The sequence below is a fragment of the Eucalyptus grandis genome, chromosome 11 (genome assembly GCF_016545825.1).
Source record: "Eucalyptus grandis isolate ANBG69807.140 chromosome 11, ASM1654582v1, whole genome shotgun sequence".
Classification (NCBI taxonomy): domain Eukaryota; kingdom Viridiplantae; phylum Streptophyta; class Magnoliopsida; order Myrtales; family Myrtaceae; genus Eucalyptus; species Eucalyptus grandis.
Genome location: NC_052622.1, coordinates 49,493,739 through 49,565,827, shown reverse-complemented (window position 1 = coordinate 49,565,827; position 72,089 = coordinate 49,493,739). Strand labels below are relative to the sequence as shown.

General features: G+C 39.3%; 2 protein-coding genes, 1 non-coding gene and 1 pseudogene across 3 annotated transcripts; 2 read left to right on the top strand and 2 right to left on the bottom strand.

Annotated features, from left to right (window-relative positions):
* The first annotated feature begins 19,836 nt into the window (after positions 1-19,836).
* Positions 19,837-20,307, top strand: LOC120289983. Its single transcript, XM_039305404.1, has one exon. It carries the CDS (start codon positions 19,837-19,839, stop codon positions 20,305-20,307), a length of 471 nt encoding a protein of 156 aa, XP_039161338.1.
* A 21,545-nt stretch (positions 20,308-41,852) lies between these two features.
* Positions 41,853-50,746, bottom strand: LOC104427985 (annotated as a pseudogene).
* A 2,200-nt stretch (positions 50,747-52,946) lies between these two features.
* Positions 52,947-53,020, top strand: TRNAV-AAC. The gene has a single exon. It is a non-coding gene; the product is annotated as a tRNA-Val (tRNA).
* Positions 53,021-53,640: 620 nt separating this feature from the next.
* Positions 53,641-55,761, bottom strand: LOC104426857 (probable indole-3-pyruvate monooxygenase YUCCA8). Its single transcript, XM_010040026.3, has 3 exons — positions 54,914-55,761; positions 54,412-54,786; positions 53,641-54,180 (listed from the first exon to the last, which is right to left on the bottom strand). Exons 1-3 carry the CDS (start codon positions 55,583-55,585, stop codon positions 53,956-53,958), a joined length of 1,272 nt encoding a protein of 423 aa, XP_010038328.1. The 5' UTR covers positions 55,586-55,761; the 3' UTR covers positions 53,641-53,955.
* Positions 55,762-72,089: the final 16,328 nt, after the last annotated feature.

Here is a 72,089-nt window from a genome sequence, read left to right as displayed (position 1 = left end):
GCTTTATTTGCTGAATTACATAATTACATGGCAAAAGTGGGAATATAGTATTGGTTTGGCGAATTTGAAGTAAGTACATCACTTGGCATTTGATATTATATAACTTTATGAAGGTAGGGTAAAGAAGCTTCAAAGGAATTTATTAGCCGTACCACCGCAACACATGGGCTCACTGAATGAATGTGATTCTCCGGACATCCCGGTGAAGTGGCGTGTCCTTGGTTTTTGATTTCGTATAGTGGAAGTAAGGACTGCCCCCAGCCAACCTTCTCCTTCCGAATTGTCTTCCATTTGATGGGTGTTGATAAATGGTCCTCAAAGGATCAAAGTCTCACTTCATATTCATCATCCTCTCATGGCCATGCTTTTATGTAATTGTTTGAACCAGATTATTGACCACGTCGCTGATATGAAATAGTGACGTAGAGGAAGAAACGCTTGGGTAGGGTTTCCGAAAGATAACTTCTTCTTTTTTGAATAATGAAGTGCGGAATCCAATATCTCCGGCAATAACTGAAATAAATAACATAATCAAGGAAAAGATATCGATAAAGAGAAAAGATTTCAAAATTTCATTAGAAAATCTGCAAAACACATCCGAAATCCTTGACGTTTGGGAAATCAAGGCAAATGCGTGAATTGGAGATCAAATATCATAACCCATTTGCTACTTTAGAGATCCTACAATCTTCTTTGATTTGTGGGTCCCCCGCTCTTTTGACAGTAGAAGATTTCCATATAAGCATTTGCCCATTGCTCTACATGAATTAGGCATGCGACTAGAGCACAAGCTGTCGGTAGACACCTATGCAATTGTTGGCGACTGTAAGAAATGTTATCCATATTGATGTACATCGATGACCATTAATTGACTGTTGATATGCGGTAGCGTATGGTTTGTGATTGTCGACAAGAACATATGGTTTGTGATTGTCGACAAGAACATCGATAAAGGGTGGTTTGTGATTGTCGACAAGAACATCGATAAAGGGTTGATGATTGCCAATTATAACTCCAAGAGAAGACTAGATACATAGAGGCGCATGCACAAATTTGAAAACACTAGTAAGTGAAAGGTCTAGTAAATTGTGGAGTAAGAATTGATGGGCAACATATGGACACGAAGGATCGAAATACGAAAATTAATGGACAACGGCCGGAAGACAGGATCGTGGCATCGCGAGGGCATGGACCCAGGATTCTCGGAGATGTGGAGGCATGGATAGAACTGCAAGAGAACTGCTCCTACACAGTTAGGTCATAAGCATTACAAATACTAGTGTCGGTGTTCACCTACCAAAGACCCTATGCACAAACAAACTAACATGTCATTTTTAAATTCTCTTAGCCATGGTTTTTAGATTCACATCATTGATTAAATTTTAGGGTGTTTCTTTGCTCTATATCTCAGGTGCATTGTCGCCAAAAAAATTCTTGGGTTATATCTTTATGCTTTCACGTTTTCTCGTCAATTAAATTCTGACATAGTTTTGTGTACCTTTGGTATTCTCTGACGTGCTTATGTCCTCAAGCTTTGTCGTCATTTAAATTCCACTATGGATTGTGTAGTTCAGTATTGGTTGAAGTAAAATTATCAATTCTTCTGTCGACATATAATATTATCTATCCGAAGTGGCTGCGAAACCCGTCGTCTCTAATAAAAAACTGAAGAATGACTTTCGGTAAAAGATCGCGGAGTCAAATTCCAAAGAAATAATCATATTCAGTTTCCTTTTCACATAGATTTTTTCAGTCTCGTTCGATGAAGTCCGAAAGATTGTGTGAACAGGGTATTTTTCGATTCACGGATGAGAGTTGACACCTGCTGCTAATTGCACTGAATTCTAACCTACTCAAATACAAAAACAAGATTGGACCATGTCAAGTCCTTAAACTGACACGTTTATCGGAGTCAACCCCAAACATAAAATGAGGTAATGATAAACCACGGGGGGATTGGAAACTAATAGGAATACAACCCCCGGCCTGATCCCGGTTCTACTACACAGGCCTCTCGACGACTGCCAGCCCAGTATCTTGGAAATGAAGGCAGCTTAAGTTTCCGAGACAAAATTATATTCCTAATCTCACACAAGGAACTCCATAATAGATCCGGGTACAAGAGAAAACCCCGCTTCCGAAGGATGGCAGCGGGTCAGCATGCGCGGCTTGTCTCCGGGTAAACGAAAATAACACATCAACGGAAGCCTAACAAGCCAAAAGAAGGGAAGAATCGACATTTCCCACCAATCAAGAAGCACCGGTACTTGAAGGTAAGAAACAAGCAAGGCGAGATAATTAACCAATTCAAAAGCAAAAACACTTATGTTATCGCTTCACATTACACTGCTTTGCAAGGAAACTTCCCAACTCGAATGCAAAAAACGTAGTGACTCTACAGATAACTAATGCAAAATCGACATTACTAAAGCAAACGCTGCAAAGAGCCTTAAGTCGAGAATCAAACCAATCGATACGCTTGAACGGGCGAACTCCATTCGCATGTAGGAATCGAACTCGTGGGGAGAGCGATGCCTTGACCAGATTAAGGGATTATTACGGGGGCCGAACAGGCGTCGGAGCTCCAAAATGAGCGAAAGCCAGCTTCGGCAGGAGCCTGCGCGCGATCGACTTGCGTTCGTTTTAGAGCGATGATCTTCATTGTCGACCTCGAGGACATAATGATCCGATTCGATCGGTTGATATTGATCGAAGAAGCATCCGATGATCGCCGAAATTGAAACCCAGAGCGAAGAATCAGGTTGCGATGATAGAGTGGGAAGGAGAGAGTGAGAGGCTGAACATTTTATGTGCCCAAATGGAGCTTTCGGTTTATAAAAGGGATTTTTATTTTGCTCCATTTGTTAAAAAAATGGAAAAATTCTAAATAAGAGCCCGAAGTAAACCTTATTTCAAATAAAAACCTAAAGTGGCATTATTAATCTTAAAGAAAGGCCTGAACTTATTGTTTAGTGTAGGGCAATTTCATCTTTTCAATTCGTTTAATTTTTTTCTTTCTTTCTTTCTTTTTCCAAACAATATAAAAGAATTAGAACTTAAAAAAGAGAAAGGTTCAACACGCATGGGGAGGAGGCTCCCTCTGCGTGTGACCAACGCCCGTCGTTTGTGGGGCGGTGGCAATGGCCCACGAGGTCATTGGCGTTGAGGCGATGGGCTAGGGGTCAGCGACCCTCGTCGACTAGAGGCAAGTGCCAGCCTCTGGTTGGCAAAGGTTATTGGCCCTCGCTCAAGCACCGGTGACACCGCCCGCCTTTGTTTTTGTTTTTTTGTTGGTTTTCGATGTTAGTTCTTTTAATTTTTTTTATCTAATTTAATTTGAATTTAAATTATATTTGGACGAAAATATCTCTGATCGGCTGGAATTCTTTGCTGGTCAGCGAGCCAGTAAGCTAGGCCGTTGTTTAAAACAACCAGAATTCTCACGAAAAATGTAAGAAATTCTCTCTAGTTAGATCACGGTAAATCTTGTGATGTTATTCAGAACAAGATGACCCCGAAGAGTACATAAGATAATTAAAGAAAGCCATAAGCATGGTTAAATCCTCCTCGCCACTCTCTAACAACGAACATTCTGGGTGATGAAGTGCCCGATTTTTGTCAGATTCTTTCAAAGCATAGGGAAGCAATAGGAGGAGGCAACGAAAGAAGCCAAGAAAGTCCTGTTCATCAGCGAAACAGCCAGCTGGAATGCGGACTTTTGAAGAAGTTGTCTAGGCAATATGTGAACCCGTTCATCATGAAGCAACCATAACACGACTTAGAATCAACTATCTTAAAGTACGGATTTTTTTTTCGTTGCATAAGAATTGGAGGCTTGCCAAGCTACGGACCACCATTTAAGGCTCAACATTGGTGGTTGCAAGGTCGAGGGACAGTTCCACGTCGGAGTTGCCACGGCCGACTATAGGCCCGCACAACCTTACCCTTGAACTCCGCTAGCCCATCTATTTTCAGCGCCACACATTCGAGGTTCTCCTTTTCCGCCACCAAGCGACCCCAGCAGATGTACCCAATCTGTGAGCGGCTCGAGCCCCTGGCCCGAACCAATCGGATGCGGCCCAAGCCTTTGGTCTCGTCATGGCACCACAATTGAAGTTGGGGCTATTCGTCCAAAAAAAAAAAAGTTGGGGCTAATATTGAATTAGCTTGGGTAGGACTGAAGGTACTCGATGAACTGCCCCTTGCGGGGTACTCAGGGAAGTCATCAGGGAATGGCATTTCGAGAAGCTGGCAAAAATTACTGGAGAAAGAGAAGTCCAAGCCGGTCATAGGATCTCTTTTGCCATAATGCATGCCCCCACAGCGTGCCTGGTTGGTTTGGACGGAAAGGATGGAGAAGCCGAGTGCATTTACTAATCATGGCAATAGAGGACCTATGACAGACTCGAACTTCACCTTCCCGAGCAATTTTGCTAGCTTCCTGAAATGCCATTCCCTGAGGACTTCCCTGAGTAGCCTACCGGGGGCAGTTCATTGAGTACCTTGAGTCCCACACAAGGCAATTCAATATCAGCCCTAACTTAAATGAGAGAGAGAGGATGGAGGGGAATGTGTGTTCGGGTTCGTGCTATTCGAGATCGACTTGGTGGGTCTAGAGGGAGAGGATGGGGGGTTTAAATAGGGAGAAGAAGGAGGCCTCAAGACATTGTTGCACGTGATGGGGCTTGTGGAGTTAATGCGTGGGCTTGCGTTGCACTCCATCGAATCATGAGCTCGTGACTATCATCCTATTGGTAGATTAGGTTTATACTAACGGGAATAATTGTCATTATATTGCTTTAGCATAATTCTCTAGGATATTTTCCTATTGGAGATAATTTGAATATTTGCTTTGATTTTTCATTATCTCTCAAAGCCGTGCAATATCTTTCTCGATTGAGCAAATCTCGATTGGTATTCGTTACCGGTAGATTAGGTTCATAATAACGGGCATAAATGTCATTGTATTGTTTTAGCCCTAAACTCTATGTATATATTGTAAATTATTTCATCAACGCAAGTCATGTTTGTGCAAACTCTACACATCCTCTAGTTTAATAGGTTTAACATATAGTACTAGAGCTTTATTTGCTGAATTACATAATTACATGGCAAAAGTGGGAATATAGTATTGGTTTGGCGAATTTGAAGTAAGTACATCACTTGGCATTTGATATTATATAACTTTATGAAGGTAGGGTAAAGAAGCTTCAAAGGAATTTATTAGCTGTACCACCGCAACACATGGGCTCGCTGAATGAATGCGATTCTCCGGACATCCCGGTGAAGTGGCGTGTCCTTGGTTTTTGATTTCGTATAGTGGAAGTAAGGACTGCCCCCAGCCAACCTTCTCCTTCCGAATTGTCTTCCATTTGATGGGTGTTGATAAATGGTCCTCAAAGGATCAAAGTCTCACTTCATATTTATCATCCTCTCATGGCCATGCTTTTATGTAATTGTTTGAACCAGATTATTGACCACGTCGCTGATATGAAATAGTGACGTAGAGGAAGAAACGCTTGGGTAGGGTTTCCGAAAGATAACTTCTTCTTTTTTGAATAATGAAGTGCGGATTCCAATATCTCCGGCAATAACTGAAATAAATAACATAATCAAGGAAAAGATATCGATAAAGAGAAAAGATTTCAAAATTTCATTAGAAAATCTGCAAAACACGTCCAAAATCCTTGACGTTTGGGAAATCAAGGCAAATGCGTGAATTGGAGATCAAATATCGTAACCCATTTGCTACTTTAGAGATCCTACAATCTTCTTTGATTTGTGGGGTCCCCCGCTCTTTTGACAGTAGAAGATTTCCATATAAGCATTTGCCCATTGCTCTGCATGAATTAGGCATGCGACTGGAGTACAAGCTGTCGGTAGACACCTATGCAATTGTTGGCGACTGTAAGAAATGTTATCCATATTGATGTACATCGATGACCATTAATCCATCATCGATATATGGCGGCGTATGATTTGTGTTGGCAACTCTAAGAATTGTTATCCATATTGATGTACATCGATGACCATTAATCCATCATCGATATATGGCGGCGTATGATTTGTGATTTTCGACAAAAACATTAGTAAAAAGGGTTGATAGATTATCAATTATAACGCCAAGAGAAGACTAGATACATTGGGGCGAATACCTTTATAGAATTTCAATTTTGAAATCACTCATAAGTGAAAGGCCTAGTAAATTCTGGCTAAGAATGGATGTGGCAACATATGGACACGAAGGATTGAAACGCGAAAATTAATGGACAATGACCGGAAGACAAGATCGTGGCATCGCGAGAGCGTGGACCCAAGATTCTCGGAGATGTGGAGACATGGATATAACTACAAGAGAACTGCTCCTACACAATCAGGTCATGAACATTATAAATACTAGTGTCAAAGTTCACCTACCGAAGACTCTATGCACAAACAAAAATGTCATTTTTCTATTCTCTTAGCCATGGTTTGCAGATTCACATCATTGATTAAATTTTAGGGTGTTTCTTTGTTCTATATCTCGAGTGCCTCATCTCCAATAAAATTCTTGAGTTGCATCTTTATGTTTTCAAGCTTTGTCATCAATTAAATTCCGACATAGTTTGGTGTACCTTTTGGTATCCTTTGAAGTGCTTATGTCCTCAAACTTTGTCGTCATTTAAATTCTGCTATAGATTGTGTAGTTTAGTATCTGTAGAAGTAAAGTTATCGATTCTTTTGTCTATGTATAATATTATCTATCCAAAATCATTGTGTAATATTTTCAGTCTTGTTCGAGGAGGTCCGAAATATTGTGTGAACATAGCATTTTTCGATTCATGGATGAGAGTCGACACCTGCTGCTAATTGCACTGAATTCTAACCTATTCAAATACAATAACAGAACAAGATTCTACTCCTAATCTCACACAAGGAACTCCGTAACAAATCCAGGTACCAGAGAAAACCCCATTTTTAAAGGATCGCAGCGGCTCAGCATGCCCGGCTTGTTTCCACGTAAACAAACATAACACATCAATGGAAGCCTAACAGGCCAAAACAAGGGAAGAATCAACATGTCCCACCAATCAAAAAGCACCAATAATTGAAGGTAAGAAACAAGCATGGCAAGATAATTAACCAATTCAGAAACAAAAACACTTTTGCTATCGCTTCACATTACACTGCTTTGCAAGGAAACTTCCCAACTTGAATGCAAAAAACGTAGTGACTCTACAGATAACTAATGCAAAATCGACATTACTAAAGCAAATGCTGCAAAGAGCCTTAAGTCGAGAATCAAACCAATCGATAGGCTTGAACGGGCGAACTCCATTCGCATGTAGGAATCGAACTTGTGGGGAGAGCGATACCTTGACCCGATTAAGGGATTATTACGAGGGGCTGAATAGGCGTCGGAGCTCCAAAATGAGTGAAAGCCAACTTCCGCAGGAGCCCGCGTGCGATCGACTTCTGGCGTTCGTTTTAGAGCGATGATCTTCATTATCGACCTCAACAACATAGTGATCAAATTCGATCGGTTGATATTGATCGAAGAAGCATCAAATGATCGCCAAAATCAAAACCCGGAGTGAAGTGCGAAGTGCTAGGTTGCAATGATAGAGTGGGAAGGAGAGAGTGAGAGGCTGTACATTTTACGTGCCAAGATGGAGGTGTCGATTTATAAAAGTGATTTTTGTATTGCTCCATTTGTTAAAAAAGAAAAAAATGAGTAAATTCCAAACATGGTCTTGAAGTGATTTTTTTTTTAAAATAAAAACCTAAAGTGGCCTTATCAATCTTAATGTAGGGTCGGAACTCATTGTTTAGTGTAGGGCGATTTTGTCTTTCAAATTTGTTTAATTTTTCTTTCTCTTTCCCTTTTTCCTTCCAAAAAAATTAAAACTTAAAAAAAAAAAAAAAAAAAAAGATGAGCACGTACAGGAGGGAGGCTCCCTCTACATGTGACCATCACCTATCGTCCGTGGAGTGGTGGTGATAGATGGTGGGTTTGCTAGCGCCAAGATGAGGGGCTAGGGGAGGCTAACCTCGCCGACCAAAGGCAAGGGCCAACCTCTGGTCGGCGAGGGTTTTTGGCCCTCGCCTAGGCACCAGCAACCCCACTCGCCCTTGTTTTTTTTTTTTTTTCAATGTTAATTATTTTAATTTTAATCTAATTTAATTTGAGTTTATACTATATTTAGACGAAAATATCTCTGGTCGGCCGAAATTTTTTGATGGTTGACGAGCTTTGAGATTTCAATTTGGGATACTCAAAATTGGCTTCTAGTTTTGGGTAGCATTCATAGTGTGATTTCTTGTTTGAGAGAGAAGCTTTTTCTCTTTGGGAGAACAATGCCAATCTTTCTCTTTTCCACTATAGAAATCTATCAGTAGGTCAAAAGTCTTGAGTAGACAAAGTTCAATCTACAATTAAGTGAAGTCAAACTTGCCATCTTAGTTAATTATTTTGAATATACCATAATCCCACACGGTTAATTGAAAAATGGGGAATTAGGTACTGACCTTATTCTTAAGCAATAGAATAAAGACGTGGTCATTTTTTCTTGCATTTCACTTATGATTTTCTTATAAATGTATTTTTTTTTCTTTTTATATTTTGGGTGGCCATGGTGAAATTAATATCAGATAATTAAATTCCATTGTCATGGGTGGTAAATTCAAAAAATGAACTGATTTTTGTGTACCAATTCTCTGCAAAAAGTCTCTATTGTCAAAGATTGAACAAGAATCAACATCTCCCACAAATAAAAAAAGCACCAATAATTGAAGGTAAGAAACAAGCATGGCAAGATAATTCACTAATTCACAAAACAAAAACACTTATGTAATCGCTTCACATTAAGCTGCTTTGCAAGGAAACTTCCCAACATGAATACAGAAAACATAGTGACTCTACAGATAACTACTGCAAAGTCGACATTACTAAAGCAAACGCTGCAAAGAGCCCTAAGTTAAGAATCAAACCAATCGATAAGCTTGAGCAAGCGAACTCCATTCGCATGTAGAAATCAAACTTGTGGGGAGAGCAATACCTCGACCCGATCGAGGGATTATTATGGGGGCCGAACGGACATCGGAGCTTCGAAATGAGCAAAAGCCAACTTCGGTAGGAGCCCGCACGTGCAGTCAACTTCTGGCATTCATTTTTAGAGCGACAATCTTCATTGTCGACCTCGACAACATAGTGACCCGATTCGATCGGTTGATATCGATAGAAGAAGGATCAGATGATCGATGACAGAGTGGGAAGGAGAGAGTTAGGGCGCGTTTAGTAACGATTCTATTCCCGGGAGTAGATTCTGATCAGAACTGATTCTTTTTATTCTGTTCCCGTAAACTGATTCTAAGCATTTTAAGCCGTTTGGTAACTGTCCAAAATTTCTGATTCTGGAATAGAATTGTGTTTGGTACCGTGCTCATTAATTATGTTCCAAATCAATTTCTTTTAATTTTTAAATAATTTTTTTACTTTTTTCCTTTTTTTTCTTTTCTTTTTTCATTTTTTTTTCTTTTCTTTTTCCTTTTTTTTTTTTTTTTTTTCTTTTTCTTTTTTTTTCCTTTTTCTCATCTTCTTCTTCTTTCTTGTGGCCGGTCGCCGGACCGAGGACCGGCCAAACGAGGGCTAGCGACCTCACTGGAGCATCACCGGCCCTCGGCGAGGCCGGCCCTCGTCGGCCAAGCCTCGCCCGACAACCGGGCGAGGCTCACCTAGCCCGCCGGTGGCCGGGCCGGCCTCACCGGGCCGGGCGAGGCCTGCGCTGCCACCGGCGGGGTTGGACGAGCCTCGCCCGGCCACCGTGGGGCTGGGCGTCGCGAGGCTTGCCCGGCCCCGCCCGGCCCCGGCGAAGCCGAGCCTCGCCGGACCGGCGGCCGACGGTGGCGAACGAGCGGCGGTGGACGGCGGTGGCGAACGGTGGACGGTGGCAGGCGGTGGTGGACGGCGATCGCGAGATGGCCAAAGAGAAGAAGAAGAGTTCTTGATTTTGATTCTCAAATTCGTTCCCGGAACAAGAATCAACTTTTTTTTTTGTTCTTGATTCTATTCCCAATCTGTTCTGGGAACAAATTTGTTCAGGAACAAAATTTTTACCAAACGCAATTCTAGGCCCAAATTGATTCTCGAAACAAAAAATCAGAATTTGGCCCTATTTGAATGGTTACCAAACAGGGCCTTAGAGGCTAAACATTTTGCGCACCAAGATGGGGCTTTCGGTTTATAAAATGTGATTTTTATTTTGCTTCATTTATTAAAAAAGAAAAAATTCCAAATAAGGGCCTAAAGTGAACCTTATTTCCAATAAAAACCTAAAGTGGCATTATTAATGTTAAGGAAGGGCTTGAGCTCATTGTTTAGTGTAGGGCAATTTTTTTTTTCAAATTTCTTTAATTTTTTTTCTTTTTTTCTTTTTCCTTACAAAAAAAAATTAAAAAGGATTAACAGGCATGGGAGGGAGGCTCCTTCTACGTGTGACCACTGCCCATCATCCATGGGATGGCGGTGATGGCCAGCGGGGTCGTTGTTGCCAAGGCAAGGGGCTAAGGGACGGCAACCCTCGCTGACAAAGACAAGGGTGAGCCTCTGGTCAGTGAGGGTTATTGGCCCTCAACTAGGGACCAGCGACCCCACCCACTTCTGTTTTTCTTTTTTTCAATGTTAATTCTTTTAATTTTTAACCTAATTTAATTTGAATTTAAATTATATTTAGACGAAAATATCTCTAATCGGTTGGAATATTTTGCTGGCCAGCGAGCCGGCAAAGCTAGCCTTTATTTGAAACAATCATAATCACTTCATGTCCTTATTTAAAATAAGGTCAACTTCAGGTTGTTATTTGAGAAAACGCGGGTACTTTGGGCCTTTATTTGAAATTTTCTCTAAAAAAATGAATTATTTCAATTTGGAGGGGAGAATTTGCAAAGAGTTTATTTACCTAGTTTGCTGCTATTTTTTTTCCTAAGAGCTATGAAAGAAGTTGATTCAATTTTATTTTATTTTTTCTATCGAGAATTTAAAGTGAACCTTCGGTTGTCAATAATTCTTGTTGCAACTATTTTGACTCGTAAAAAAAATGTAGAAGTAACAAGATCACAGCAAAAAAAGAAGAAGCAAGATTAGTTTAATTGTATGTTTAAAATACTAGTATTTTTTATGTGATGGCGGGGCCCTCATCAAATATGTAGGCAGAAGAACAACCCAAGTGCCAAAACTTGGCACGAATGGACACTTAAGTGCCATAACTTTGGAAATGTACACTTAAGTGTCAGTTTCAGAGTAAAGTGGAACACTTAATTGCCACTCCGGCCAAAATCCGGCCAAATTGCCGACATGGTAATTTTCCGACGAGTTAGGTGCAAAACGACGTCGTTTTGCTCGCTGACGTGGCGAAAAATTGCAAAAACGACGTCATTTTGTGTCGATGTGTAAATAATTAATATAAAAATTAATTAAATTAAATTTAAACTTAATTTTATTTAAAATATTCTAAAAACTTAAAAAACTTAATATTAAAAAACCTAAAAATTAAGAAACTTAAAATTTAAAAACCTAAAATTTAAAAGGGGGGCAAGGACGAAGGGGGAGGGTTGGTCGGGGTTGCCGGCCCTCGGCCGGGTGTGGCGAGGGCCGCGAGCCCTCGCCGTAGATCCGGGCGAGGGCTCGTGGGCCCTGCTACAGCCGAGAAGGGCCGGCGATGGTGAGGGGAGCATTGGCCGGCGATGGTGGGGAGCATTGGGCGGGGCCGGCGACCCCCCCCGACCCTCCCCCTCCATTGCCGGCCCTTCCCGGCGGTGGGGAGGTAGTGGTGGCGAGGGCTCGGCCCCTTCGACTCCCCCTTTTAAAAAAAATAGGTTTTTTTATTTTTTAGGCTTTTTAATTTTAGGTTTTTAATTTTTAGTTTTTTTAATTTTAATTTTTTAAAATTTTAGAATATTTTAAATAAAATAAGTTTAAATTTAATTTAATTAATTTTTATATTAATTATTTACACATCGACACAAAACAACGTCGTTTTTGCAATTTGTCGCCATGTCGTGAGCAAAACGACACCATTTTTGTACCCAACTCGTTGGAAAATTGCCACTTCGGCAATTTGGCTGGATTTTGGCAGGAGTAGCACTTAAGTGTTTTACTTTACTCTGAAACTAGCACTTAAGGGTACATTTCCGAAGTTATGGCACTTAAAGGTATCTTTCCGAAGTTATGGCACTTAAGTGTCTCTTTGTGCCAAGTTTTGGCACTCTAGGTGTCCCAAACTCCAAATATGTATCACCTAGCATTAATTTATATATGCATTTTTTTATTATAAGAGCAATTACCATATCATGGTAATGATCATCATCGAAGAAGGATGCCACTAAGCTTGGATATTTCAATTTGGGAGACTCAAAATTGGCTTCTAGTTTTGGGTAGCATTCGTAGTGCGATTTCTTGTTTGAGAGAGAGAGAAGCTTTTTTTCTCTTTGGGAGAACAATGCCAATCCTTTCCTCTTTTTCACTATAGAAATGTATCACTTGGTCAAAAGTCTCAAGAAGACAAAGTTCAATCTACGATTAAGTGAGTCAAACTTGCCATCTTAGTTAATTATTATGAATATACCATGTCGCGACCTAAATTTTTTTCGCGGGTTCACCACCTAAAACTAGGTTAATGGATTGTTAAGCCTAAACTTAACTTAGGCTCTCCCAAGCCCATACCAATTCGCGACTTAGGTTTGAATTCTTAACATGCAAATTGATTTTATTTAGGAGTCGCCACTAATCAGTTTATGATAGGTCAATTAGACACCTAAGTAAAATAATGGGAGAATTACTTTACTCCTACGAACCAGAGACTAAGGGTACGGGGACTTGATTACATTAGATTTCTCTAATGCCCTTTCGGTACCATTCTTTTTATTTTAAAAAATGTTTGGCAATTGAATTGATTTTAAACTAACTTCCTAACATGTGAAGTGATCATACATGTGCGCATACCACCAATTTAACACTCAAGAAAGCAATTAAATATTGCAAAACATACCTAGGAGCAACGAAAGCGTCTGCATTGTTAAATCAGAATTCACATCAGCAGCCCTAGATATGATTTCTAATTAACACGTGTTGACACCTAAATTTTGGCTATCTATTTAGTCATTTATTGCATAAAAATTAGGGGTTAATTTTTATCCCTGAAAAAAAATATTAATTGCATAGCTACATTTAGTTAGCATATTTTGCATTTTATTTATTGGACCGGTGGCGGATGGGTCGAATTGGTGGTTTTGAATTTTAAATTAATAGGCCGGGCTAGGCCCATTAAAGGATAAGATTAACCAAAGCCCGTTGTTATTTTTAATTGATTATCTTGCGAAAAATTAAGATTTGATGCGATATTATGGTTTTTTTGAAAAAAAAAAATCGCATTGTAATCTTATTTTTATCGTAGATGATGAAATCGGGGAGAATATTTTTGAGATAAGGATTTGGGTGATCGGGAGGTTATAGATTATCTTCGTGCATATTGAAAACACGAGATAAAATATTCTACGAAGATTACCTATTTTTACCTATAAAAGCAATCGTGTACGGAGAGAGAAAAGGGGAGCTTCTTTGGAAAAAAATTCAGAAAGGTGGGTCAAGGGAAGTTTTGCTTCTGCAGTGAAAAAAAACTGCAGAAAAAAAGAAAAGGAAAGGAAAAGTCAGAATGTGAGAGAGAGAGAGGAGAAAAGGTAAAGTAAAAAGGTTGATTTGACTCCTACTGTTCATCGTCTCCCCAATCTCGCTGCCCACGTTGCTGTTCCATCCGCGACTGCCCAGAGCTCCTCCGTCTCACCGTGCGATCAACGCTGGTAATCGATCAGCCCAACACCGCCTGCTGTGACTCGGAGCCGAGGCCCGCAACCCGTCTCCGTGTGCTCGTGCCCCGTGAAGCGGCGACCCATCTCGCCCTTGGTGCGCTCGCCGACCATCGCCGCATCCCCGCACCGACGTTGTTGCTCCTCCGTCCGAGCCCGATCCAGCTCGATTCCTCTCGCCCGTGGTCCACTCTCCGAGATCTCACGATCCCGACGGACCGCTGCCGAGCCCCTCATTCGCTCTCCGCTCCCGTTGCCCGACGACACTCCACCCTCCGCGAGTAGGCCCGAGCCGTGCTACGGCGCCCGAGCCGCCTTCCCGCACCGACGTAGCCGCCGGTCTCCGTCCACGAGCCCCGACGCTCGCGCCTCCGCCTCGCCCGGACTTGCAGCTCGGCCCGTTGGCCTCCGCGAGCTAGACCCGAGCCAGATCGCAGATCCTTTCCGCCCGGCGTTGCTGTTCAGCCCTCGGCCCACGACGCCTTCAGCCCAGCCCCGGCGCCTCCGCTCCGCCCGACGAAGCCGCCGCCGTGCCGATCCGAGTCTTCCCCCGAGTGACTCCCCTGTTCGCTGCCCGTGTGTCCACTTTGCCGGTGATCCGCCTCGGCCCGAGCCGCACCTCCGCCCCGGCGTCTCCTACGGCCCGCACCACCTCGCCGTCGAGATCCCAAGCCACCGGTGACCCGAGTCGCAGCCGAGTCGAGATCAGCACCCGGAGTCCCTCCGCTTGCAAATCCGAGGTCCCCGACGACGAAGTCCCGGACCCGGCTCGACGCTTCCCTTTCGCCGGTGCCGAGCCTCATCGCAGCCACCGAGGCCTCCCGCCGTCCCTCGCAGCGCCCCGCCGGGCCGAAGCTCGTGATCCGAGCGCCCGACGCAGAGCCCATACCGACCCACGACAATCTCCTCGCCGGAGCTCCTCACCGTGCACCTGCTTTGTGCCCTCGCCGGAGCTCGGCGCCGGCCATCCTCCACCACGAGATGCCAAGCCACCGTTCAAAAACAAAAGAAAAGAGAAAAAGAAAAATTAGATTAGGTAGTTTTTCTTTTATTATTTTTATTATTTCTTTAATATTCTGTTTTAGTAGAATTGTTCCTAAATATGTGATTGAGATCCCAATATGAAATAGTCCCTCAAGCTAGGGATTGACAATCCGATTTTCGCGCCCGAAATCCGACTCGCAATCCCTTATAAAAATCGACAATCCAATCTCAAGCCCGAGATTTGATTTGCGATTTAATTTAAAATTAGCCAACCCGATCTCATGCGCGAGATATGGTTCGTCAATTTTTGGATATCAATCTTATCTTTTGTTTGATTTGCTATCGTCAAGTTGGTTGAGTCAAATCTTATTTTCGTAAAATAAAAAATCAAAAAATCTTAATTAGGATTAGGTTTGTTGTCATCTTGCATATTTAGGATTGCAATCTTATTATGAATTTTTAAATAAAAAAATCCAAAAAAAGAAAGTGCAATCATTTAGGTTGTTAGTTTTTTATTTGAATTGCATGTTTAATTATGTGTTAGTTTTAATTTTGAATTTCTTAAAGAAAAACACAAAAAAATCATTGCGCTATTAGATTAGAATTTCATGTTTCATTTTAAATTTAGATCATCTTTTTAGATAAATTGCATTTTAGATTTAGATAATGTCTTAGTTTAAATTAGGATTTAATATGACTTAATCTAGTTTAAATTAGATAGAATCTTAATCTAGCTAGATCATTTCAAATTTCATAAAATTTGTTTTAGGATAAATTAGTTGCAATTTCTAGGATAGATTGCATTTTTAAAATAAAAAATGTCATTTGCATGTCATATAAAATTAGGTTCATAAAATGCATGTCATTTTAGTGATTACTGTTAGGTTCATTTCTAATTAGAAATTGTCCGTCATTAGATTAGGTCATTTAATAAATGTCGCGTGACATATAGCTCGCGTATTAAATTATATGCTGCATGTCATCTTAGTTTAAATAATTTTGTATGTCATCGCATCGCATTGCATGTCATTAGAATTAAGTCATTTAGATTGCATCTAATTATTGCATTTCTTCATGTCATATAGTTTAGGTCATGCTGCCATATCATATTAGATTATTAGAATGCATTGCATGATTTTCATTAAGAAAAGCGAAAACAAAAAATTGAGTAATTGCTTGTTAATTAGAAACCATATCTAGGGTTGTTGATGTGGATTTCAATTTAACACTGCAGATGCTTTCGTTGCTTTGAGGTAAGTCCTGCATTATTTAATTGTTTTCTTGGGTGTTAAATTGGTGGTTTGCGCACCTGCATGAACACCTCACCTGTTAGGAAAATAGATTTAAAATCAATAAATTGCTTGCCAAACGTTTATTTTCAAAATAAAAAGAAAGGTACCGAAAGGGCGTTAGAGAAATCTAACGTAACCAAGTCCCCGAACTCACAAATCTCTGGTTCGTAAGAGTAAAGTAAATCTCCCGTTACTTTACTTGGGTTTCTAATCGACCCACCAAAAATAGATTAGTGGCGACTCCTAATTAAAAAAATTGCATGTTAACAATTCAAACCTAAGTCGCGAATTGGTATGGGCTTGGGAGAGCCTGAGTTAAGTCTAGGCTTAACAATCCATTAGCCAAACCCTAGGTGGTTCAAACCCAAAAAAAATTGGTCGCGACAACACGCAATTTCAATTTTTGTTTTCACTTTATTTAATGAAAATCATGACTTATGCAATGCATGTTAATAATCTAATATGACATGGCAGCATGACCTAAACTATATGACATGAAAAAATGCAATAATTAAATGCAATCTAAATGACCTAATCTAATGACATGCAATGCGATGCAATGACATACAAAATTATTTAAACTAAGATGACATGCCGCATATAATTTAGCACACGGGTTATATGTCATGCGACATTTATTAAATGATTTAGTCTAATGACGAGTAAGTTCTAATTAAATGAACCTACATGACATGCATTTGATATTTCTATTTAAAAATGCAAAAATGATCTAGCTAGATTAAAATTCTATCTAATTTAAACTCAGGATTAAGTCACATTAAATCCTAATTTAAACTAAGATATTATCTTAATCTAACATGTAATTGATCTAATATGCAATGACATGCGGAGCAAGCCCTAATTCTACATGACATATGCATGAGAGTTTTTATCTTTTTATTTTTATTTAAAATTCAAAATTTAAAATTGCCACGTAATTAAACATGCAACTAAAATCCTAAATTAATGCATTTTTTATATTTTTCGAACTAAGATCCCTATCCTAGCTATGCAAGATAACAATCTAAAACAAACTGAATCCTAATTCAAATATATTTTTTTTAGATTTTTTTAGTGATTCTCTAAAACAAGTCATTATCAACTAAGCGGTAAATCTAACAATCAAGATATGCAATCAAATAAATGATCAAAATAATCGAAAAATAACATGTTGTCTCACGGGTTAAATTAACGATTATCCTAACCCTAATTATCATGACAAAGGGTTCAAAATAACTAAAAATCTGATCCGAATTCTTACGGATCAAATTAATAATTATATTGATTCAGTACTTAAAAACTATCAACAAACCCCAAAAATTAATGTAATTAAAAAAATAACCCGACATCTTACGGGTCAAATTAATAATTACAATAAGTTTAGGGATAACTCTTGTGGATAATGCCTACAAGATTCATAAAGTGAACATTAGGATCCAATTAAGTAAATAACTAAAGAATGTAAACAAAATAAAGTAAAATAAATGAAAAAATAAAAACAACCTAATTGATTTTGCTTTTTCTGTTGTTTTTCCTTTTCTTCCGAGCAAGGCAGCACGTGGTGGCCGGTCCGGTGAGGAGTCGCCGGCGTGAGGGGATGATCGTCGAGCTCCGGCGAGAGGAAAACAGCAGCAAGCGATCGGCGAAGAGGTGAATCGAAGGTAGCTTCGCGAACGGGGGCGCCGGGGGCGTCGGCTCGGCGTCCGGTGGGGCGAGGCGGTGGGGACGAGCACCGGCGTGCAAGCGTCGATCCGGTAGGGGCTGCGTCGCGGCTGAGGAGGAGGCGCGGCGGCGTCGGTGAGGGGCGTCGCGGGCAATGAGCAACGCGGGTTTGCTTGGCCGGGGCGGCGAGCAACGTGGGTCGGCGGGGACGTCGGGAAGTGAGCAGCGCGGGTCCCGCCCGGGTTTCGCAGCAGCGGCGGTGTGGTCGGATCGAGCGGCGCGGGGACGGAGGCGAGGAGGTCCGGCAACCGCTGCGGGTAGCGTCGAACCCGGTAGTGCTGCTGGACGTCGGTCTTGGCCCGGGGGGAGATACGGCACGAGCAGCAGAGAGGAGGCGCGGGCGGTGCGGGTGCGGCGGTCGGTGGTTGCAGCAGCGTTGTCGTGGTGTGGGCGCGGCGTCGGAACAGACGCGTCGCGGGTGGAGGCACTGCAGGGGAGATGGCGAGAGGCAAACGGCGGGAGTCATCGGGGCTCGTGCGAGAGGAAGATCCAGGCGTCGGACGGGGGCTTCAAGCCCCGGGCGGCGTCGCGGCGTCGCGGCGAGCTGGTTCGTCGGGGAGCGGAGCAAGGGCAAGGCTCGGCGCGGCACGGTGGGCTTGGGTGGAGGAGGACTCAAGCGTCGGGGCGAGCTTCGTGGGGAGACCGACGGCGGGCTGTGGCGGACGCACGGCTGTGGAAGCCCTGCGGATGGAAGTTGCGGAGGAGGGTAGCGAGACTTGAGGAAGATGATGAATAGTAGGGGTCAAATCACCTTTTGCCTTTTTACCTTTCTCCTCTCTCTTTCTCTCTCTCACGTTCTGACTTTTCCCTTTTTTTCCTTTTCTCGCAGAAGCCAAAACCTCTCTTGACCTTTCTCTTCACTTATTTCTGAATTTTTTTCAAAAAAAACTCCCCCGCGGACGAAGAGAAGGCCACCCCCATTTATAGAGTGAAAACTTAGTCTGCTCAACCTACGAAGATTTGCATAACAACTCAATCGCTGAAAATCATTTTTCGAGATTATCGTGTATGCTTGACTCACTCGGCCATTGAAATCATTTATTAAAATCTTCCAAGCTGACTCGCTCGACCATTGAAGATTTTATATGCTGACTCAGCGATTGAAGATAAATTTGAATTTTTTTGTGAAGATTTTCCAAATAATTCACTTTAGATAAAACTCCATTATCCAATTCTAAAATCTTTCGAGATATCCATCCGCAACAAAATATTTTAGAATATTCCTTATCCTCCTTAATATTCCCAACTTTAAGATTACAGTGCGATTTTTTAATTTCCAAAAATCATCATAATATCGCATCAAATCTTAAAATTTCACAACATAATTAATTAAACACGACGGGCTTGGGTTAATTTTCTTCATGGGCTTAGTCCAGCCTGTTAATTTAAAACCCAAAACCACTAATTCAACCCATCCACCACCGGTCCAATAAAATGCAAATAAATAAAAAATAAATGCACCTACAACTAAATGCTATGCAATTAATTAATTAATTAATTAATCCCTAATTTCTTAATGCAATAAATGACTAAACAGGTAGCCAAAATTTAGGTGTCAACATACCATAATCCTGCATGGTTCATTGAAACACGCAGAATTAGATACTAACCTTATTCTTAAGCAATAGAGTAGAGAGGTGGTCCTTTTTTCTTGCATTTCACTTATGACTTTTTATAAATGTTTTTTTTTCTGTTTATATTTTGAGTGACCATGGTGAAATTTTATGGGATAATAAAATTCCGTTGTCATTGGTGGTATAATTCAAAAAATGAACTGGTTTCCGCGTACCAATTCTCTACAAAAAGTCTACTGTCAAAGATTGAACAAGAAGGGTAAAGGATGATGAACGTGCGATCACCAAGGTCCCAGACTTGAAAAGAAAAAAGAAAACAAGTCTGACTTTGTCGCTAGAAAACCTCAAAGAGCTCAATAAAAAACCAACCCCTCACGGATTAGTACTCGAAAGAACAAGGGCATTGTTCTGATAAGAATGGGTTCATGGAGGGAATGAAGCCACTCGGAGCTTGGCCTAGTCCCTTTAGTTATAGAGTCAAATGGGTCCTCAAGCTCAAGGGAGTGGAGTACGAGTCGGTGGAGGAAGATCTCGGAAGCAAGAGTGACAAATTGTTGCGGTGCAACCCAGTTCACAAGAAGATCCCTTATTCGAAGCTAATTCCTTATCATGAATATCTTGAAGACTTGGTTAAGAAATTCAATGAAATCTCTTTTGATTACCTACCAAGGTCTCAAAATCAGTTTACTGATACTTTGGCGACCTTATCATTGATGTTACAAGTAGTTGACGGCTTGAGCATTGATCCACTACAAATTGACGTTATGAAGAAACCTGCTTACTACATGGTGATTGAAGAAGAAATTGATGGTCAACCATGGAGTTACGATATCATGAATTACCTCCTAAAAGTAAATTCCCTCGGGAAAGTCGCGCCAATGATCGGAAATACCTAACGAAATTGGCATCTAAATTCTTCCTCATGGAGGAACTCTTTACAAAGGTCTTTTGATTTAGTCTTATTGAAGTGCGTTGATGCATAAGAGGCCAACTTATTAATGAGAGAAATACATGAAAGAGAGTGCAATCCTCATATAAATGGCCATCTCCTAGCAAGAAAAATCATGAGGCTAGGTTACTATTGGCTTACCATGAAAGCCGATTGCATTCAATGAGTGCAATGTCGTCACCAATGTCAATTCTACGGAGATAAGATTAATGCTCCTCTCAATGAATTGCATCAAATGTCCGAGGCATGGCCTTTCTCAATGTGGGGCATCGATATCATTGGACCAATTAATCCCAAGGCATCAAATGGACACCGCTTTATCTTGGTGGCCATGACTATTTCACCAAATGGATTGAAGCTAATTCCTATGCCAACATTACTGCAAAAAGCATGGCAAAGTTCAATCGTCGTGATATTATTGCTCAATATGGAGTTCATGAAACAATCATCACTAACAATAGAAGTGGTAGACAAATTACTCAAGGAGTTTCATATCCACCACTTGAATTCCTCTCCTTACCTCCCACAAATGAATGGAGTTGTAGAAAAGGCCAACAAGAACATCAAGAAGATTCTAGCTAAAACCACTGAGAATTACCATGAATGGCATGATCGGTTACCATACGCCTTAATGGCCTACCGAACTTCAATTCGCATTTTGACTGGCGCAACATCATTCTCATTAATATATGGAATGGAAGCTATATTACCCGTGGAAGTGGAAATTCCTTCATTGAAGGTACTTTCTCAAGTCAAGTTTTATGAAGATAAACAAGTCCAACAAAGATTTGAACAGTTGAACATTAGTGATGAAAAAAAGGGTAAAAGCCCTATGCCATAGACAAAGTTACCAAAGACGAGTAGCCAAGTCATTCAACCACAAGGTCAGACCAAGACACTTCGAGATCAATGACCTCATCCAGAGGAAAGTCCTACCTATCATTCTAGGTCCTCATGGGAAGTTCACCCCAAATTACGAAGGTCCATAAGTTGTAAAAAAGGTGCTACCTAGTGGAGCACTGATTCTTGTAGAGATAGATGGCCCAGAGTAGTCAAAGCCTATAAACGTTAATGCTGTCAAGAAATATTATCCATGAATATGAAAGGCCTCTGAGCCACTTGTGGATTAATTCAAGCCACTTTAGGACATTTGCATCATGCATCTCATGTATACATGTTACATTTGTATGTTTGATCATCTTACAAATACCCAATGACTCCTAAGGAAGACTTCACCTATCCTCAGGAAATCAACCTTAAGAAAGTAACTCCTAAGGTTCAGTTAACTTCCTTAGAATTTAGGAAAGGCCTGGTCAATTAAAACACTCGAGCAGTGCACCTCTTTTGCAAACAAAACCAATTTTGTCCAAAAATTCTTCAATCCTATCTCCAAAATCTTCCTTAAAGGAGTCAAGGAAACATATCCTTTAAAAAGCATTCTTCCCATCTTAATCCCCTAGGGAGAGGAATTTTACCAATTGATGTCTAGAAAATCCATAAGGATACATTTGGTCGTCCGAATTTTTAATCGGGATAGGACTAGATAAGATGGAATATGAAATCCTGGGATTTTTTTATATCTTGTCCATTGTTTGGTGAATCGCAATATTAAAGTCGGATATATTCACATCATATCATGTATTTATATAAATGACATATCATTATAAATGAACCTAAATGTTCATAAATGGAGATGGTGAAAATCTCTCGTAACACTATTCCTTAATTTATTCTTATTTTATTTTTCCCCTTTTTATATTATTTTATTTATTATTTCTTTTTCCCCATTTCATCATTCTTTAATAAAATTTTATCAAATAGTAAACTATACTAACATACATAAAATACAAAAATACCTAAAATATATAATAATATAAATATTTAATTTATAGATTGAATGTTTATTATAAGATAGAATTAAAGTTGAATATATAAATTAAAATAATATTTATTAAAAATAAATTTTTATTTTATTTATTTTATTTTCTTAATTAGAATTCAAATATTATTTATATTGAAATATAATTTCAATTTCATTAACTTAATAAATTTATAATTCGAGAAAAATAACTTTCCTATTATGGATATTAAAAATCCTATCTACCTTTATTCCACATCCCCCATGGGATAATTTTATCCCGTCTATATCCCCCTTATATCCAACTTTATCTTGTCTTGAGCGAGCACCAAACATAGAATAGGATAAATCATATCATATCCCGAATTTTATCGCGACTGCCAAACACAGCTTAAAAGAATTGTTTAATATGCCAAATCATGATGCCTAAGATGATGAGAGGCAAGTCTTTAACCAAACACATCCTTATACACACTTTGAGATAATTGATGAAAAGAATCATGTGTTAGTTTATAAGATTCACTCATAGTGGATACACGAATAGAAATGATAAAGGCATTTCTTTCTCAATTCCAAACATTAATCCTTTGCAAGCCACTTTGAGCCAAATGGGGAGCACTTTCAAAATAACCCTATCAAGAATAACCCCACACTAGGGTGAAATAGGGGGTCTTGGTTGAAAATTATGGAGTAAAATATCAAGAAAGATTTTATTGCCTTCACTTGCATCAATTTTCTTGTGATAGCTCCATTTGTGACAAAGAGTATTTAGTTCACTATCCAAACACAATTACCTTTGCTTAGCTAATTTAAGCCTTATCCAAACACAATTACCTTCTCAAAACCCAAGTGAGGATTATCTTCCCATACTAGAGCAAAGTATGTGATTTACCAACAAAAAATTGAGAATGTTAGTCATATTTGGAAAACCACTCGAGAGTCCTAGATTCTCAAGAGTGAAAATTAGAGAGCGTGAAAAGCAGTGTGTCTGGTAAAAGTAAGGCCAATGCCCGTAAAAAATTCATTGAAAAACAAGATCAATGGTCATGCAAGAGACCATTCAAAAGAAAAAACAAAGAAATACTTTGCAAAGCATGTATTGCAAGCAATGTCATTAGAAAAGAGAGCGAAGCTCTTATGTTTCAAAATGAAATAGTCAAAGGTAGGTTAAATTTCAAGAGTCATGACCTTCTAAAATTTGTGTGATGATAATGATGCCAAGACAATTACTCACTTCTACACCCTTTATATTGGAAAAATTTTCAAGCATCTCAATCCCCACCTAAACCAACATTACAACGCTTATACAAAGACTCTTCCGATTGGGATGGTTCGAGTTGGAGAGAGAATTTCACATAGGAGCTATCACTAAAAAGAGTGGAAGCAATCATATCTTATCTTATCTTCGAAGACCCGATGAAGGTGGCAATTGAATATTATTTTCTTGGCCTCAAAGTGAGTACCCTTTATATAATCCCATGATCAAGCCTACATTACGATCATTTTCAAAAACCTTTTGATCAATGAACTATATTCACTGTGAATAGGTTATGTGAGACCTCTCCAATGAGAATTGAATAAGCTTTTCCACATCAAAGGATGGGAATAAAAGCTTTTTTTGAGAACTAGTGTGAAAGATCTTTTGATTAGGTTATTTTCAATTTGGCATATTTGATCTAACCCTTAGATGGTTAATCAGACATCATTAGTTAAATTCCATAGAAAAGAAAGGTATTTGACAATTGGTAACATTTACTAAGACATGTTTGAATGATTTCGCAAGATTAGCTCTAAAGCCATCTCGAAATCTTTTTTCAAAATCTATGTTCCCTAGTGAACTAGTTTTTGGTCATCATACATTATACTCTTTGTTCCCGGTTTTTGATCATCCTAAACTATCATCCTTATTTTAGGTTTTTGGTCATCCTAAACCATACCATTTTTTTTAGGTTTTTGGTCATCCTAAACCATAACCTATGTTTTTAGTTTTTGATCATTTTAAATCATAATCCTTATTTTTACTTTTTGGTTAGCCTAAACCATACCTCATTTCTCGTAGGTTCTTAGTAAATCTTAAATCTCATCATTTATGCTCCTGATAAACCTTAAATTTCGTCCTTTAGACTCCTGGTAAACCATAAATTTCATCCTTTAGGTTTTCAGTAAATCTTAAAACTCGTCTCTTAAGTTTCTGATAAACCTTAAACCTCGTCTTTAGGTTATAAGTTATCCTTAAAACCTTCTCTTTAGGTTATAGGTTATCGTCAAAACCTTATCCTCTAAATTCTAGGTTATTCTTAAACATTATCCTTAGGTTAGTGGTTATCCTTAAACCATCCCTTTTTTTGTAATAATTCCATTTCCTTCATTCCATTCCACGAGAGAGGTGAAGAGAAGAATCCCAAGCATGAGCCAAACATCTCAACAAGCGATTGTAATCCTCAACCAAATGTCAATTCCTTTTATTTTCTTTTTTCCCAAATGGAGTCAACTAAAAATTGCAAGTATCAATTTATCTTTAAGTGGAACCCCTTTGAACTCCTACTCAAATTTTTAGTTGACGCACCATAAAAATGTAAAATCAGGATTAGGGCTTCCGATCGTGACGGAGTCTATTTCTTGACCAAAAAGTATGTTTTCCATTTCTTTCTTTTTCCTTGTCACTTTTTAAATGATTTACAATTCATTTTCAATACAAACCTCCAAAAGTCAAACAGCTGACTTTTGGGCTGACTTTTGGTCAATCCTTTGACCAAAAGTTAACCCCGAGTTAAAATTTGGCTTATTACCCAAAAATATGTTAAATGGCTTTAATTTCACTTTAATCAAGTTAATTTTCAAAAATTTCAAAGATTTGACTCAAAATCAACATGTTAGGAAATGTCAACTAAAAAATTAACTTTTGGTCAAACATTTGACAAGAAAAAATAAAAAATAAAAAATTCTCAAAAAAATTTGTTTTAGTATCAATTTGACTTTAATTTTGAAAATTTTGCAAAGTTCAATGAAGAATCTTATTTTCCGAATTTTTCAGTTTTAGGTTTTAAATCAACAAAAGTAAAATTACTTTTGGTTTACGCTCGCAACTATGTACAAGGGAACTCATAAGGGTTTTTTTTTTTTTTTTTTGGTGACCCAGGAAACCCCCGCACGGCCAGCAGCCGGAGAGTGACACCCTGGGGGCAACGTGGGGAAACCACCACCCCACGCACCGTGGGAACTCATAAGGGTTCATCCTGAAAGGTGAGGTGATAACATCTTTTGGAACGCGAATTATAAGAGAACTCTCATGATTAAGTACCCCTAAACCTAATATTTCCCCTTCATGGTGCTTAAGGTCAATCGCAACAAGCTAGGCGAGGCTCGATCTGGCAAGGCCAACCTTGCAAAGTTCTAGTGAGGTTGAGCCTTGCCCAACCATGGCGAGGCTTGCTTAAGGCCTAGGAGATCCACCTTTAACAAGCCCAATCCTCATATCTAGCTAATTGCCGAGGCCCGACAACCGGCTAAAGGAGGAAGAAGGAAGGAAGGAAAAAAAAGAAAAAAAGAAAATGACCTTGTTTTAGAAATTGTCCCCTTTCGAAAGAAGTACACCCCAAGTGCTAAAACTTGGCATGGGTGGACAAATAAGTGCCAAAATTTACAAAAGATACACTTAAGTGTCAAAATCAAAGAAAAAAATGAATAGTTAAGTGCGAACAGCGAGAATTTTCAATCAAATAGCTAACGTGGCTTTTTCCAACGAAATTTTTAACTGATATGACAATTCTTTAAAAAAAAAAAAGCATCCACAGGGCATAGATTTGGAATCCTAAAACAATGTCGTTTCAATAAAAAAATTGATTTTTAATATATATTAATTTAATTTAATTTAATTTAATTATTAAAAAAAAAAAAAAAAAAGGAATCAGATCTTAGGCTGTGAAGACCCTCTTCGCCACCATTCCACCATGGCCAGAAAAGGCCGACTATGGTGGGGTGAGGGTAAGCCGGAGTCACGAGCCTTGACAAGTGGCTCCATAGCCTCAAATCTAATTCCATCTTTTTTAAATTTTAATTTTTTAATTTTAATTTAATTCATATTTATATTAAAAATAAAATTTGGGGACAAAACAACGTCATTTTGGGACAAGGATGCCGAATGGACATTCCAGCAAGCCATGTAAACTAGTTTTATTAATAAAATAATTCCACGTTGGATTTCTAACCAATCTTGTCGGAGTTAGCACTTAAGTGTCTAATTTTTTTTTTAAAAAGTGACACTTAAGTATACCTTTTGGAAATTTTGACACTTACATGTTTACTCATACTATGTTTTGGCACTTAGAGTCTCCACACCTCTCTTGAGAACAAAGAAGTAGATTTTTTTTAAACTTTTTGTTTTGTTTCAAATCTATTCCCTGGCCACTTTTCTATTCCGAAAAATTGAAAAATTCCAACATTATCGAACGAATTTTTACTCTTTTTATGCTCTAAGGAACAAAAGAACAAAAGAAATAGAAAATAGGACAGTTACTAAACATGCCTTAAAAAGACAAAAGGTGATGTGATCAAGAGATAGCAGGTAAGCAACCGATAATACATATACCCACAATCGACAGCACAAGCATTCAAAAACACAAGTAGTTAACGAGGATCAATGAGAGACTCAACTATTTGACCTTATTCTTGAGCAATAGAGTAGAGAGGTGGCCCTTTTTCTTGCTTTTCACTTATGATCTTCTCATAAAAGTCTCTTTTCTTTTTTCTCTATATTTTAGATGACCATGGTGAAATATCAGATAATTTAATTCCATTATCATTTGTGCAGAGTAAAACACAAGCAAAGGTGGTATAATCAACAAATGAAACTGAACTTTCCATGTACCAATTCTCTACAAAAGTCTTTGTAGTCAAAGATTAAACAACAAGGGTCAAGAATGATGAATGCACGATCACCAAGATCCTAGACTTCAAGAACAAGAAACTAGGTCTGACTCTGTCACTTGAAAACTTTCAAAGAGCTCAATAAGATTCCAACCCATCACAAAGGACTCAGGAGAACAACGATATTGTTCTGATAAGTAGGGGTTCATGGAGGGAGTGAAGCTGCTAGAAGCTTGGCCTAGTCCCTTTAGTTACAAAGTCATATGGGCCCTCAAGCCCAAGGGAGTGGAATACAAGTATGTGGAGGAAGATCTCGGCGATAAGAGCGATATATTATTGAGGTGCTACCCAATTATTGACACTTGATTTTTAGTTGACGCGTTAAAAAGATTAAAAAAATCAAAATTTGGGTTTCTAATCACAACAAAAGCCGTTTCTCGATCAAAAGCATCATTTTTTCATTTCTTTCTTTTGAGTTTTAAGTGATTTTCTATTCATTTCCGACAAAAACCCAAAAAGTCAAATGATAAAGTTTTGAGTTAACCTTTTAGTAAACCTTTTTTTATCAAAAGTCAACCCCAAGTTAAAAGTTGACTTTTGCCCAAAAAGATGTTACATAACTTTAATTTCACTTTAGTTAAGTCAATTTTCAAAAAATTTAAATTTTTATTCAAAAATCAACATTTTAGAAAAAGTAAACTAAAATGTTGATTTTTGGTCAAATTTTTACCAAAAATTTTTAAAAAAAAATCAAAAATCCTCTAAACACTTTATTTTAGTGTCAATTTGACTTTTCTATCAAAAATTTTAAAAAATCAATTAAAAACTTTGTTTTATGAATTTTTTCAATTTTAGATTCGAAATCGACCAAAAATAAAATTACTTTTATTTTAGTCACAATTAGCTTTAATTTCTTTTACGATATTTGATCTAAGGACTATTTCTAATCCACTTGTTCATTTAATTTCAAGAATTGTTGTCACGCCCCGAACCTCGAGCGCGCCAACATCCCACCATGGTCATGCAAATGCGACATTCCCAGGTAGTGTCACCGATCCCATTCATTTATTAATGCGCAAGCGGAACGTATTATAAAACCCCTGACAATAAAATACGGGATAGAAAAGCAGGAAGCAAAACCACAACATAACACTTTCATAATTCAACAGACTTACAAACAGAGGTCTACGGCCAAAAGTCTACAAAAGACCGGCTCTTAAAAAGGAATTGTCCTACGACCTACAAGTTGGACACGTTCTCCAATCTTATGACTTCACATTTGCAACTCTTCAATGCCAACCAAAGCTATCTGGTCGCTCCGTCCACCAAGGACCTGAAATTTTAATCCCACAACCGGGATAAGACGATGTCTCAACAAGTTCAACCCCCTAAACCCCTATTAGAAAGAAAATACACCCCGAGTGGCCTAGCCACATCACACAGAAGACTTACCTTGCCTTAGTTCCTTCCTGCAGGTTAGCACAAATCAAATCACTCACTCACAGATAGTAAGAGGAACTTAAACAACCGGAACATATTCACTTTCATATAACCAATAACCGCGGGGGTCCTGATTATAAGACTAAATCGTTAGGACACGTCCCATTCAATGCCACACAATTCCGTCCCATAATCCGACACATCAATAACACTGAACATGTATTCCAATTGTTATTCACTGCCACACAAGGGCATAGCCTACTCGCAGTTCGGCTATCTACTGGCATATAGCCAGGCATCGCCTCCCCCCTTGGAGCGCGGTTTCGTCAGTACATCGACGGCGTTCCCGAAGGAGCATGGGCCCAAAATCAACTGCGACCCGCATCCACCGCGTGGGCATCCCATATAGGGGCAAGTCCGGCTCAACAGCCCAGGACGATTCCTCTTAGTTATCACACAGCCAAAGCATACTCGACCCAGGGACACTTTATATTTCACTCAATGCTTCCACTTAAAATAGTGATCCCGGCCATTTTTCTTCATATTAAAAATATTCCAAAAATTACTCACGTGTGTGGGGACACGCTAATTTCGAATCAAAAAGCCAATATCTCACTTTTTCAAACCCCACTATTTAATATAATCATTAAAATCCAATTTTTGCATCAAAACCCAACACTTTGGTTTTTATGAATAAAATCCTTATTTACCACAATCAACACTCAATTTGCCACATCCATTCATCAATTTCAAATTCTAAATGCACAGCAGCGATCAGCACGGAATTCTAAGAAAATAAGGTTCCAAAATAATTTTCAGAATTTATTAAATAATTAAATTTATTCCGAAAATTAATTAAATAATAATATCCATATATTTCACGATCCACTCTCAATTTATAATATCCAATCATCAATTTCAAAAACTAACTACAAAGCAGTGACGGCGGCACGAAATTTCGAGAATTTAAGGTCCTGCCAAAATTTTCGGAATTTAATAAATAATTAAATTTATTCCGAAAATAATTAAATAATAATATTTTAATAATTTCGAATAATAATATATTATTAAATTATTTAATAATTTCGGGACATTTAAATAAATCAAAAGTAAAGACATTTAAATAAATCAAAAGTAAATTCATTTATGTCAAATCAAGGTTTATTTTAAATAAACCTACTTACCCTTAATTAAGCACACTTTAAATTAAAACACCACCTTAATCTAATCTACTCTTAAATAACCTAAACTAACAACCTAATAATACTTAACATAAACTAAACCTCCCTGAGCATAATTAACCCTCTAAGCGAGGTTTAGTGAGATAAACTCACCGGATTAGCGAGCCGAGCGGACCAAAATGACGAGGACGGCGCGAGGATCGACTTTCCTCAAGGCGGGCCGAGCATCCGGGCTCGGGAAGACGGCCAAAACGGGCCAAACACCCGCTGCCATACCCATTTTCTGCAGCTGCTGGTTGAGGCCGATGGAGGGCTGCACGGCGGCGGATCGGGCGGAGGAACGGCGGAGGAGGACTGCCGGTGGCTCGGATGGGCGAGGCGGCGGCCAGGCGAGGCCTCACGGTGGCCGGAGGGAGCTCCGGCAGCTCCTGTGCGAGCTGAACAGCAGCTCGGGACGACGAGCTGGGCAAGAATACCACCAAGACGCGCGGCAAGCAGTAGCGCGCGAGGACGGCAGCTCGGCGGCGAGACAACGCGGGGCGAGGACGGCGACTCCGGCGAGCGACGGCTCCTAGCGGCGTCGGCTGCTGCTTCTGCCCGGCATCCTACCAGATCTGAGATCTCGAGCAACGGACGAAGGGGGAGAAAGAAGGCGGAGCATCACACACGCGGGCGAGCGGAGCAGCGAACGGCGGACGAACGGCGGCGGCGAAGCCTCCGGCGGACGAGCGTGCGAGCGAGCGAAGGGGCTGCTTCGGTTTCTTCTCTGCATTTTCTAGTCTTCGCACCATGGAAATGGAGGAGAGAGGCAACGGGAGAGAGGGAGAGAGGAGAGAGAAGGAGGGGGCAATTTCTTTTCTTTTTCCTTTTCTTTAATCCAACAAAATGGCCCACCACCATGACATCATCCCATGTCATCTTCCACTCACTCAATTCCTCCACAACTTCTCCAATGGTTGCACTTTCATTTTTCGCCGGGGTCTAATTCTTGTACATCCAATTTATTCAATTCCCATCAATTCTCTTCCAATTGAGTCCAAATTAAAGTCTATAAAATTAATCCAATGTCACCACACTTCAATTCACATCTTCACTTGTCCGTAGAACCAACTTAATTCCCAAAAGTACGATCAAAAGCGGGCCTACTAATTTCTCGAGCCAAATTAGCCATTTTCTGATTTACTTGCTGAAAAATTCTGATTACATGAAAAATCTTCCAAAGATGATTCAATGATCTTGAAATGATTTGTGACACACCCCGACTTCCAATTTCTGAATTCAATCTCAATTTCACAGTTAATTTCACTTTGGCACAATACCAGCGCGATCCAACCTATCGGGTAGCCTTTAGAAATTTTCATGCATTTGACCTGTGGTTGATCATCTCAAGCCACAATGTACATCTCTAAAACATTGGCGACTTTCAGTTGTCGGGGTAATCTCAAGGTTTCAAATACGAACACAGGGTACCCAATCGACAGAGAAGTCGGTCCAGTGCCGATCGACAAGAATTGTGCGATCTGGTGGAATCACCCACACCTAATCACATGCCTCTGTCGAGTCGACCTATCTCCGATCTCTAATCGATTTTAATTGTGCCGTAATGACCCTTGCAGATTAGCTCGGTCGAAAGATCGCTTCTTAGTCAAATTCTCGAGTCTGATGTATTAGAAACTCTTAACAGCTTCACCCGATAGACTAGTTTCCACATGAGTGGCCGACTCAAGGAAAATAACTATATGCGTGCCAACGAAATGCCCGTCTCAATTTATTGAAAATAGAGTTGGAAAATCGGGATGTCACAATTGTCATGCTGAAAAGTGAATCACCATTTTAAGCTCTAATTAGGGAGTCAAAATCATTTTTTCATGAGTTGCAAATGGACAATTGTTTCCCACTCATTTTCTTAAGATAGGTCTAAATTCGGGGTCCATTTGGAGAGGTTCACTCGAGAGCTTCCCAATTTGAGAGGTTTTGCTCTTTTGAATATGAGAAAATCGAGCCATTGAGCTTTAATTGGAGAAATTTAGATCAACCCATTCAAGATTATGGTTCAATTTCAGGAATCAAGGTTCAATTTTGATATTAGACCTTGATCCATTTTTTATCTAAGTCCCGTGACTTCAATTCAAGGTCTTGAATACAACAGGTTATCTTAAGCATGGGTAATTAGTCATATAAGTTTGTCGCAATATTAATTGAATTCAATCTCAATTAATTGTGATTTTGACTGAAGAATTGCAAAATTGCCCATTTTGGCCTATAGGTTCAATCAAATGTACCCATGGCTTAGGTTCACTATTTATCACAATAATCATTCAATTAAGTCAATAAAAAAAACCACAGATTGCATTTACGGGGCTTAATTGGCTTAATTTGATCAAGATTGGTTAATTTATTCTCAAATCGGACAAATTTTCTCCTCATTTGGTCTTCAAGGGATGAAAATATGAATTTTGGATCCATGAGGACTGCACAATTGAGAATTAGCTAGAACCAGTCAAGAATCGACCATATCAATGTGAACTGGCCTAACCGATCCAACCAGCCGCCGGTGAGGCAGGTTGGTTTGACCCCTTGCCAGCCAATTCTAGATCGCTAGCAACTGATTCTAGGATCCTTGCCAGTGTGTGTTTTACCTCCATGTCCTTACATTTTCAAAATTTTGCAAATTAACCCTTGAATTTCGTGAATTTATGATTTGGTCCATAATTAGTCCTTAATCATGATTCTCATTTTAAATCTCAATTTTTGGTAAATCAAGCTCATCAAATAATCTTAAGACACGTTATAAGTGTGATTAGCCTTTGATAGATATAATTTGGTCATTAAATCAAAATTTTGACCATCGGATTGAACCAATGATCAACATTTGCCGATTAGGTCCCAGTATAAAAGGGATTTTCCCTTCAAAATTCAAGGAAGCTCATTTTGCTAATATTTTCTCTCGCTAAAAACAGCAAATTCTCAAATCCTCTCCCTTCCATCTCTATTCCCGCCATCTTTTCTCTCTCTCTCTCTCTCTCTCTCTCTCTCTCCCCCCTTCCATATGCTTTTTGTCGACCGCCAGTGTCGCCACCTTACCAGCATTTCTTTCAATCACACCACTACTCAGCACTTCCCTAACATTTCCCCTCCTCCGTCGCAAGTCTAGACCATTGCGGAGACAGCAAGAGCCGCCCATCCAACGATGTCTCTCCTTGGTAGCAAACATCGACGTTTTTGCCAGTGTTGAATCCAGCCGGTCCTCTAGCTTGGACCGATGGCTTGATGTGATTCGTGGAGTCCCCAACCATCGACGTTTTCCTCTCGGACGTATCCCTAACCGTCTGGTGGTCAAGGTTTGGAGAATCCATGACTGATCAGCCCTCCGGTGACTGATCTATTTCGACATGTCCAAGGCCAGTTTGACTAGACTAGTTCTGTTCTAGGATTGGGCCAGTGAACCAACCAGCCCTAATTCGGACCATAAGCAATCCAATCGTGATCCTTGGAGTTTCGAATAAGTTCCAATGAAGGTGATTTTTTCCGATTACATCTAATTGCGAAGAAAACGCAAAGGTAGACACCCTTAACTTCAAATCCGATGAGGCGAGATCGGCATATCTGATCGAGACTAGGATTCAAGCTTAAATCTATAAAATATGCTTAGATATAAGATCAATGATGTGATGGATTGATTGTTGTGGTTTGAGGTTCATTGAAGATGAACTTGTGAACTTGATCTTCATTAACCTATAATTATGTGCCTATGTGATATGCTTACTATGTGACATCCCAAAATTTCACCAACCCTATTAATGTAATCGGATTGTTAAGAGCTTGGATTATTTTAAACCGGGCTAGAAAGCAAACCCGATGGACCATGAGGAACGTGTGGGCTTGAGAAGTTGGCGGGCCACACGAATTGGACTTGTTCAGCCGAGTGGAAGATTTGGACTTGGACTTGGCTTGGAGTGGGCCAAGAATCGGATTCATTAGAATGGTAAATTAAGTTTAGTGGGCCATGATTGTCATAGAATAAGCCTGTTGGGCCAGAGATGGGTATTTAGGCCCGAGTGTTTTTATTTTCGATTAAGTTTATAGATTATAGTTACGATGATTCAATTACTGATTGTAATACTAATATCGATTTCTAACTTTAGCTTTTCTTGTGATAAATCTTTCGTAGATTAGTGTTGGATTCCTAATATGTTATATGATTTCATAAATTTGCATAATTACAAGAGAAATGAGATTAAGTGAAAAACATTAGGAACTAATAAACCGACTAACGACGCGGATTAGAGACTAATTGATATCGATCGATAGATGTTGGAAAGAAGTCGTGCATGGAGGCCACGATTCTTCTCTCTTCTCCCTTCTATCTCTCTTCTCCCACGGTTTTTCTTCGTAAAAATCGAAACAAGCAAAGGAGACATCATCATTAGTAAATCTAATGATTAGCCTATTCTAGGGATTAGCTTATAGACCATTTCCCCTCATAACTCTCGTCATCTCTCTCTCTCCCACGCAAAACCGAGAACTCTCATTTTCTTCTCTCTCTCTCTCTCTCTCTCTCTCTCTCTCTCTCGGTCGAGCAATGAAGAACCAATAGCAACTCCAGCGAATTTTCTTCTTCTTGCATGAGTTTAGGCGCTGATTTTCGAAGAATCTTTGAGTCACAAAGTAGCTTAACTAAGGTAAGGAAAGATGAGTATCTAAACTAGAAGTTATCCATTGATCTTGTCAAGGAACTTGATAAAATAGCTGAATGGTGGAGGATTAGGTGTGATGTTGCTGTTTTGTGTTGGATTGAGCTAGATGAGTCCTAGATTGAAGCTACAAGTCATTGCATGTTGCATTAGAGTCTTGCATGTTTCGAAATTTAAGAGTGAGTGAGCTGTGATTGTCGAGCAAGTTGAAGAGGTGATTGCCGAGTGAAGAGATGTGATGTATGTTGCGGTACGTGAGCCGAGGTGTGAATATTTGCTTTGTACCGAACCATGGAAAGTTTCTTTGTAAGTAAAGACCTGCTGTGATTACCCTTAGATGCTGTAGAAGAGTGTCAAGATGTTGTGAGAGATTGGTAGAGAAATTAATGGTTTAGTTGAGCTAGAAATGAAGAAAACGGTACAAAATATTTCTGTTCTAGAGAAATATAGATGAAAAGCCTTTTATTTTTGTGTCGCCTTGATTTCTTATGATGAAGATAAGGAAAAGAAAAATTTTACTTGAGAGAACATCCATTAGATTAAGTTCGACTTCTAGTTATAGCAATATACATGCGAAAACATGTAGGTGAGAGTAATTCTCCTTGAAACAGTAAGCTGCATTGTAGAAAACAACAAGACCTTTGATGATTCTACTAATTTTCTGTTTCTAGGGATAATTGGACCTTAAACCCTTAATGAAAGTTGTAGGACACATCTTTAGGAATAACATATCAAAATTTGAGAACAAACGGACAAGGTTCGGGTAGTGAAACGATTTTTCTTATGTAGGTACTAAATCTGGAAGATGCTGCAAAATTTAAGAAAGAAGAGAGCAATTACTTCTCTTAATACAGTGAGATATAGACTTAGGTTTCTTCATGGAAAATATTAATCTATATCTCTTCTATAACATACTAAAATTTCGTAACATTCTGATAATATTAGATATACTTTCTGTGTCTGTGATCAAAACTGCTCATCTTAGTCCATAGACTGTTTTGATCCGAGAATGAGCAATAGCTGTTATGCCCCTTGTACTTGACTTGTATGACATGTATGGAGTCTAGTAACCTTATGATAGTTGTTAGTCTGTACAAGAACAAGTCTCATCCATCATTTGAAGTATAGTTATGGTATAGATACCAATGATGACATGCATGTGCAATGAGTGTGATGCATAGTGCTTGATTATGGGGCAAAAATCTGTTAGGCATGGTATGGGACGTGCTGAAATGGGTTTTATCTTATAATTTGGACATGCATGTGTGCTTCATACATGAGAGTTAAGAGTATAGGTTATACTTGAGGTAGTTGTGTACTTTCGAGGTCTTTTGCATATGATGATTACATTAATCAAATGTGTGATGTATGAAATGTGTGCTTGAATGAGTAAGAGATTTCCATCGGTACTGAGATGCTGGTGATGCCCCTCGGAAGTGGGATGCCCATGCTGTGTGTTCTTGGATGCCTCGGTCCCGTGTTACTGAGATGCCTTGGAGTGAGATGCCCTTGTGTGTGATCAAGGATGCCTCAGTTGTGGGATACTGAGATGCCTCAGAGTGAGATGCCCCATGCTGAGTGATCTTGGGATGCCCTGGTTGTGTGATACTTGGATGCCTCGAAGTGAGATGCCCATGATAGAAATTTTGTGGAAGTCCGGATGTGGAATTCGAGAAGTGACTCGATCGGGCCGGTAGAGTTCCAAAGGGTAAACTAATCGAGGGTGGATTTGATATTCACACTAAATTATAATTCTATTTGGTGTGTGAGTTGTGCATATTACTGTTGCATTCTATCTTGATATAGATTGAGAATATGATAGATGTATATATGGATGCATTTAGTATATTTCATACAAAGTGGTTATACATATGGTGCATTAATATTCATTTGATTATACTTGTGACAATCCTGTCTTAGCATCTTAAGCTATTTGGTTATGATTCTCTTGTAATCTTGATATCTATGGATTGTCTAGGTTAGAGTCTTATCATTTCTTTACTAGGCATAGTTTTTGCTCATTCCTTATATTTTTCATCTTGATAGTATGGACGTGCCGCCGGTAGCTCGTTACAAGATGGTAACATGCCTCGAGGTTTCTTTTCATGATGTGTGTGACCCTGATGTTGAGATGACTTTCTCGAAGTATGAGGCTACGCTATAGATGGATGATGGTAGAGCTGAGATGATTCCAATGGGGTTTGTTGCGTGGTTCATGAACCACGAAGGAGAGATATTTGGTCCTCTTCCTTTTGGTGCTGATGGACCTAGAGCTGGGACGGATGGCGTCTAGATGCCCGTGATCGTGTAGAAGCTGGAGGAATGTCTTTTGCTTTTTGATAAACGCGGGCTTGTGTGGGATAGTAGAGTTAGAACCCCCTCACCCTTTTTCCCTGGTTGTTTACTTGCATCTTCACTTTTGGAACTTGTAAATGCAATGTATACATAGGTGCAAGACTAGAAGTGATCTAGGTTGATTTTTGTAAGCCTGGATGTTACTAAGGAAAGTAATGAAGCTTCTCATGATCCTTATCTATGATCCCGGTTGAATTGTCTATTTGTTAAATGACAGGACTATTATAGGACAACCTTGTATATGAAATTTAGATTTTAAAATATCCATGTTATACATGCTAACCTTTAAAGGTGAACACTAGTTAAACCTTTGTAATGAATAAGTCCTGTAAAGAAAAGATAATCCATATAATTTATGCTTGCACTTAGTACATGACGCTACCCGGACGTCACATATTATTTGGGCTGAAATGAGGTATTAGATGAGATTTTTTTACTTCAATCCCTTTTAGACTTTGAAAATAGACTTCAAGAACTTTGATTCGATAGGTCGCATGTCCCGAACAGATGTTTTTTTTTTTTTTTTGTGACCTAGGAATCCCTTACAGATGGCAGTCGGTGAGTAAACCTGGAGGGACACATAAGCGAGAGAACCCACTACCCCTGGTGTCCCACTTAAGACCCCAAGCGACCGTGAGGGGATTCGAACTCTTCCCCTTCATGAGGGGGAGAGAGTCCAAACCATCACGGCCACCAAGGCGATGGTCCCGAACAGATGTTGTTTGTCCTCAAAAAATTCTCGGAAATCGGTTGATTCTGCAATAGTTTTAGGTTGATTTGCATTTTTGACTTGTTTCAATTTTCAATTTTGTCATTTTTGTACTAATTTTTGTGACAAGATTCTGAAATAATTTTCTCGTTTGAAATAGTCTTGAGTATAACATACATTTTTTCTAGATATTTGAGAGTTGTTTTGGTCAGGTAAAATCGCTTAAAACTGCCTTAGTAGATCTGCCCCACCTAGGTTCAAATTATATTTGTGTGAAATTGAGCTTATAGGTGAGTCTATTTGATTTCATGATCTTCATGGGACTTGAAATACATGTCGTGTGCATTCTAATGATATATGATTTGCATGATTTGATCATCGTTTGGTGTGTCAATTGCATGTGCAATCATGATTAGTTACTGCTGCAATTAGTACAAGTCATAGCATGCATCTGTTTTACTACTTTTGTATAGGTTTGTTTAATCCCAATTAAGTCCAGATGTCTTCATGAAAAATGTTCATAATTGTGCACTCTGCATTTAAAAATTTTCGCTAGATTTTTGCATGTCTTTAGGTAATCGAAATCAAGCATGTTCTATAATGTTTGTGCTAGTTTAGGGGTTTATAGCAAACATACTAAAACACATTTGTTAGGGTCTTTTAAAGACCAAATCATGAATCAATGTCTTCTCGACATTTAAAATACGTGTTATAGGCTTCACGTTCATATATGGCACGTCATGACTGAACCTCATTTGATATGCAAATGTCATGCATCAATTAGGCTAGTTGCACTTGAAAATCGTCAAGCACGTCATTTCTAGTTCTAAGTCATGTTGCAATGTCGATGATTTGTATGATTTATTGGTATCCTGACCTAGGGCTAGATGTTTTACCTGGATCATCACATCCAATCCTTCATCATATGTGAGTTTCATACCATTCATGGATTGCTTAAATAGTCTTTTGAACTGTTAAACATATACCATGTTCTGTTTTACAAATGGTTGATTCGCATGTTGTTACGAACGTTGATTTTTGAACATCGAATTGACCCCGATTGAACTCAAACCCTTCCAGGAAGTCATAAGACTCATTTAGATCTTTTAAATGCCATTTATTTTGTGTGATTTTCTTACCATTTGGTCCCTTTTCCTTTTTCCAAATCAGGTTAAATTCGGAACTCCTATTTTATCCCTATTTAGTCAGATTTTTATTATTTTCGTGTGAATATTTAGGCAGAGATTCTCGAGTCAAACCCTTAACGAACTTTGATTATCACCTTTTTATCTTTGTTGTGGTGAGATTTTACATTTTTTAGACCTTGTTTTCTAGGTCAAATCTTAGTTGAAATTTTACATTTTTTGCATATCAAAATGAATTTGGTACATGTGATGCTTCCGACATCAATTGTTTAGAATCCTTTCAACTTTTGGTTTGACATTGGAATTGTCAAAGATTTGGACCGTATTTAAAATGCAACGATGTCTGTGAGTGCATGATATGTGAGCCCCAGACTAGCCTAAACAATTAAATATGTTCCATAGCCGAGATGCTCCTTTGTGCAAATGTTTCGTCACATGCATGAAACATTGTCATTTCTTAGAAACATATGTGGTTGTGATTGGTGCTCGTCAATTGAATAAGTGATATGTTGTTGGCTCATTAAAATTGTTTGATTGTTTGAGAAATAAGGCCCGAGGGCCTACTTGCATGTTTATTTCTCACAATGCATGTGAATTCTAGATGTATGTTAGGTGCAATGCCTGATTCCATGGGTAGATCTTAGGACTCACCTAGAACACATCCCAGGGACTTATAAGCATTGATGACCATACAAGAACACAAATGGTCACTGATGGCTATAAGTCACAAAAATAAATGGGGTAGGTGTCTAGAGGAATAGATGCATGAAGTGCAAAGGCCGACACCGAGGCTCGAAATTGGTTAATTTTGAATCTTGCTTCAATTACTTGATTCTGTTTGTTTCATGACTATGATTGTGATTGTTTTGTCATGAATGATTCTTTCTCTTTCATTGTATATACCTAGTTCTAGTTCTTAGTTTAGAATTAGATTAGGTCCTTCGAGGTGGAAGCTCATCAAGACATGAAGATGGTGGAAGGTCGATGTCCATTCCGACCATATTCTTGTACCATTTGTCCTTATATATGTTCCAGGTGTTGTATAAACACCTGACGAGGTGCAGGTTCCATTTCTTTTGCTTTATTTTAGTTCACTAATTAGGATTGCATGTTAGATTTATTGCTTTCCTTACACTGCTTACTTGTTTGTTTACTTCCCACCTTGTCTTTCAATTTCAATTACGTGCTTTCTTTTATATTTCATAGAAATAGAGTGGCATGAAAACAACCATCCACGCATAATCACTTAGTTTAGGTTCATCAATCCTGAAAAAATAAAAAAAATAAATGCATTGACACCTTAGGTAACATGACATACTGTTAAGTACTGACAGGACTCTAATAGAAATATTAGCGTAACCCAAATCCCCAAACCTAGATTTCTAGTTGCATGGAAATCAAGGGACAACTCCCAATCCTCAATTGAGTTTTCTAGACAACCCCCAAAAATGAGACTAGTGGTGACTCCCTCTTTTTAGATTATTTAAACAACTAGTTAATAAAATAAACCCGTCGTGATGGGTATGTGTCTCAATGAGGCTCCCCATGGTCTAGCATACTCACTGTGAAAAGTTCCTAATAGATAAAGTGATGCCGTCAGTGGGGAGCGAGTACTAATGAGAGGGCTACCATAGTAAAAGTATCCTAAAATTCGATGTCCCCACCTAACCTCTTCCTTCGAGGTGTGTCACCCGTGTGGGTGCAGACCACGACACCTTTTGCTGTCATGTGAGGTATAAGCTTGGAAGAGCTCACGACCATGTATGAGAGAACTCATGATGGTTTGTCCCAAAAGTTGAGGTGATGACATCTTTTGAAATGCAAACCATGAGGGAACTCTCATAGTCAAATGTCCATGAACCCGACCTTTCCCCTTCATGGCCGTGAGGTCAAGTCAGGACACTATTTCACAAGAAGATCCATGTGCTAATTCATGGAGGGAGACCGGTTGCAGAGTCCGCTATGATACTAGCGTACATCGAAGAGACTTGGCTACAAAGCCTTCTGCCTCCTCAAGATCCTAATGAGAAGGATTGGCCCGTGATGGTTTTATTTATTTATGTGATGATGGACTTAAGGCCCGTCCGCCCATGTTGGGCCTAAAAGCCCGGCCCGCAAGATTAGGGCCCATGGATGAAAGAGTGCGTTAAGGGGTTGCGTCTTTTGGATGAGATGTTACATTGAGGGGTTGCGTCTCTTGGAGGAGACACTTTGAGGGAAAGGAATAAAAGGCACGTACCTTTTGGATGTACGTAAGTGAAGACACTTTCTCTCCCTCCAAACAATATACGTGAGTCTCTCTCTCCCTCAAAAAAGAAAAAGAAGAAAACAGAAAAGAAGAATACGCTCTTTTCTCCCCCTAATACCAAACAATATACGTGAGTCTCTCTCTCCCTCAAAAAAAGAAAAAGAAGAAAACAGAAAAGAAGAATACTCTCTTTTCTCCCCCTAATACCAACGACACGCTCCTTGATAGAACGGGATCAGAATTTCTTCATCGATCTTCAGCATTGGTGTTTAATCTGTGGTTAATAAGGTACGTTCGATTCTGTGATGTGCCTTAGGATCGGTGATGTGTGTGTTTATCCCGGGCTCGTCTTCCGCACAAGTTTAGGGGTTCGATTTAGTGTCGAATCCGGTTTCAGGGAATCCGACAATCCCAACAGCCCGATTCTGGATCAAATTCAATGAGGACAAGGTGTGTTGCGAACATCAAAATGGAATTATTTTTCGAAATAAATTTATTAAAATATTTGAGGTGCAATGGTTGCCCGTAACAGTTTCATTTATCTATTGCACAAAAGTTTCACCTGGAGAAGGTTGTTTTTTGGTTTCGATAGCAATTATCTTTAAAAATTGATCCACAAAATTCCACCTGGAAATATCAACATGTTTCAGTCAAGATTTCTTTTCTGAGAACTAGGTTGGGTTCATGTCTCAATAGCCTCGTTCTTGAGCTTACCTTGAAGTGAAAACCGGAATTTCCATGGAAAAATGTGAGAAGTTCTATCAAATTAGATCATGGTAGATCTTGAAGTGAAAATCGGAATTTCCATGAAAAAAAACATTAACCCAGTTTGTCCAACACTCTGTCCCTTCACGAGAAGAGTCGACATCAGAAAGAAACTTTCAAAACAGTGAACTTTTTGGGGAAAAATTTTGACTTTCTCCGACGTTCTATTTGGGTCAGGAACAAGAATGTCAATGGTGTCAACTTTTTTACGAAAAATGACCTAAACAGAAATTATTTTCGCTGCCAGAACATAATACTTCAAGAATAAGACATGTTTACATACCTGAAGCCAAGAGGGGTCATTGATTTTGTACCCAGTGGCAAGAACCACTGAGTCAATGTCGAGCTTGTCTCCATTCACCAGCTCCACAACATGTTGGAACCAAAAGAATAATGATAACTTTGGAAATTTGGAACAAAATCTCAAATAAAGACCGGACAGAGAACTTTTTATAGAATTGCAAATGCTTTTGCTTCGGATGTTTGTCTACAAACCTAAACTTCACAACCTTTCATGGTGGCTAGACGCACACAACTTAGCACGGATGTATGACAACATCAGATGAAGAAAAACAAGAAAGTCCACATACTGAACAAAAGCACACAAAGTCAATACAATAAATGCATTTGAAGACAGGCGTAGCAATCTGTGGAGGACTCTTCAATGACCTTTGTTGGCATTCTATGTCTTCATGCTTAGAAGCACTTCTTCACTAAATGCTTGTAGTTTTTTGTCTTCATTCTTTTTTCAGGCATCAACAATGAATCAAGGCTTTCTTTGAACAACCAACATGCTCAAATGCAACAATAAATTTTATGTTATTCAAACACAACATGACCAAGTGACAACCTCTTGATCACAAGTCCAACATTAACCTCTCACAGATCTAATCTTTTCCAGACATCTTATGCTCATTACTGAGGTCTACCCTCTCTTGTTCTTGAGCTTTATTAGTCCTATCGATGGCCTTGATCCATGTTATTTGATATATCCAAGCATCAACCATGCCAGAATCAAAAGCATCTTGTCGACCAGCCTAAGTGGTAGCCATTTCATCAGCAAAACAGCCAACTCAAATGTGGACTTTTGAAGAACTTACTAGGCAATACGCGAACCTGTTCATCATAAAGCAACCATAAACATGAATTGGAATCAATGCTCTCATTCATAATGTCTTAAACTATGGATTTTTTTTTCCCGCATAAGAATTGGAGGCTTACCAAGCTGTAGACCATCAGGGTTCGAATCCCCACCTTCTTAGGGGTTGAGGTGGGGACGATTAAGTTTCAAGTGTGGGTTTTGACTCACATGCCCTGAAAGGAGACAAAACAAAAGTCTGAGAGTGAGAGTTAGAGTAGGTGTAGAGTAGGAGCGACCCAAAAAAAAAAAAAAAAAAACTATTGACCACTATTTAAGGTTCAACATTGATGGTTGCAAGGTCTAAGGACACTTCCATGCCGGAGTTGCCACAATCGACTACTAGGACACTCTTCCTAACGAACCTCTCATGGGACTTGTAGTCATAAGCATGCACGACCTTGCCCCCAAACCCTGCTAACCCATCTATTTCTGGCACCACACTTTCGCGCTCTCCCTCTTCGCCACCACAACACCCCAATAGATGTACTCGATCTATGAGCGGCTTAAGCCCTGGCCCGAACCAACCAGATGCGGCCTAGGCATTTGGTCTCGTCATAGCGCCACAATTGGACGCACTCGTTGAAGTTGGGGTTTAATATCGAATTGCCTTGCGTAGGACTCAAGGTACTTGATGAACTATCCCCACAAGTGTACTCTGGGAAGTCGCCAGGGAATGGCTTTTTGGGAAGTTGGCAAAAATTGCTAGAGAAGGAGAAGTCTAAGCCGGTCATAGGTTCTCTTTTGCTATAATGCATGCCACCGTGGTGTGCTTGCTTGGTTTGGAGGGAGAGGAGGAGGGAGCCAAGGGCATTTACTAATCATGCCAACAGAGGACCTATGACAGACTCAAACTTCACCTTCTCAAGCAATTTTGCCAGCTTCCTAAAATGCCATTCCCTGAGGACTTTCCAAAGTAGCCCACAAGGTCCCTAGAGAAGCCCACTAGGGGGTAGTTCATGGAGTACCTCAAGTCCTACTATCTAGGATCAGTCCCAAATTTAATGAAAGAGAGGATGGAGGGGAATATGTGTTTGGGTTCATGCTATTCAAGATCGAATTGGCGGGTCTAGTGGGAGAGGATGGGGGATATAAATAGGGAGGAGGAGGCCTTGAGACATTGTTGCATGTGATGGTACCTGTGGGAGTTAATGTGTGGGCTTGCATTGCACTCCACTAAATCATGAGCTTGTGACTAGCGTTGCAGCTCGTGACTAGCGTTGCACCCACTAAATCATGAGCTTGTGACTATCATTATATTGTTTTAGGATAATCCCTAGGATATTTTCCTATTAGAGACAATTAGAGTATTTCCTTTGATTTTCTATATTTCTCAAAATCGTGCAATAGCTTCTATGATTGAGCACATTTTGATTGACATTTGTTATTGGTAAATTAGGTTTATACTAAAGGGCATAATTGTCATTGTATTGTTTTAGCCCTAAATCCTATGTATATATTGTAAATTATTTCATCAATGTAAGTCACATTTGCCCAAACTCTACACATCCTCTAGTTTAATAGGTATAACATAGAGTACAAGAGCTTTATTTTCTAAATTCCATAATTACTTGGCAAAAGTGGGAATATAGTATTGGTTTGGCGAATTTGAAGTAAGTACATTGCTTGGCATTTATATTATATAACTTTGTGAAGGCAGGGTAAAGAAGCCTCAAGGAAAATTATTAGTTATACCACTGGAGCACATGAGCTCTGAATGAATATGATTCTCCAGAGATCCTAGTGAAGTGGCGTGTCCTTGGCTTTGATTCCATGTAGTGTAAGTAAGGGCTGCCACCTGCCAACCTTCTCCTTCCAAATTCTCTTCAATTCAATGGGTGTTGATAAATGGGGCTTCAAGAATCAAAGTCCCGCTTTGTGTTCATCATTGTCACATGGCCATACTTTTATGTAATTGTTTGAACCAGAAAATTGACCACGTCATTGATATGAATTAGTGACGCGGAGGAAGAAACATTTGGAAAGGGATTTCAAAAGATAACTCTCTTTTTTTAATAATGAAGTGCGGATTATTGCAATATCTTAGGCAATAACTGAAATTAAATAACAAAATCAAGGAAAAGATATTGATAAAGAAGAAAGTTTTCAAAATGTTACTAGAAAATCTGCAAAACACGTCTGAAATCTTTAACGCCTCAAAAATCAAGAAAAGAGCATGAATTCAAGATCAAATATCATAACCCATTTGTAAATTCATAGATCCTACAATCTTCTAGGATTTTTGGGACCGTCCACTCTTTTGACGCTGGAAGTTTTTCATATAAGCATTTGCTCATTATTCTACATCAATTAGGCAGGTGACTAGAATACAAGTTGTTGGTGGACACCTATGCCATCGGTGCAACTCGGCGACCATTAATCAACCATCAATATACAGCAGCGTATGATTTGTGATTGTCAACAAGTATATCAGTAAAAAGGGTTGATAGATTACCAATTATAACACCAAGAAAAGACTAGATACTTGGAGGTGAATAGCTTTATAGAATTTCAAATTTGAAATCACTGGTAAGTGAAAGGTCTAGTAATTTGTGGCATAAGAATGAATGTGGCCACAAATGAACACGACGGGTTGAAACACGAAAATTAATGGACAACGACCTGAAGACAAGATCGTGGCATCGTGAGAGTATGGATCCAAGTTTCTCGGAGATGTGAAGGCATAGATATATCTACAAGAGAACTGCTCTTAGATAGTTAGGTCAAGAACATTATAAATACTAGTGTTAGTGTTCGCTTATCGGAGACCCTATGCACAAACAAACAAACAACCGTGTCATTTTTCGATTGTCTTAGCCAGTGGTTTTTAGATTCAGACCATTGATTGAATTCCAGGGTGTTTCTTTACTGTATATCTCAAGTGCCTTGTCACCAATTAAATTCTTGAATTGTGTCTTTACAGTTTCATGTTTTGTAGTCAATTAAATTTTGACATAATGTTGTGTACCTTTGGTATCCTTTGAAGTGCTTATGTCCTCAAATTTTATCATCATTTAAACTGCTCTAGGTGTAGTTTAGTACCGGTTGAAGTAGAATTATCGATTCTTTTGTCTACCTAGAATATTGTCTGTCTAAAATCGTTACAGAACTTGTCTCCTTTAATAAATATTGATGGTTAACTTTCGATGAAAAGTATTTTATTGCAGAGTTAAATTATGATGAAATAGTAATAATTAGTTTCCTTATGTATTATTTTTTCAGTCTTATCCGAGGAACTTCAAAATATTGTGTGAACATGATATTTTCCGATTATTTTTCTGGGGCATATCTTTTCGGTCTGGACGTTGCTCAAGTAAAAGTGAAAGTCTTTTACGGGAGGCTCTAAGCAACGCCACTTTCTTGATGCCGGGTGAGGGAAAAAGCGGGATGCTTTGCTTTTGCTTCATCTGATCAAATTTTCAGCTCTTCTTGCCTCAAGTAACTTGTCGCACCTCGATCCGATTCTTACAGGTAAAATTGAAAAGCTTGTCAAAGGGACGCCTTAACGCCACTTCGCCAACTGGCCTATCTTCCCCAAAAAGTCAAATGATCCTACAAATCAAATGTCTTCACTTATATGTGACTTCCCACCCTGGATTTGGGTTCTGATTACATGGCTGATTTTGGGTCATCTATTGAAGTTTGGTTTAGCATTAATCCTCTTCACATCTATAGCTTTACTCTCTTCAAGTGTTCTCTTGGGCTCATAACAGCTACTGAGTAGCTTAGGGCTTTCTAGGTCCTGGGTTTTTTTGCGCTGCCTATATATAATTTATTTCTCTTCTCTTATAATTGAGAGTTGTAACAGAAAGTTAGAAGGTGTTAATTATTGTGGAATCTCCACCGGAACTAACCTAGTTTAAGGGTAACCCAGGACAAATCTTATGTCTCGATTTCTCTTTCTTCCCTTACTCTATTTCGTCGTTTGTGCGCTTGATACTAACAGAAAAACCTGTCTTCAGGGTGGAACCTCTCGAGGAAGACATTGTGAGATCTAATCAGGAAACTTTGCCTAATAAAGAGGATGGGCATTGCTTATCCAGCCAAGAATCAAGTCAATGCCCTAGATGAGGGAAGCCCAAGCACAAGCAAATACGTTTCGGCCTGAAGAGTGCACAGTTAGTTCACCATTGGATTCAAGTTCAAAGAGCGGATGCATCGATAACTTCTCCACAGGTGAAGGTTCAGAAGTGGATTGGAACTTCAAGGAAGACATGGATCACGGCCCAGGTTGATCGGACTGCTCTATCATCGACGACGAGATCTAAATATAGATTTGCCTGCCATGTGGGCATTCTGTTGGTCAAAAAGAGGAAGAACCAAAGTTGTAGTTGAAGCAAAAGTTCACACATTTCACACCAGGAGTCCCTTTTTCAACAGTACTGTCTAGCTGATCTCCTATCTGAGATCAATAAGATGAATGAGGAAGACGATAATTTGATCGATATCGGTATATCCTTGGGATCCTTTAAGTGCTCGAAGTTTGAAATTGAAGCTTGAGTTAGTCACTACAAAGTTAGCTCTACTTCCATGTTTTTACATCGTTTGTGGGTACGACAGTCAAGAATTAGGGTTTTAGGACATGTTATGCTCTACTATATTCTGAATTTTGCCCTCGTAGGGACTTTGGATACCCTCTGTAGCATTTAGTGCTATTAGCTCTGTGTTTTTTGTCAACGCACATTAAAGTGTTAAAGCCACGTTTGGTGAGTCGGATATAACTCTGTATAAGATAACTCTCTTCTCGTTCTTGTCTAATCCAATGTTTCAGTAAACCAAAATTCAGATATGTCTGGATTTTGATACAAGCCTTATATAATCCAAACCAAATTATCCCACTTAAAGGGGCGGGATTTGCTAGCCATTGCATAAGGACCACCGCGACAACAACTGATCTTCGTTGCCTCCAACCACCATGTGATTGTCATTGCCTTGGACCATCTCCATTCATTGTCGCCCTTAACCAGTGCCAATTATCATTCTTGACTAGCTGACAGTGTTTGAACAAGTTGTTGACACCTAAATTTTCGCAAATAATTCAAACATGCATTAATTTGAATTTTGAGATCCCTAATTGCAAGTTCAATCCTTAACCAATAGATAGTAGACTCATCAAATTTCACAGTGACTGAGTAGATGATTCTTGCATCGAGAATGCACTATCATCTAACAGCAGCGACAAATGAATGTCAACAGATGCATATGTGCAGGACATATATCGGTTACAGTTCAACGTGTAGTTCAGTAAGATCAGCAATACATTCAGTGCTATGTAAGACTACACTGCTTAACTGAATATGCATCTAGGTTGTCAGCATCCTCAATAGCTCCATACATCTGAAGTTCATTTCAACGAGAGGAAAATCTAGTAAGGATATTGTCAAATCAAAACTGAACTGCAAGGTTATGACAATTAACAAGCCATAACCACACAAAAGTGAAGTACAGGAGTTCAATTAAAAATGCACAATGCATCAGACTAACAGATTTTGGTTCCGTGAACAATCACTTCTCCTTCATCTGAGCTTGATTTATCTGGAAGCAGAGGGCATGCCTTTTCTCTGTTGAAGATTTGAGTAAATAAACTTCTGCTAGAACGACTGAAAGCATCCGTATGAATGGAACTTTTGAGTCTTTTATACCAATCCTCCCCACATAGGAAGCACAACAAGACTTCTTTATCTCGAGGAGATTGATGAGTGTGATAAGTGAATATATGATCTCCCTGTGAAGAAGGGAGATGACAAGCACATCAATCTCAATTCAGAATCCCATCCAATGGAGTGCATAAAACCATCGGTTAGAAAATGATAATGTCTCTCACTAAAGCCCTTATTGATGAATTGATCCTGTTCTGGAGGCGAAAGCACTATGCATGAGTCATCAAAATCGCTATCTTCAGCCCAAAGAGAATTATATGAATCGTATGATAAAGAACTAGGGAGATCGCTAAAAATCGCAATATCTTCCTTCATGTCATATATTGTTTCGTAATTATGTTTGTGAAGGCAGGCTGAAGGACATTGTGACGGACAAAACTGGGAATAGATGAGCAGAGGTGCCACAACTTTCGTACAGTGCTCACTTGAGTACTATAAATTTTTTTTTTTCTCCTAGTTAGGACCTGTTTGGCAAATGGGCTATTTCTCTGGGTTACCTTAGATTCCTGCTTAGTAATGGTCTTGAGGGCAGCAACAGTTGGAAGATCAAAATCTGGGATCATTCTTTCCATAGGTTTATTTTGCCACCCAGATGATAAAGAACGGTCCAAATGCCGCCCACCTTCAGCTTCCAGAAAGTCCCTTGTGCAATTCTGATTAAACTCTTTTAACTGAATACCAGATTGAGGGTAAGCATGCAGAGCTTATGCTAAAGTCAAGTTGCTTCCTATCAAGATTTGTAGAATCCTGTTAAAAGTATTGGTTACTTGGTAACAGCAATTAGGTGACAAACTAATAATTATTCCACAAGATTAAAAATACTAGCATGCATTGTCCACATTGCTCATTGGGTTTAGGCAACTTAAAAGTACGGATACAAAACTATCAGAAATTTCAAAAGTCCCCCGTAAGAATCATTCAGCTGAAGCGGGAAGAAATGACTGCACAAACTCTCACGGTTCTCCCTTCATGGAATCGAGGATCTGAACTTTCTTGAAATGGAAAAGTCCCATTTGACAGTAACTAGAATTCTAGTCAACTCCAGCAGGAAGAAACGATACAAAAGGAATGCAACGTTCATTGTACTAGGTATGATAGAGCTATTTGTACTTTTTTCCCTTGTGGATCAGTATGTTATGCTTGTGATGTCCTTTCGTGTGATGGACAAGTAACGATACTGTATTTATGTGATCATTTAATGTTAATTTAGTCAACTAGTGAATGCTAGTACCATTTAACAATTAAACCAATATTATCATTCAGCTATCATGTCTGAAATCATCAAAGTTGATAAGATGCCCTGGCCGTGATTAGTTTATCTAAGGTTGTACCAGAAATTTCTAGTCGTAGTTTTAATTGGCTGTCTATCTCTGCCTAAACCAAGTATCATCTCTAACAGATGGATCAGTCACCAAATAATTTGCATGGACACATAAACTTTCTGCTTCATCATTATTTTGGAGCAAGTGCCAAATTTACTCGACAAACTCTGCCTGGATTAATAAACTCTTCTGCTCTGACTCTGACAGGCTTGTCTAATATGGCAAATATGTATGCACTTTTGTAGTAGGCCAGGATGCCAAGTCTAGTTGTTTGGCTATAGCTGGCATGACTTTGTATTGGGCTACAGTTGTATTGTTTTCTCTGCATATCAACGAAGCAAGAACATGAAACTTAAGTAAGATCTCAAACTAGATGTCTCTTTCTAGTGCCCTGCTACAGGAAAAATATAGACACCACAGCAAAGAGGGGCTTCACGAACATGGATGCGGGCAAGTAGTTGCCCATAAAAGGATTTCAGAGTCAGCATCATGAAATGATCAACGGAAGTATCTCTCGTTTAGAATCTGTGCATAATAGTTCATGCAATATCTATGGTACTAATGTTGAGTTTTTACAATTAACTGGTTGCATAAACTCTTGCGCATGTTGCTGTTGCAAGAATAGAGGATCTCAACTTTATTAAAATGGGAAATTCCTGTCAGTTCATGTTGCTCGAATTGATATGGAATTACAGAAGCATCAGCCGACCAAAAAGCATAGTCTATCAAAGAATATATATCCACTTGACTCACAGTTCTTCCGGTCATGATTCAATAACAATGATATTTGGTTTTTCCTGTTTCATTCAACACGAACAACTACATGCTGAGCAGGACAATCTGTCCAGGGTCAGACTGTATATCGACACTGCCATGTGGAAGAACAACTTTCTGTGTCATCACAGACTTCAAAGTGCTGCTGAAGTAAGAGCAAAATGGGACCTGATAATACCATGTGTTGAACAATGCCTGTATCTCAGCAAGGAACAATGATGGCAATGCCATGTGTGTTATTGATCCCTTTTGCAGCAAATGTCCTAGCAAGAATAGATTCCTTATTGAATTGAGAGAACATAAAGTTGGAAGGGGTTAGCACTCTTGAGCTCATACATAGTAATCAGTGGCCATAGGCTCAGAAAATATAGTTGCTGCCTTTTTGGCTGCACGATCTCAACCTTTCATTCTTGCCGTTCAGTACACATCAGCTCCTAAAATTTTCCTGTACACGTGTTTGAAAGTGTAATGAAGCTCCTAAATGGATGTTTCAAGAAGTAAAAATTTGTGCCGGTTTTGGTGGTTATCTGATAACTATGTAGTGCAGACTTCGAACAATCAAAAGGGATTGGGTGAAGAGCAAATTAAACGAAAGTGATCTGATGATTCTGTAATAAGTTGTGATTGGGGCCTCCAAGAGTATGGTAGGGACAGTCTCATGTGTTCTCTTTATTGTGCTGGGCAGAGATGTCTTCTTTCTATGGTGTGATAAATTTGAATAGGGTGCAAGCAAACAAAAGAGGAGAGCAAGTTGGAAGAACGGGATTTAATGAAGTGATCAGGTCTTGTTTTGACGCCCAAAAGGGAAAAAAGAAAAGAAAAACAAGAAACTTGCTTGGTGACTTTGAGAATTGTGGTCATGAAAAGAGGACAGGAGAAGCCTGGCCAAGAGATCAGGTACTTTGCCTTTCTTCTCTGATTCGTCAAAACACAAGACATGGGGGGACTCGTGTGAGCTGTTTCTCTCATGTCTGTGCACAAAGGATGTCGAAGAAAAGGATTCGGGGTTGCTCTTTAAATTCAAGTTGGACTGAGGAACACTCTTGGTGTCTTTGAAGGTGATGGGCCAGGATTTCTTTTCTGACTCTAGTGCGAATGATGAACTGCCGGACATAGTTTAGTTTGATGTTGTTGCACCATCATTTGAATACCTAGTCATCAGAGGTGCAAATTAGACTCCTCAGGAATCCTCTCTATGCTCGGTGTAATGAGCGACGCCATTTCGTATGAGTCAAGTGCTGAAAAGAGTACTCAATGTGAGCAGTCAAGATGGGTGCTCATTTAGCGGTCAATCTTAGTTGTAAATTACTTGACAAGACATCTCTCATTCAATGTGGGTTATTAAGATGTGATTAAAACTCCTCACATTGAAAACGCTGATGTCTTCATCAAACTTTCTCCCACTATTCAATGTGTGATTTGCTCTATCAATTTTCTAAGATCATCCAAAAAGTTTACTATGAGTCACAGCTCATTCAAGTTTTCTCGTCTCGCTGATTACTACTACCATTGTTGATTCAACTAGGGCCTAGTCCATCTTTGAGTACACATCTACTTAAGGGGATTCTATTCTAATGCCTTTTGTAATGACCTAGTTCGATCTATATAGACAAAACCGCTCAAAAAGGAACACTTAATTTGACCACTCAATGGTGATCATTTGGGACAAATCTTACTTCTGAATCACTTTATTAGACCTCTTCCTTCAATGTCGAACGTTAGAGGGCTACACCCGGCATGGATTATCAACCTTTAATCAACTTGAAGAAGTGAATTTAGTTTTTAGTACGCCAAAGCCAGCCTTGGAGTGTGGATAATTATATGGAAGAGAATGGACAGGAAAGGTAAATTAAAAAAAAAAAAAAAAAGACAAGCACTAATACCTACCAAGAGGCTTATAAAACACTTTATATGTGCCATGAACCGATCAAGTTTTGACTTTTGTTTCATATAGGGGACCCTAACCCACAATAGTTTACATGTAATTAATGGGATTCGAATAAATAATTTCCCATTTCTAAACTGAAATCATGCCCGAGTTAACGACACAACATGAATCACCTTCCGTGAGCCAAAGGGAAAAAATGATCATTTCCGTCTTGAAGCATGTGAGCAATAAAGGTCAACGCAGAAGGGGCATGAGAGAAACATCAAAATCTCGCAGTGCTCCAAGGTTGGAGAAAAATATAGAAAAATTATTAAAGCTGTCATATCAATACCCGATTATACAAGACACAGTAGGCCCTTACATCACAAGTGCCATTATCATTGCCAGAGGTTTTCTTCACTTGCTGCTGCTTCTTTTTTAAACCTTTTCAGCTAGCTGAGAATGAATCGAGAGCATCTTCTTCTGAAAGTCGATTCATTTTTAAGGTAGTTGGTTATCACGTTAGGTGATAATATTTTTAAGGTAGAGATATAGCGCACGTTAGGTGTCGTGGTGTAGTTGGTTATCACGTCAGTCTAACACACTGAAGGTCTCCGGTTCGAACCCGGGCGACGCCAGTTTCTTCACCTTTTTTAATTTCTTGGAAGATATTTCCTTAATTTTTTGGTGACCGCTGGCCCCAAAAATGGTTTTACGTTTTTTGATTTACGCTTATCATCGATAGAACCATGTGCAAATGAAATTGCAAGCGCATCATGATGATCGAAATCAATTACGCGAAATGTAAACCCGTGGAAGACGATATCTGTTCAGGGCCTTTGGTGGACCTTTCCCTTTTGCCTTCTTCATTCCTACTGGCTACGACGTGGGCGGTTGAATTTGCTGCTTTGATGCACATTACAGTTGCAGAAGTTCGGAAGATAGTGCACACGACCTTAGAGAGACAGTCCTTTCTTAATCCTGTTTTTGTGTGTTGACTGGACCATATGAATCGGTAATGTTTGGAGAGAAAGGTAATGGACGGCTCGAAGAATTACTCGATTTGGGTACTGTTAGCGTGTCGACAGAGCTTGAGTTAGTGCAAAAGCTTAAAGGACTGCTCCGCATGCGGGTACCACGTTCATGTCAAGCAAGTCTCATGTAACGGTGGTTAACTACTAAGAGGAATTTCTGCAGGATTATTAACTTTGTATAGTACGCAGATTGACCGACCAAAAAAAAAAAAAAAGCACGCAGATTGAACAAACAAATCCTGTATCATTCAACTTCACCAACAGGTCAGTATACAGATCTTTAATGCATATGTCAGATCAGAAAAGGGGACGAAAAAAAAAGCCTCGTCATCCTGAAATTACAAAACGACCACACCCGGGCCTTTGGGAGAGGGCTCTTCCTCTGTGTGCCTATGCGCTGACTCTAATTTTTCTTAACAGTATGCGTAGTCTGGTTATGTTCTTTTCTTCTTTACACGGTGAATAAAACCAAATAATCATCCAAAAAAGGTGGAAAAAGAGAAAAAAAAAATGAAACTTGGGCATATCATGTGTGTGTCTTAGAACTGGGAGATGCATCTCCTGTGGCAAGCAGTGGTCCTCTGTTTCTGCCTGGTCTCCACCTTCCAGACTTTGCCGATGTCCTGAGCAATCCTCATGGCATCAGAGGATACACCAGACAGCCCTCTCCTCGTGAACCCAACTGCATATATCCCAGCATTGCCCTTCCAGCCATTGGGGAATTGCGATTTTGGGTAGCCATTCTTGGTGAAGAACTCACTCTCCTGATACCATGAAAAGTAAACAACATTAGCCCAATATGTCCAGCACTATGTTCATTCTCATGAGAAGACCCGACATACGCAAGAAACTTCCAAAACAGCGACTTTTTTTAGGGGAAAATTTTCGACTTTCTTTGACGTTCCATTTGGGTCAAGACGGAGAATGTCAAAGGGTCAAAGACATTTTCGCATGCCCAGAACATAAAAACCTCAAGAACAGGACGTTTTACACACCTGAAGCCAAGAGGGGACATTGCTTTTGTACCCAGTAGCAAGAACCACCGAGTCAACGTCGAGCTCGTCTCCATTCTCCAGCTCCACGACATGGCCACGTGAGAACCTCTTGATCCCAGGGACAATCTTAATCTCTCCAGATCTGATCTTTTCCAGAGCTCCAATGTCCAAGACTGGGGTCTTCCCTCTCTCGTTCTTGAGCTCCATTGGTCCCATCGATGGCCTCTTGAGCCCATATTTTCCGGTGTCTCCGAGCACCAACCATGTCAGAATCAGGAGTATCTTGTCAACCAGCCAAAGTGGTAGCCATTTCATCAGCAAAACAGCGAGCTCAAATGTGGACTTCCCCATAACTTCTCTAGGCAGTACGTGAACCTGATCATCAACAAGCAATCAAATTCACGAATTAGAATAAGCTCTCTCCATTCATGACGTCTTAAAGTTTGGATTTTTTTTTTTTTTTTTTTTTTTTTTTTTTTTTGCATTAGAATTGGCGGCTTACCGTGCTACGGGCCACCATCGAAGGCTTAGCATTGCGGTTGCAAAGGTCTAGGGACACTTCCATACCAGAGTTGCCGCAACCGACAACTAGGACCTTCTTCCCGGCAAACTTCTCGCCGGACTTGTAGTCGCAGGCATGGATGACCTCGCCCTTGAACTCCGCCAGCCCTTCTATGTCCGGCACCACGCGCTCCGCATGCTCTCCCGTCGCCACCACGAGCCATTGGCAGATGTACTCGATCTCGGAGCGGCTAGAGCCCTTGGCCTGGACCGTTCGGATGCGCCACAGACCGCTGGTCTCATCATAGCGGGCCGACTGGACGCACTCGTTGAAGTTGGGGCTAATCTCGAAGCGCGTAGCATAGGACTCAAGGTAATCAATGAACTGCTTCCTGTTGGGGTATTCAGGGAAGTCCTCAGGGAACGGCAATTTAGGAAGCTGGCAAAATTGCTTGGGAAGGTGAAGCTTGAGCCTATCGTAGGTTCTCTTTTGCCATAACGAGGCAATGCAATCCGCTCTCTCTAGGACCACAAAGGGCACTCCTTGTTCTCTGAGGCAGGCAGCGGTGGCGAGCCCGGAAGGCCCTGCGCCGATGATGACCGGCCCGCTGACCCAAACGCAGCGGCGAGCGAAGAAGTCCTCATGGTCGACTAGGCGGAACAAGTTCTCCATTGTTTGGGAAGGGTGTTTTGATGTCGAAGATGTAACGGAGTAGCTAGAAATGGGTGTGGGTGCTTGACCGGCAAGGCGTTTTCTCTCTTTTGATGTTCTGGGTCTGGGGCAAATGGAGGAATTTGATGGTGGAGAAATTGGATGTGTGCTTTGTGTCCTGTATGTTTGAAGATTGACTTGGTTGGTTTGGAGGGAGAGGAAGGGAGGGGGTTTAAATAGGGAGGAGGAGGCCATGGGAGAGGGCTGCATGTGATGGGACTTGGGGGAGTAATTGTGTGGGCTTGCGTTGCACTCCTCAAATCATGAGCTTGTGACTATCTAGGTATATAATATAGTCAGAGAGCTTTGGTTTTTTGAATTTTACTTAATTCCTTGGAAAAAGTGGGAATATAATATTGGTTTGGGTATTTTGATATTCAGTCTTTAGGGAAAGGCTTCATCATGGATGATAGTGTAAACGAAATCGAACCATGTACGTTGCTCGGGCTTTTAATATTATAAACTTTGCGAGTTGCTTTGGCCCAAAATAGAAAAAGTTCAGAAATTAAAATGGAAAAGATTGAGAAGCGCCGTGAAGTGGCCTGTTGTGTGGATGAGTAAAGGTAGGCAAGAAGCACGACGGAAAATTATTAATTACACTCAAAACGCATAGATGTGATGTATATGATCTTTCAAATCCCGCGGACTCACATGAAATCCACACGATCCAACGATCGATGTGCATTGTGTCAATTATGATGGAATAACAATGGTAGACGTGAAGGTCCAAAAATACACCAAGCCAAAGAAGCAAAACCCCGAAATTGCATCAAGCGCGTAGTGACCAGAAAGGACGGCGAGAATCAGCGTTGAAAACCGCTGATTGTTTGGAGTCCTTTTACTCCAATCAGAGAACCGACAAAGCTTTTTATTAACAATGTTTACTAAGAACGGAGGTAGAACGACGGGTGATTTCCCCGACCAGTTTTCCTTTCCATCCATCCGCCGTTGATGGAAAACCCACGCACGATCGACTTGACTTCTTTTGCCGATACGACAGGAACGTCGGTGTATCGGTTTCACCTTGGCTATATGAGGATGACTTTTGCGGCCTACATTTCACCATTTTTACGGATCCTATTGTCTGTTCAGCTATGAAAAACCGTGTGCAAAAAGTTTTGCGACCTTCAGGCAACCTCGACGACCGGCCGTTTCACCTCATGTAGATTCCATAATAGCTCGATACCTTGCATCTGGAGAGAGCTGAAAGCTAAATAATACAAGAGGGTTCTTGTATATATCCGAGTATGCAAAAAAAGAAGAAAAAAAGTGGTGTTGCTAAGTTACTCTCCCTAGACCGATAGACCGAGTTAATCACATTGCTCCTATTTTCTACAATAATAAAGTAAATTCACATTGCTCCTAATTTCTATATAAAAAAAAAAAAAATGTGAATTGTGTTTCCAAGTAAGGGCTACATGTTATGGTTCCAAAGCTAGTTAAAAACAAGATGTTATCATAAAGGGATGGCTTAGCTAGGTCGCTACTTGTAATGAGCAGGTCGGTTAATCCTTTACTATAGTTTATTTAGTAACCTCATCCACGAGTAGCTGGGAAATTTCCGCTGGAAAGCGTGTTGTCCTGCTTGAATCTTAAGCCAATGATAATTCGGATTCTAAAAGAAAATAAAACCCTTCTCTTTTCTTATGATCACACTATGGACGCGAGGCACGAGCACTCGATTGAAGATAAAAATATCAAAAAAAAATTACAAGCTTTCGGTAGTAGCTTTTGATGGTAAACCCTAGTTTGACACGCGTCCTCGAGGGTGTAAAAAGTGGGGTTATTATCAAGAGAGGCATAGGAATATTAGGTTTTAATACTTTCGAGGTAGATATATGATCACGATTATCAAGTGAGGCCTTTAAAAAATCGATGGATGAAGAGACTTGAGCTGGACACAAACTAGGGTAGTACCCCACCCCACTTAACCCACCTGGGGTTATCGAGTGAAAAAATTTCTTGGGAAAAAGAGGCAGTCGTGGGCATGTGCATGCAAACCCTCTTGATTACACATGCTCTCTCCTTTCAAAGGACAAGCATTATAACGTTCCTAGGGAAAAGAAAAATCGTCCAAGTACAAGAAATCAAATGTGTGTTGGTAAATCTTTACCAAAAAAAATGTTTGTTGGTAAATGCATGTCATGTCATAACATTATTTCAAATCCGCTTGATGAGTAATCGGAAAATGACGTTAAGCAAAAATATTTATAAAAAAAAAAAAAAATCAGTGAATTACCATAATAACTAATTGTCAATTTTTTATTTTTTCTATCTATTAATTATTTGAAATAAAAGTAGTTTGGAAAGATTAGATGGTTAGATTATATTGCATGGTCAATGTGAAAGGAGGGGAAAGGTGACCCCTAAGTCCTATGACCTATGTTCAACATAACCAGTATAATCAAATAAAAAGAAGAAGAAGAAATTGGAACATCATTAAGATGCCATAGGAATGTTATTTTATCATCCTAGCTTTTTTTCACCAGCCTTGCAATACCTCGGAGCCAGCGAGGGGACGATGAGGGTCTTTGAACTTTTGACGATGACAAGAGTCATACCCCCCCATCATATAACCAATCCATCCCCTTTTTCCATCCATTTCTCTATTAATAGCAACTTCTCGGTGGTGTTCTCTCATGACCTAATTCAACCTTTTTTAGCGTGTTCGGCGTCGGTACTTGAAAAGGGTTCGATTTGAATCGGTTTGTTTGAAGGGCGATTTTATAAAAATAGGCAAGTGGGCATAGTTAAGCTTCGATCGAGCCAAAAGGGCTCCCGTTGAGTTTTGCGCGTTAGACTGGATTCACGCGTAACAAAAAAAAAGTTCGATTTTTGAAAAAAGCCGCGGCGTTTTTAAAAAATGAGATTGGTTAAATTTTATTATTTTTTTTTTTTTTTTTTTTAATTTATCAATTTGCATGCTTCTTGGAAGTCAAGAAGGCTTTCGCTTTTTGAGCTGTTGGTGTGAGCTGCCATTTTCGCCACCCAGCAGAAATTACTTGTATCGATGCGCCGGATTGGCGGTGCCTCGTCACGCATTGGGCTACGTAACGGAAGTACATGTCGAAGTCGTTGATTTCTCTGAGACGCGATGCTCGTTACTGTCTTTGAACCTTCGAATGTTTCAATTCGGCGGCTCGTCAAATGTGCCATACAAAAACGAATGTCAACACGTCTGATCAATTCGTCGGACTTGCTAGATGTATGTTGAGTTTTTCCAGATTTCATACGCCGGGAGTAAAATTAGGCTATCATTTGTACAGGCGCCTTTCGCCAATGTTGTTTTGTATTTTTTGCACAGCAATGTACACTTAAAGAAAAGGCACGAATTCCCAATTTACAAGTCCATTCAGAGCTCGTCTCGAATTCAACTCATCCGCAGTTGAACCATTTTTTGAATGGATCGATACATGTGTGACAAACTTAGCATGTCGATGATGTGTTATAAGTAATTAACACATCGGTGGACCAATTAAACAAAGTAATAACAAGCGGATGTAAAGATATCACGCTCGATTTACTTTTGAGGTTGCAATAACCCAGCTAAACTTTAGATGCTTAACTAACATAAATCTTTACTAGATCAAACTTCCTTGTGAAATACGAGTGAAGTCCAAAAAGATAATCCGTGTAGGCTAACAAAGGTTTCCTTTCAACTTCTGATAACAAGGCATTAGCATTAATGCCACACTAAATGCAACATATGCATTGTTCCACCGAGTACGACAAAGCATAGCTAACCAAAGATTAGCAAGAAATCGTAAACGCGGTTAGGCTAAGCTCTTAATTAATCGCACCCTTTTGAGCTGGCTTCGGTTCTTCCCCCACCTAGCTTTTGTCCGCGCAAAGCTCTTTGGTCAAACCCTAAATTGCATATTTGCATATCCTATTATTATAAAATATTTAGCTCTCTCTCTCTCTCTCTCTCTCTCTCTCTCTCTCTCTCTCTGATTTAGGTTTTAAAGTAGGATCTCACCAGCCACCCAATCATCGATTGCCAATTAGTAAATCAATAATAGCCAAAAAACTTCTCATAAACTAATATCCTTCTGCCCTAGGGAACTTTAAGGAGAGGGAGGGAACCCCAGTTTCATTAGTTTTATGTCATCTACAGAATCGCAAATGATGAAGATGTGGATCACATGGCGACCCTTGCTAGCAAAGTCGGACTAATTCATATTAATCTATTTAGCGAAAATCTAATTGAATCTAGAGGAATACATTAGAATCTTAAGAAAGTTCTTTGGAAGATCTTCCTTCCCCTTCTCAAAATTTCCTCTCGTTTTTAGACTCATGTGGCTCCCTTCCAATTGTTTATATATAGCCCATAGATTTTTCGAACATTTCTTACGTAAATAATCTTGATATGAGAGATCTTGGCATTGGCAAAGCTTTTCAATAGGATCTAAATAATTTTTGTATCCCTTTGAAAAAGGAATTCTGTATGAAAATTTCATGGATTTTGCTTTTGCATTGAGTAAATTATCTTTATAATTATTCTATATAAGTGGCTTTCCCAACAAATTCGATTCAACAATATGGATGGAATTGAATTTTAGTGAATATATATCACGTGTGAATAGCTCTACTTTGATTATTAGACTTGTCATTGGTACTGAAAAATTAGCACCTACCGTAAAAAAAACACGAATCCAAACTCTTATTTGGAATTTCGTTAATAGAAACTTTGTCAAGTTTACTCAGCAAATCTATTTTGGTGACTTATTTTAAGTACATGGGCGTCATGCATTCGATACTGTCTACTCAAGAAATAATTGTTCCTACAAAAAATTAATCCACATAACTGATTTTTTTATTCTGATGCGTACCCTTTTTATTCAATTTAATCATATGCATCATCACTAACTTGGCTAGTCCTTAGTATTATATTTTAGAAATTTGACCCATTTATAAATTTCTTCTTTTAGCTTAACCCATATGCAATAATTCACATTTGCATTATGGAAATACGAAAAAGTTGTTAGTATCTTATTTTTCAAAACTTGAGGCGGGGTCATCAAACAACTGCCAGGGGTCCCATAGATTAGGAGCTTGTGTTGTGATTGAATCAAGGAATGGATCTACGATGCATAATTAAACTGAATCAAATCCCAGATAAGCAATTAATTTTTGATAATTAGGATCATCAAACAATTAATACTTATTTCCCAAGCATATGATGGAGAACATGGAATGATGTAATATAAACTCAAAAACCCAAAAATTATCAAAATAAAAAAGAGTATGTGCGTCGCCAATGATGGAGCCCATTAAAAATAAAAAAGAATATGTGAGAGCATGTAGAATCAGTACTTTGCGATCTTTCTTTCAATTAAATTAATCAATTAATTAAGTTTTAAACCATGGGGCGGTAACATCAGTGGGAGAAACTTTAGAAGTCAAAATCCAGAAATGGTCATCCAGGTGCCACGTCAGGAGCATTGCACTTGGCACCACAGGGGCCCAGCACGTGGCATAAATTCTTGCAATTTCTTTTTGAATGGCGTCTCTTAATCCAAGATGCCGCCCCTTCCATTTTTATTGTACCAACATCCACAGATCCCGAATTATAAGGTACTTAATTCCATTTTTCAAATTTTAAAAAGTGGGGTTAGAGAGACTGAGATTAGGATTTGGGGTTACCATGTGCTCATGAACTGCGGGAGAAGAGAGGTAATGACGGTCGTGTTTTCCTTTTCCCTTTTTTTTGGGCATTCATTTATTTTAGAACGAATGGATCATGATATAAGAAAATTCAAATTCAAATATGACATTATTATGAATGTGTTATGATATATGGTATTCTCAGTCTTCACTCGCATTTATCAATTATAAGATTACATTGATATCATTAATAAAGTTAAGTTAGTCGGACAATAGCAACACGAGAACACTCATTAAGTATATATTTTCAGACTAGCAAATTACTTTCCCGGCTAAAAATATGGTTGTGAAATCAGGCAAATCTCATGTGGATATCCGGAGTTTAATGTTTCAATTGAAACCCGATTCAAATAGACTCGAAATTTGCTTGTTCTTCTAGTGCATTTGATTAATCCATTGGTGCTTTTGGCCCCAAAAAGACAATTTATTTATTAATTACATAGCTCGAGGACATGTTTACCGAGGCCAAGCTCATGGAAATTCCAAACGTCGACGTGGATGTTTCATCGAGAACGAGGATTCACGCCTTCCCAAGAACAACCTCTGGTCTTCACACATTCATCCCTCCAGCCCTCCCAAAAGACAGCTCTCGATAGCCGTAAAAGAGAGGCAAATAGAATGTATAATCTCATGTTTCTAACTTTATTTTATTTTATTTTTAAATTTCCCCATTTTTCTTTTCCCGACGGATTATTCCTCGAAAATATCAGGAAGAAAATAAAAGAAGGGAATCTTGATTATCCCAAGAACAGCGCCTGCAGTAGTCCTCGAGTCCATAAACTAACGCGTTTACGTTTCGTTTAATGCTCGCGATCACATGGGTTTGTGGCCACCATGGTAAGGTGGCCGGTCGCTCTGCTTCGCTTCAAATCGAAATGGGCGACCGTCCAACATAAATTGCCGCAGCCGCTCCGCACATGCTTAGGTGGGGGAATGGCTCCCCTTCGAGCCATCGACCTGATTTCCCGACTTGCCATATCGAAACAAGATGACATGAAATGATGGAGGAAAGGGAAATAGAGCCGATTGACCTAATTCCCATAAGAAGAAAGGTCTGAGTTGGAATCTGGGGAGCATTTTCGGCGCCACGACCAACCCAACACTTCTCTCCCTTCTTCCTTTCACTCTCTCTCTCTCTCTCTCTCTCTCTCTCTCTCTCTATTTTGTTTTTTTGGAATGAAGAAAATTTGGTTTAGTGCTCTTCACAACCCAAAGAAAAGTCCAACACTTTCACTAAGGAGATCACCAAAGATAGCCCAAGTCCGAGCTCGATAATATATCCAATTGGGCCATCTTCACTCAATTATATATGATGCGAAATATTTTTAATACAACTCACATATGCTTCCCCTTAATTCGAGTATTATTTTAAATCCACATTAATGCCTAACTTCATATGTGGTCTCTTTCTCCATATTAAATCGCCAAGTTTGCCATCGAACACGCGTTATCTCAATCCTCTCACACGTGATTTCTTCTTAATTCAAGTATTATCTTGAATCTTCATCTATGCCTAACTATGGCTCCGTTCGTTTCGCGGAAAATAACTTCCAGGAAAATATTTTCCGGATTTTCCGGTGTTCGGGTGAGCGGAAAATCACGGTCAACGGAAAACATTTTCCGTTGACCGGAAAATTCCTTCTTTGCAGCTTGGAAAATGTTTTCCTCTTTTCATTTTCCAAGCCTCGCCTCTTCTCTTCCTTCGGTTCTTGTTCTCTCTCTCTCTTGCTCTCCTTGCTGCGAAGTCGGCTTCGACGACGTCCTTCTCCGAGACCAGCCTCCGCCCTCCCTGGCCGCTCCTGCCCGCCTGCTCCGCCGGGGTGCGCCGCCACCGCCGCGCGCTTCGCTTCCCGACGGCTCGAAGCCGCTCGGGAGGATCCAGCTCAAGAGGGAGCTCGCGGCGGCGCCGGAGGCTCGCGGGAGATCTGTCACCCAGATCCGGCGAGCTCGGGTGAGATCGGCCGAGCCTCGAGCTCGCCGGAGTGGCCACCGGGTCTTGGTCGGCCTGGGCAGCCGGCCATCGTCGGGCGGGGAAGGAGGCGGCGGCGGCGGAACGAGGAGGAAGAAAAGGAGGAAGGAGGCGACGGCGGACGAAGCCGCTCGGGAGGAATCGGGAGGAAGAAGGAGGAGGAAGGAGGAAGGAAAAAAAAATTCTATTTTAAAAATATAAATAATTAAAAAATCATTCAAAAAAATATAAATAAATAAAATAAATTTTTTGGTCAATTAAAAATATTAAAATTCAATTTTTGATAATTTTTTTCAGGAAAATGTTTGAGCTAACGAACAATGGAAAATATTTTCCACTCAAATTTTAGATTTTGACCGAATATCGGAAAATAGAGTCATTTTCCTGGAAAATAACTTCCAGGAAAATGTTTTCCGGAAACATGATATTTTCCATGAAACGAACGGAGCCTATGTCTCCAATCTTTTTTCTCGAGAACGACACATGAAGTCTATGCCACAACACAATGCTTATCACTCGAAAATTGCAATAGTCACCAAATTCATTCCTTGAGACATTAACCCCCGTTGTTACACCACAACGCCCACTGCAAAGAAAGTGCGATGATCACCACCAAACATCATAATAAATTAAGGACACACCAATCTACAATTAGCTCTAATACTATTTATTGGGAGTGCATGACAAAAATATAATACCTTCACCCACGTAGAGAACGTCGAGAGGTAGCTTGAATTCGAACCCGTCAACATATCCAGTTGAACTCATTTTCACTCAAAAATTTAAATTAATGAATTATATGCAAACTAAGATATATTAATTGCATTTTGGGACCGATCTTTTGTACATTTGTCCTTGCTCTATATATTTATTACCTTTACCAAAAAAAAAAGATATATAATTGCTTCATACTACACTAATATCCGATATAAGATTTTTTTTTTTTTTTTTAACATAACTCATACATGTATCTTAATAAGGCAATCATCAAAATTTTCGTTGTAACTAGCCCTAACAACCACTCTATTGGTCATCGCGTGCAAATGATGGCACTCAAGAGTTTGAATTCAACACAAAGTTCTATCGGCCTAGAGCCGAACCATGCCGTTCACGATCCATGTGTGATCGTCACATGAGAAAGAAGACGACAAAATAAAATTCGAGGCGCATCCCTATCACGAACCGGTGGAAAACTATTTGACTTTGCACTATTCCATTGGGCCATGTTAGTGACCACACATTGACCATGTGCTGAATAAACAAAGTCAATTTGACCAGAAACATAATTTAGGACGAACATTTGCAGCTGCCTGTTTTTATTAATACAAGATTCTCGCCAACTAACTCCATGGCTATTATAACTACATTAACTGTAGGAATAATAACAATTTCTGTATTTATGTTACTTAGTTTCTGGACCATCAGCCTTATCTTCAGAACATGTATGGAGATTCTTCAATGCAAAATCGGGAACATGCATCACCCAGAATATATGCTTACACAACAGCTGCATCACCACAGCAGCAACAACAACAACATTAGGGTTTGACCAGATTGAGATGCAGAGAGAGAGATCTTGGGAACACATGAGACCACATGGAGTCGGCCGATTGCTGCCACTAACCACAACTTGGAATATCATCAAACTTCACGAGACCATTGATTAACCCTCAAAAAAGAAATTAGTCAAACGATGCTGTTTTAAACTAACATGTGCATTGGATAATTGCCACATCCTCAATCATATGCCTTCTTGACCATTCCCACCAACCCCCCTCCAACCTCCATTCATTTCTTCAAATTATGGTCAATGTTTCAGAAAGGGCAATTTAACTAAGAGGTACTTATCTTTGACATGATCCTTGCATCTTATGTTATGACTTACTAGGGATGAGTGATTCTAAGTTCTATTCAAGTTCCACCTAGAATCTGGAATCTACCTTGCATACTCAAGAATCTAAAACCTACCCTACCACAGGTTCCAGAGCTAGTTCTAGAGTTTCCTCAGCTTCCTCCTGTACTCTTGATTGTAATGAATCATCAACTTTCATAACCACTAATTGCTATAATTCACTAATTACAACTCATATTTAGACACATGAAAATTATGATATATTGACCAAGTAAAAATCTTAATCATAGATATCACCGAAAATGGAAATTCTAACTTTGTGGTTTCATATTACATGCTCATCATTGGTCATCATCGAATGTTGCACGATTGCACAAAAATATAGAATAAGAAAAAGACAAAGACTTTCATGTTCTAGGTTTCAAGTTTCTAGTTCCAATTGGAACTTACCCATCAGAACAGGTTCTTCAATATTTTTGAACCCGGAACCTATCCGGTTCTATCCTGAAACCAAGTTCACCCCTATAACTTGCTATGATAGTTTCCATACAAGGAAAGCTTAACAAGGTTAAAACTCGAGTTTCGACCAAGAGAGAGGACGAGCCCAAGTTAGCATTTCTAAATGGATTGGGATCCTTTCGAGTAATGTTGTTTTAGACCGTTGAGACTATGATTGAGAAACAACTAACACGGCACAAGCTCGAGAGGAAATTAACTCAATTCGCCGTTTTTCTTTAGATTGAAGAATAATGCGGAATATTTCGAAAACGAAAAGGGCGAAAAGGAAAGCGGGCCCAACATAGGGCAGATGAATGATTCTGGAGATTATGCCCATGTCGAACCACGCTTAGTTCATAATTAATGGAGTAGGGGACCAAAGTCCATGGACCAATGTTGCCCATGTTTAATAGTCCTAATCGGGTGAACAATTGTGGGAGAATGGGCCAAATCTAGAGCATAGACCCTGCTCGTCCTGGTTGACAGATGGAGTCGTATCCACTGATCTGCTGGACCATCTCAGGATTTCATTTTTCGCAATTTTAGAAAGCGAGATGCTCCAGTAGAGGTTCAACCAGACGTAACTCAGCATTTTGCTTGATCTATCTGCGTGGTGCGACTGGAAGTGCAAGTGAAATCCTCATGGAATGGTCCACGAAATCCTCTCATGAACAGTTTCTTCTCAAATGGTCGTTGATGCTTAATTGCTTAGTCCATTAGCTTTTCCGGGACCCCCCCAAAATATCCAGAAATTTGTTAAAGTTATCTTGTATCGATTGTAGAAGGGGTTGGAGATTGTCAAAATGAGTCACTCAGAATAGCTTACCTTAAATGCATTTTAAACTTAAAGACTAAAATAAACAAGTCTTATAAAAATGCTTTTAGAAAATCGAAATTATTATTTTCTTTTTTCTTTTTAATTTTTTTATTTCATTATTTTCTTTTCTTCTTCCTTCTTCCATGTTCCTTCGCAGTGGCTGACCACGACGACAACGATGGCCGATCGAGGTGAGGAACGAGCTCGGGGAGGTTAAGACCTCGCTAGCCATTGTCGTGGCTCTTGACTAGCCAAAGGAGAAAGAAAAAGGAAAAAGAAAAATTATTAATAATTCAATTTTTAAAATAAATAAATAAATATTAAAAGGAATTCACAGAAGAAAATAGAATCAAAATTTTCAAATTCTAGAAATACACCAAAAAATATTATTATTTTCCTATAAAATGGTTTCCTAAAACATATTTTTCAAGAAAAAAACAAAGCCTCAATTTAAAAATATTATATATATATATATATATATTTTTTTTTCCCACTAAATTTGTATTGAATGAAATTGTTTTAGCAATACCATTTTTTTTTTAAAATCATAAGAAACGAGCTTTCCTAGATTTAGTGATATAATCTTTAAAAAAAAATCATAAGGATAAGTTTTTCTAAATTTGATTAAATATGAAAATGCTTTAACCGTTTGAGTTAGGTCGGGTATGAATAAAAAAATTTGCGTTCCTTATAAATGGGTCATAAATAGGTTAATAAATTAATTGGGTTAAACCATTTATGACCTGACCTAAACCTGACCCATCCATTTAACCAGTCTACTTTTAGGGTGAGTGAAGTCCAAGACTACCCAACAAAGTATCCTATGATGCACGAGATTATAAATCTTGATGTGCTGATATAAGAGTTTTTTTTTTTTTTTTTGGTCAAAAGAAAATTGACTATTACTTGATTAAGGAAGAGTCTTACATAACACAGATGGAGAAAGATTTGCACATAAAATATTCCATAGAGGAAATGGGGGTGAAATCAGCCAATTACGTGGGAGAGTATGAAGCCGATGGTTCCGTGCAATCCAATCTGTTGCGGCATTTGCTTGGCGTGGACAATGGATCGTAACTCTGCGAATTGACAAGAATGGGGTCTTGTTATGTTACTAAGGAGTTATAAGCGTAGATAAAGATTAATTTTCAAAAGGGCGTGGGAAATTAAAACATAGGCGGCTTCTCATATTAGACCGAAACAAAGAGGATTAGGAGATAATAATGTACATGGATCACTTGGCGCTAGATATGGTATCGGACTTCTACTTGCATGTGCACGTCTCTCGTGGGATGACTCCTGAGTTGCAATGTTTGTGTGGCACATCTAATGAGCAAATTAAGCCCAAAACTGCTCATGAGTTAGTAAAATATTGAATTTTCTATCGAATGCGAACCATGTCAAGGCGAGCTTGGACTGGCCTAAGAGGGCAGGGCTGAAACACAGAATCATGCTCGCCTGTTGATTAGGTCCGCTCGCAGTAATACAAATTATGAAATATTTGCGGATCTAAACCAAAATAATAAGAGTTTCGCATCACTCAAATATGGGGTACAGACAGGATCACATTCACGTAAGCGCTTGCCGCTTAACATCGCAAGTTATCTAATACTATTTGTTTCGCAAACAATCGACAATTTGAACATAAAAGAAGTTTTGAATTTGAAAAAACATAATTTATAGAAAAGTTACTAACTTTTCGTGAAATAAACAGGGGCCCTGAAGAAAATCCTTCGACTTCAGCATTTTGGGAACAAACCTAAATCCTAGCATCGCACTTCGTTTGTAACACTGGCAAAACATTCTCATCCCACCATTACGATCCTTTTGCACTAGAGCGGCTGTACTGAGAGAAATAAAAAACAAAACGAACATCTACGATCTATTGAGAAACCATCTCGCTAAAAGTCAGGATACATTGAAACCCAAAAGGAGAAGATAGAAAAACTTTTCCGAGCTTCTCTGCACGTTCCAATAATGGCTATAGGATTGTACGTGAAAGAAAGGAATGTTTCGTATTTCTGGAATATATAAAGATCGCGACCGGGCTTTTCGAAAATCAAAAGCGCCAGCCAACTTAATCCGTATGGACAGTGGACGCTTCCCCTTAACCACGGGACGGACGCTCTTTTTCACTTCAGCAGCGGCCCCGAGGGGAGGACAGGAGAGAAGCCGACAAAGAAAGAGAGGACAAAAGCGTCGCGAGAAACAGCGAACACCAGGTCCTTGCGCAATCGCAGCGCGGAACCCAACGAACCCCGTCGACCCTGCACCAGAGGAGAGGAGCTGCTGCGCAACAGCCTCTCTCCCTCTCTCTCCCTCTCTTCCACGCGCCTCCGGACGTCCCACTCGCCTCCCGTCTCGTCTCCGCACGCGCGGCCGCCGCCCGTGGGGCCGCGGGTGCAGCGGTCGTCGGCACTCGCGCGAGTGGATTTTGGAGCGGGATCGGGAGACGGGGGATGCTGGGAATGGAACAGGACGCGACATCGTTGGCGTGGAAACGCTTTTGCTTTTTTGGTTTCGGGACAGGCGACCACTCGGGGGAGGACTAGATGTAACCTTTTTTGTCCTCAGGTAGATAGGGCGTTATGGCCTATGAGCTTCTCATAAAAAAAAAACTATTAATTATTAAGAAATAAGTCATCAAAAATCTCAAACTTTATTAATTATGTTATATTTTTTTTAATTTTTTTTTCTTATGACACAAAAATTTTTAAATCTATACCATTGTGACATATTTACTATAAAATTTTATACCCAATTTTTTTGTGACAAAAAAACATAAACTTATACTTGTGTGAAATATTTATCCTAAATTTTTATTTTATAACATCAAAAACTTCAAACTTTCTTTCCGACACCAAATTTTAAAGATAAATATGTCATATAGATATAAGTTTGAAATTTTTTACGTCACAAGAAAAAAGTTTGGAGTTAATGTATTGTACTTGATAAGTTTAGGGTAAATATATTACATAAGTACAAATAAAAATTTTGAGGTAAATGTGTCTTTTTTTGTTTGTTTGTTGGTAATTGAAGTAAATGTGTCATAATTAGCAAATATAAGGTTTTTGTGATTTTTACTCTTAATTACTAGCAATTCATCACCCACTTATTAAAATACAAATTAATATCATGAAATATCATAAATTGATATTCTTATAACAATTTTATTCCAAACTAATTTTTTAGCCATCAAAAATCTTAAATTGGTAAACCTGTCATAAATTTAACCCACGTTAATTTTTTGATCACTAAAACCCCTAATTGATATATTTGTAACAACTTTACCCTTCGTTAATTTTTATTAAATTAGATTAATATCACAAAAAACACAAATTGATACATTTCTAACAAACATATGGTAAAACATCAAACTAATATATCTATCAATTACCACGTGTCATCCAATTCAACAATTTGACGGAAAATTTAACATAAACTAACGAAATGTAGTTTTTTACAAGTATATTAGTTTTGGGTTATTTTTTATTAATTATTATGGGCATGTTAATTTTGGATTGTTCATGGTATTAACCTTTATCAGCATTTTCAAGGCTTTTTAGTAAATTTCATCGAGTTTTTATGAGCCATTGGGTGACCAAAGATGATCTGTCAAATGTCTAGACAACTCTGTTTCAATTCAATTCATGACGTATTAGAAATTTTGTGTTTTCTAGACTTGGTAAATTGCACATACCAACTAATGACATGTGTCGTGATAACCACATGAGATGCTATGTTGTGATGCACAATCGATTTGTCTAAATGTCTTATCTCCTCTTATTGTTAAATGTCTTGTACTTCACATAACTATCCTTGCTTGTGCTTAGTCCAAATCATAATCCTACCAGTCGACTAGGAGGCTGAAGAAAAGCATTCAATCATGATTTAGACTCCAGCCATCTAACTTCTCTCTATTTGGTTTAGAAGAAATTAATTATTCCAATATCAAATATCAAGCAAGGAGGAATCATAATTCCAGAGGATGTTAAAGTGATTACTGCTATGAAGCAAGACATAAAGTTACATAGGTTTCATATCGAATAAAGTTAAAAGAAGAAAAAGTGTTTTATAACAAAGGGACAGAATATCAAATCAGGCAAACAGATTTGGGCCGTGTGAAATCCAACAAAGCAGAGTGGCCAAAATTGAAAGGAGAAAAAAGAGAGTACTTACGAAGGACAAAATCTCAAGAAATGATGGGTGGTTTTTCACGGTTTAGATGCGGTTTAACGACAAAAGGTCTCGGTGGGCCCCGGAAAGATTAGAATTTAGAAGCGAGGGGGTGTGCTTTGCCGAGTGGGCCCAAGCGAAGGCCACCGTGCACGCTCGGGACACGATAGAGCCGGGACCGCGAAACACGCGCCCTCCTCGATGCTACTGCCCAAGACAGACGAAACATTCTGAAAAAACTGCGAAATTAAAAAACATTAAAAAATATCATTCTTTTAAGAAAATAACCCATTAAAATGGGACAGTTTCGCTCCAAAATCACGGACTCCGAGTTCGAGATTATTTGCTTTTTCTTTAAAAATCACGAAAAAATCTCAAAATTTGTCAATCACGACATGATTACAATTTTTGTTACCAAAAACCTAAAATTTATTCTCATATGATATATATACTTCAATTATTTTTTATAACGCCAAAAATCTCAAATTTTCTATGACATCAAATGTGTTACATGAATATATAAATTTAGAGATGTTTAATATTTGATAAATTTCGGGATAGATGTATTATATCGGTATAAATTTGAAATTTTTGCCGTTATAAAAATAAAATTGGATCAAATGGGTCGTGAGTAAATTCAGTTTGAAAATTTTTATGGTTTTTATATATATTTGGCGTAAAGAGGTGAAAAATAGGGCCTTCGGGGTTTGGGGTTTGGGGTTTCTCTGTAGGTTCTGGCACGCCCCGTGCTGACCTGTTCGACTGACAAAGTTCCATTTCACAGGCGCGTCGCAATGCACGTCTTCTTCTTCTTCTTCTCTCTCTCTCTCTCCCCGCGTCACTTTCATTTATGAGCGAAGGTGCTCTGCTCTGCTCTACTCGACTTGGCAAGCGTTGGTCTCGTGCCATCGGTCAAAGTCAACCGCCCGAGTAAATGATGACAGGAGGGTACAATTTTGGGCTTACAAGTATCAATGCTCTAGTCGCTCTGGAAAAGAGGGTATATAATGACGTTGGTTGGTACAATGAGGTCATTATTGCATGACTCCTTCACCCTTTTCTTGTGACTTAGGAATGACGACGACGTCGTCGACGGTCGGTTTCATTAATCAGATTACGGTGTTTGGTGCCTTTTGTCATTTCGGCGCAATACTCTTGGTTAAATAACAGACTATGAAGTGATAATTCTGTACAGGCCCGATAAATTAAGCGACGATTGCACTGCTTTGAATATGCTTGTAGATTATGAAATTCGCATAGCAATAGAATCAGAAAGTGTATCCACATGTAATGAGCTTTAGAAGCGAATTCAATAGCTGGCTTTATAGAATGATATGTAGGAATTTGCAGATTTTTTAATGTTGGAGTAACAATGGTGTTATAGAATCTTCATTCTGTTCCTTTTGTGCAATGAAAAATGAATTTTGCTGGAAATTGTTTTTCAAAATGGTTTGTTTTATTTTATTTAGATTTAATAGTACAAAAA

Coding starts and splice junctions, on each gene's coding strand:
- LOC104426857 (XM_010040026.3), bottom strand. CDS start 55,585: ATGGAGAACTTGTTCCGCCTAGTCGACCATGAGGACTTCTTCGCTCGC. Junction 54,787..54,913: donor CGATGGTGGCCCGTAGCACG/GTAAGCCGCCAA, acceptor GTTGATGATCAG/GTTCACGTACTGCCTAGAGA. Junction 54,181..54,411: donor ATGTCCCCTCTTGGCTTCAG/GTGTGTAAAACG, acceptor TCATGGTATCAG/GAGAGTGAGTTCTTCACCAA.
- LOC120289983 (XM_039305404.1), top strand. CDS start 19,837: ATGGAGGGAATGAAGCCACTCGGAGCTTGGCCTAGTCCCTTTAGTTAT.